At 36.9% G+C, this 72,089-nt stretch overlaps 2 protein-coding genes across 2 annotated transcripts; both read right to left on the bottom strand.

Moving 5' to 3' along the window:
• Window positions 1-13,132: 13,132 nt before the first annotated feature.
• Window positions 13,133-17,825, bottom strand: LOC113429476 (vomeronasal type-2 receptor 26-like). The gene is made up of 2 exons (XM_026691981.2): window positions 17,717-17,825; window positions 13,133-14,043 (listed from the first exon to the last, which is right to left on the bottom strand). The coding sequence occupies exon 2, from the start codon at window positions 14,039-14,041 to the stop codon at window positions 13,133-13,135; it is 909 nt and encodes a 302-aa protein (XP_026547766.2). The 5' UTR covers window positions 14,042-14,043; window positions 17,717-17,825.
• Window positions 17,826-46,720: 28,895 nt separating this feature from the next.
• Window positions 46,721-47,613, bottom strand: LOC113427772 (vomeronasal type-2 receptor 26-like). Its single transcript, XM_026690305.2, has one exon. It carries the CDS (start codon window positions 47,609-47,611, stop codon window positions 46,721-46,723), a length of 891 nt encoding a protein of 296 aa, XP_026546090.2. The 5' UTR covers window positions 47,612-47,613.
• Window positions 47,614-72,089: the final 24,476 nt, after the last annotated feature.

The following is a 72,089-nucleotide window of genomic DNA, read 5'->3' as shown; positions in this document are numbered from 1 at the left end:
CATAGGTGGTGAACCCAGAGAGAATCAGAGAACCAAGATCTACTAGAGCCCCAACAAATCCTTCTTACAAAGTTTAAAAATGGATGAGAAAAAATTGATTACAATTAATATAAATGGGCTTAATTCAGCTATTAAAAAGAAGAAAGGTATTTCATAAGTTAGAGAAATGCAAAATTTGATACATAACTGCCTACAAGAAGTACATACATATTAAAAAAATGATTATATATTGAAACAACAAAATCAGGGAAATTATTTACAGCATTAACAGACATTGTAAAAAGGAGAGGAGTGGAAGTTAGCACATTAGAGATACAATCCTACCCGGAACAAATATATACAGATGATGATAGGAAAGGATTTTGATGGGTGGAGATAACGAGCATGATAATCTAAAGACACTTTTAATAGCAATTTATGCTCCAAATGATAATCAAGAAGATTTTTACAGGAAATTACATAAGAAAATAATTGAACTGGACTCTGGCGAACATTCTGTCTGATGGGAGATCTATAAATGGAAGGTAATAAACAACAAATTGGATTATAAAAAAAACACCAAAAACAGCAAAGAAAACTAGAAAGACATTGCAACCTTCTTTCGTGTAAATGGTAGATGAGATAAACTTAAAGATGCATGAAGAGAGGGAAATGCGGAAAATAAACAATATACTCTCTTTATGCACATAGACATGGCATCATGGTTCATAGAGCCAGATATGATATGGATGTCAACAATGTAGAATTGCTTTCTAACAAACAAGACATTGAAATAAGAAGCAAGTACTTGGGCAGATCATGCAATCCAATAACACTTGTATGGAAAGGACAAAAAGGAGACCTAGATGAACTTTAAATAATGCGATATTGTGAGCTGGAAAAAAAGACTTTAAAGCAGAAGGTACATTGAGAGAGAATTGAGCTTTTTTCTTTAAAGAAAATACATAAGAAGGATACTTTATGGTCAGAACCTCTTACGGACACGATGAAGAGAAGCTATATACAGAGGTTGGTTTGATAATGGACTATACAAAGAAAGGAAAAGAAATATATATAAAACAGAAAAAGCAATCTTGTAAAATATTGGAAGATGAGTACAAGAGAGTTGGAAAAAGAACTACAGAAATTTCCACAAAAAAGGACATTAAAAATTAAAATGGACATAACTAAGCACTAAAATGAAAGCTCATGGAAAAAGCAAAGAAATAGCACAAAGGCAATTAAAAATGCTACAGCAGACTATTTGGAAGATTCAAAACAAACCAGGCAGATGGCTAGGCATATATAAATTGAGAAAGGAAAAGAGACTCATAGTAGAAGAATAAATCAACTGATAAATGAACAAGGACATGTGGCGCTGTGGAAATGCGGAGAAGAAAAAAATGCTATTCAAGATTACTATGGAAACTGTACCATCAAGAGAGATGTTCTAGGAAGGAGAGACACCTGTCTAAGCAATACTTATAGGAAGCAAAGTTTGCCCCAAATACCAAAATATATTGAAACAATGTTAGAAAGTAATATAACAATGATGGAATTAACAGAAGCTTGAAAAAGAAGCAAAACATTGGTAAAAGCACACCAGGTCCTGGATGGTTTGCCAGTGGAATTTTATACGACATCTCAGGAAAATATTGGATACTCTTCACTTATTAGAAATTATGAACAGTTAAGGTAGATGACAAAGAAGAGAATACCCAAAACATGGTCACAGAAGCATACTCTATACACTGGTACCAAGTGGGAGGTTAACACAGACCCACAGCAAGTTAAAATTACAGACCTATATCACTATTAAATTCTAGATTATAAAATTTTTGCTTCAATTCTGGCAGAAAGACTGAAAAGATGCTGCAAACAATACTTATTCATGGCCTGAGTCAAAATGGATTTCTGCCGAAGAGACAGATTAAAGAAGATAATGTGAAAATAATTTTATTACACTGGAATACTATGAGGCACATCCTGAAAAACTAATGGCTCTGATGTTATTTATAGATGCACAAAAAGCCTTTGATAATGTGAGTTCGCGCTTTATGCTGTGCTACAATTGGACCCAATGGGCTTTGGTAAAAATAAGCTTACTCAAGCCAATCAAAACGATATATCATAAACAAACTGTAAAGGTTATGATGAATGGAGAGTTAACAGACTTTAGAGGTATAAGAAAGGGACTAGACAAGGCGGTCCACTGTCACCTCTGTTGTTTGTGTTAACACTGGAAGTGTCAATAGGAACATCAGAGAAGAAAAAAATAAAAGGAATGAAAATTAAAAAAAGAAGAGTATAAATTACAAGCTTTATGCAGATGACCTGGTATTTATATTAGAGGATCCATTGGAGTCAGCACTTAGAAAGCTGGTAGAAAAGATAGAAGAGTATGAGGAAAGTAGCAGGTTTGAAAATATGAGCGTAAGAGATAAACAAAGAGTTTTAGCAAAGAACATGTTAGTAAGATTTGAGGCGAAAAGAATTGGAGAAAGTTTTGGGGATTCAGGTCATAACATGAGTAAAGTATTTGGGGATACATATAACACAAGATGTAGCACACTTAAGGAGGACAATTATCTCAAACTTAAACAACAGATTGCAACAGATTTGATGAAATGGGAAAATTTACAATTATCACTGATTGGGAGAATATTTACAATTAAGAATGAACGTATTGCCCCAGAATCTGGAGATACTTATCTCCAGACAATTCCATTCAGATTAGGGGAAAGAATTTTTTTTGAAGATTTAAACAAAATAATGCTAAAATACATTTGGCAGTGAAAGAAAGCGAGAATAAAACTTAAATTGTTACAAAGGGATGCAAGAATAAGAGGAGGACGTGTGCTTTGCCCAATTGGGAATTATACTACCAAAGCTTTGGCCAAGTCTGATGTGGGTAAAGGAGTGGATAACAGTGAGGAATCACTAGACTTTTGCAGATTTAGAAGGACATGACCTGCACTGTTAGGGTGTGGCATGCTTTCCTCTTTGCGTAAGGGAACCAAAACAGCAGGGGGTATTTGCTTTGCCCAATTGGGAATTATACTACCAAGCTTGACAAGTCTGATGTGGGTAAAGGAGTGGATAACAGTAAGGAATACTAGACTTTTGAATTTGAGAAGGGACATAGACCTGGTTGTTAGGGTGGCATGCTTTCCTCATGCGTAGCGGAACTAAGCACGCTGGGTATTTTAGAAGACATTATATTCAACAAGCATTGTTTCTAAACTGGGAGAAGATAAAAAAGCAATATTATTTAAAATTCACTACTGGTTATCTACCATTGAAGCTTTTTCCTATTCAATATATATAGAAACAAATGTTGAGTTAGATATGCGTGAGATATTGAATGAAAAGGGTGAGACTTATTTCTATGGGCAAGCATTGAAGAAGAACAAGGTGTAAAAATGAATTGGTTTTCATATTTGCAAATACAATCTAGTTTTGATAAAGATGTTAAAACAGAAGGTATCTAGCGGCAAGTTGACTGATTTAGATAAAATTACTGACAGGTACTGATGAAAAAGTAATTAAAAAACCTTATGGACATCTAGTTAGAATTTAAATTGGAGGAAGAACAAGTAAAGAAATGATGATTGCTTGGGGGAAAAAATTCAGATATGGGATTGATTTAGAAAAATGGCAAAAAATTGTGGTCTTCAAAATTATAAAAGACAATGTCAAACTGCATATAAAGAAAATTTGTATAAGATGTTGGCACCTACCACCGATGAGAATTGCGAGAATGTTTAAGGATAAATCGGATAAATGCTGGAAATGTCATAACAAGATACCTGATTCATATTACCATATGTGGTGGACATGTTTGGATGCAAGGAAACATTGGACTAAAAATCCACACATGGTTGGAAAAAATGATAAAACAACATATAGACTCTTTTAAATCAGAGATCTTTTTATTGGGAGTCATACCGGACACTTATACAATAAAAGAATTGAAATATTTGATTGTAAATGTTTTAATTGAGCGGCTAGAATTGGATTTGTAGAAGAACTGGGAAAAATGACAAAATACCGTATGCACGGGAGGAAGTTATTAAAAAATTGATGGGCTGTGTTGAAATGAGTAAACTGACATTGAAATTGAGAACAAGGAGACAAGCAATTTATATGATTTTATCAATGGGTTGGATAAAAAGATCATGAATATAGATAATCTTGTTATAGAAGCTTAATAGACATAAAATATAGAATGTAGACATATATAACCATTGGATGACAGCATAATACAATATTGATGGAATAAATAGCAGGTGAAAATTAATAATTGATAAATAGATAAGCATATGTTAGTTTGACAATGTGAGATTGATGTAAATTGTGAAACAATGATTATGAAAGGATCGCGACAAAAGATTCTAAACCAACTGACACACTGTGGTGAGACAAAATGGGAAGATGATTTTATGTTTTTTTATGTATTGTCTGTGTATGTTTGTCTTAAAATAAAATATATATATATAAACACAAACATTGCTACAGACCTATCACTTAGAATACTTGAATCAGTCTGGAACCCACATCATGTATTATTTGATATAACACAGTTGAGAGAAGTCCAGAAATATTTCACAAGAAGAGTTCTCTGCTCCACCAATTGCAGAATATCTTATGCCAGCTCAGACTTCTGAAACTCTAGACCGAGAAAACCTAGAACTACGCTGCCTTCGGTCTGATCTAAATATAGTATATAAAATCATACATTGCACATGATCCTACCACGTCAGTGAATACCTTCAGATATAACAATACAAGAGCACACAATAGATACAAACTCAAGGTTAACCGTACCAGATCAAACTTAATTGCAGGAAATACAACTTCAGCAACAGAGTGGTCAATGTTTGGAATACTTTACCTGGACTCTGTGGTTTCTTCCCAAACCCCAAAACTTTAACCTTAGACTGTATACTATTGACTTCACCCCTTTCCTAAGAGCCTGTGGGGGCATGCTGAAGCACACCAATTGTACTTCTACCGTCCATGTCCTATTGGTTTTTATTTTCTTATATGCCCATCTCATGTATTCATAACTATGTTTACACTTATACCTGTTATCTTGTAAGCGATTGACAAATAAAATAATAATAATAATAATAATAATAATAATACATAATAATAATAATAATAATAATAATATGTTATGTAATAGTTTTTGATTAATATTTTAAAAATCTAACCATCTTTTGTACCTTTTTAATTATTTAAGCATTAAAGACATGACATAATAAATGACTTTTCTCTTTGGTATATCTTTTTTTTTTTTATATACTTAAAGTCGTTAGGAGCAAAGAAGTGATGTTGAGTTCACGCCACCCCAGCCAGTCACGTGATCAGCATGGCACAGGAAGGATACTGGAAATCTCCATTTCCACCCCACTCCCAGGGACAGATATGGCAAAATCCCATTCCCTTCCCCAATCCTGGGATAAAGTTCCTACAAAGTCCCATTCCCTTCCCACCCCATTAACCTGCTTTCCAGCTCCGTTCTTCTGTGCAGGGCAACAAAAGAAAACACAGCCGATCAGCTGGAACTCGGGAGAGCAGTGAATAGATGGGGCGGGGCCAGTCAGAGGTGAACTACTCAACAACTTTTGCTACTGGTTCTCCAGAACCTGCTGAATACCACCTCTGAATTTGGCATGTTAAGAGTATTCTCAATATTATATCACAAGCAATTAGAAGAAAGGAAAGAAAGAAAATGAAAATATTATTTCAGAAGAATAAGTAATTCATTGTTAGTGTTTTATTTATTAGAATGCAGGTGGTTTCTAATATCTGAGATTGTAATTTTTTCACTTTGTCAATTTGTTTGAAAGTCTATGGTAAGTGATATTGATAACTGCCTGGACAGGGTGGGATGGCAAATTTGTTAAACAACCTGTTCTGTGGGCATGGCCTAACTTGTGGGTGTGGCTACATATTCATGTGACTGACTGGGCATGGCTAGGGTGGCCATGTGACTGGGGTGGGCATAGGTAGGTGCCCATTGTGACTGGCAAACCAAATATAAGTGATCTATCGCTTAATGACCTATTGCTTAGCAAGTATTCTAATTTACAACTGACCTCCCGAGCTACTTGACCTGTTTTTGGCGGTGTTTTGACAGCCATAATGCGTACACACACATACTTAAGACCAGTTACAACATCCAACACAGTATTGTGTATGAGGTTTCCTATGTTTTTTGCCAGTTTCCAACAATTCCTTCTGGTTTCCAGTTAAAAATGCCCATTGGGGAAAATGAACTTGTTTAACAACCAATGTTTGTTAATGACCACAAAAGTCACTTCATGACCATGATGTTTGCCTAACCTAGGGATCTGCAACCTTTCTTCCTTTCTCTTTCTCATCTCTCTCTCTCCCTTCTCTCTCCCTTTCTTCCTCACATCTCTATTTCTCTTTCTCCCTCTCTCCGTTTCTCATTTCTCTTCTATCTATAACTGCACTAAGATGAGAAGCTGTTTTTTATAATCCTATTTCTTTGCAGTTTTTTTCCACACACATTTGTGTATAAGTATCCAATATTCTTTCTTTCTTTCCGCTATGTATTCAAAATGGGCAATGATTTTTTTTGTGTACTAGCATGTGTATATGTATATTATATATGGATATGGATATCTATATATATTTCACTTCTAATGTGTGCCAGTGTACTTACCAGTAAAAAAAATGACAGAAGTAAAAATTATCTTATCCTATTTTCCTTCTTTCCCTCCCAACCCCATATCTTCCCACACCCTATTTTGTGCTGGCTTCCCAGCCAAGTATTTACCAAGTCTGATCCTGTTTAGCTTTCTAAATCAGGGCCTGCTGAAATAAATACCAAACTGAACTGCCCAATAATTTACCTATCATCACTATCTTGCACTTGATTTCAATATAAACAGCCAAATCTGCAGTATTACTAAATTTTGCTAGGCATCTGCTGCATGTTATTCTCTCTTCCTTGATAATTTAGTCCAGGAGGTCCCCAAAGTTTAGCATCTTTAAAACTTGTGGACTTCAACTCCCAGATTCTCCAGCCAGCAAAGCTGGGACTTGGAAGCTTGTTCTCTGCTGTGCTGGGAAATTATCTTGCTCTCCCAGGAACAGCAGTGGCGGAACATATGGAGAGGCTGCGTGGTAGGCTCCAGCCAGGTTAGCGGCTGCTTCTCTCACACCTACAGGACTTGCTGGGAAAGCAAGAGTTTCACAGCACAGCAGAAAGCTTCCAAGTCCCCCTCCCATTGGAAACAGCTCCCAGGCAAGCAGAGAGAAGTAGGATTCAATCTGGCTTGCTTCTCTGCTTGGGTCCAGGGAGCCGCTTCAATGGAAAGGGGACTTGGAGCTTCCTCTGAGCTAAACCTTGCTCTCCCCAGCAACAGCAGCAGGTGAAAGAAGCAGCCGCTGACCTGGCCGGATCCTATACGAGCCTCTCCACGTGTTCCCAGGCAGAAGGCAAGTGGTAGGGGAAAGGCGACTAGCAGCAGCAAAAGACAAATGGAGGGGGAAGGTGACCGGTAGTTGAAGCAAAAGTCAAGTGGGGGTGGAAGGTGACCAGCAGTGGCAGCAAAAAGCAAGTGGAGAGGGAGGATGACCAGAGGTGGCAGCAAAAGGCAAGTGGGGGAGAAGGCTACCGGTGGTGGTGGCAAACATGCGAATGGAGAGGAAAGGTGACCAGAGGCAGCAGCCAAAGGCAAGTTGGTGGGGAAGGTGTACAGTGGCAGAGGCAAAGGGCAAGTGGGGGAAGGTGACAGGGGCATGCAGAGCCTCACTCGCACTCAGGGAGATCAGTAAAGGCAGGGCCAGTGAAGGCAGAAGGCAGGCAGCAATGGCTGGCCTGACGGGCATGCAAGAGCAAGGTTGCAGGCACAGGCACCAGTGTTCCACATGCATGCAATGTCACTCATGTGTGATAAGGACTGATAGGCAGGCAGTGGAGAAGTAGGTGGAGAGGGGCAGGGCCAGCCAGAGGCCTGATTTACTGGTTCTCCAAACCACGGAGGAATGATAACAACCAGATCTACTGATCAGGTCCGAATGGTAGAATCCCACCCCTGTGCCTAGAGCATAACTGCCTTATCAGAAGAGATAAGTTTTTTCCCATGACTTGCAAAGAGCTTCATTAAAAAAGAGTTCAAGTTTGAATTGAATTTTTGAATATTTATGACAATCTATTTCTTTACTGAAAAAATATGTAATTATAGTTCTTCTTTCTTTCCTCATCAACTGCTTTTTATCATTCAGATCAGGCCTTAGTAGAATAACAAAGCATTTGGGAAAAGATGCAGCCCAGTAACCCTGCACTGGGAGAAAGAATAAAAAGATCTCCATAGCCACCATGTATTTCCCTTGGTGCTCAGATAGGTTGGGAAAAAGGACAACCAGACACTGCAAAAGCACAACAGGCTGAAAGGAGATAAACTTGGTCTCACTAAAACTGTCTGGTAAATGCCGTAATTGGAAAGCTACACCTCGAAGAAAACAATGGCAAGGAAAAGCAGGGAGAATAAGACACAGTAAAACATGAGAGTAGAGCCTTCATTACATCCCAGAATGATTTCATCTGCCACATTAGGTTCATATCAGCATCTGAGTATGGGGATGTTGTGGTTAGCCAGCAGCAATGAGGCGGACGTTCCTGAAGAGCCTGTGCTTGGTGTGAGTGGGAGTAGGATGATTCATGGAAGAGCAGCACAGCGACTCAGAAGTAAGAATGCTAATTAATGGCACCTCCCTTTAGGAATATAAGCCTGGTTTCAAACATTTTTTGCCTTTGCAATGGCAAAATTCAAAGGACTCAGTGTGGTGAGAGACTCTGATTTATTTTTGCCAAGGTTTTTCTAATTGGACTAATTGGCTGCAAGCCATCTGTTATCTACAAAGAGGTTTATTTGTAGATTAAGCAGTGAAAGTTTGAGTTACTGAGTTTATCTGTGTTTGCTTTTGGAAACTTTGGCTGGGTCAGAACAGGGTGAGGTTACAAGCCATACAATGCAAATAACGACTTGAACGAAGAAACAGGAAACAACAATGTAATTATCTAATCGTTTGCCCAACCACCTCCTCATCTTGGATCCTGGCACTGAAGCCATGAAAGCTAAAATTACAATGATGGTTTTGGTCAATATATATGAAATGGCTACTGAGAAGACAATCCCAAAAGCAGTTTGTCACAAAAGGCAGGTCACCATTTCAGGTTGTCCAATGAATAATAAACTGCAAAGTAATGCGAGCACAAGAGAGATGAGAAGAAGGTAGGTGATGTTCCGGTTGTTGGCCTTGACTATGGGAGTGTCCTGGTATTTGATGATGATCCCAAGAACCACAATGGCAAAGTAAGCAAAGACAATTGCAGTAGTGGCCAAACTGGTCCCTAACGGGTCTTCATATGACAGAAAAACTATGCACTTTGGAAGGCATGAGTCATGGTTGTTGTTTGGATATTGTCCTTCTGGGCATGATATGCAATCATCCATGTCTGCAAAAGAAAATGTTATTATTACAGTGTGGAAGATTCTGCATTATTGAAGACATATTTAATACGACCTAAGATCTTAGCACTGTCAGTCCAGCATAATGCTTCAATGCTTCAAGTAGTTACAGATCTATTGCTAGACTGTAGAAACAAATAAATCACTTCCGTAGTACAGTCAAGGAATGTGGATAGAATTATATTCAAGTCAAATTTATTTTTACTCCCCCCCTTTTATTGATCTACTAAATATACTAATTAATGAACAATTAGACTAGTAAAAATTGTAATTGTTGTAATTCAATGTTAAATTCATCAGATTAAATTACAGCAGTATAAGAAGCCATTAAATTTTCTTATTGTTGTGTGGGAAAGATGGGTGATGAAAGACAGTTTTAGAATCCATGGAGACCAATGGCTGGAAAATGAATTTCTACCCTTCTGTGAATATATATCTCAGACATATTATCAAACTCTAATACTTATAAAATACAACATAGGAATACAATCTAAGAAGAAATTTCTCTCACAAATTTTCTCATGGATATATTTAAATTGAAGACCAACTCATACTTTCATTGAAGGACAGAATATCTATTGTGTTAATTTAGAGGGAAGGATACAAAGTCTTTATATAGTGTTATACAAATTGGATGCAGTGGCAAATTTATATATTTATTTAAATTAATTACCCACCCACCTCCAGTGGACTGTAGACAATGTACAGAGCTTAAAAACAGCAGCAGAATAATGGTTAGGACCAGTTAATTGATAGCCTTCCTAAGGGTTTGGAATAAATATAACACAAGGTGAAGATGCCTCTTTGGATGTCCACCCTGGAAGCTTATTTTTAAGAAAAGAAATTGTTGCAAATCCAGACTGGTGGACTTCATGTCAATTAATATCTTTTAATTTTGGTGAGCCTATGCTCAAATCTAAAGAGTAGTTAGAATCAGAAGGATGTGTCCCCTGGTTAAATCAGAGAAAAAGTGTTATGAAAAATGAATTGAAAATCCTACTGTATGGTGGTGATGAACATATTATTGCTGAAGTCTATAAAGTGTTAATGAATTTGAATTTGGAGAATGAATATTGTGAGATTGCAAGATTACATTGCAAGAATCAGTGGGCAAGGAATTTTGAATATAATGTAATGCTCGAATGATGGGAGAACTATAAGCTAAAAAAGAAAAGCAACAGAATAATGATTAGGACCAGTTGATCAACAGGCAGCCCAGACTAAAATATAGTAATAAAATCCTCAAAAAAGGGAGACCATTAGACAAGGACAAACATCAATCCCAGGCCTAGAACAGAAAGGATTAATGAGTGGATGGAATGTTCTGATTTATTTTATTCATCCCCATCAATCCCGGTTCAATGTGTGAAGGGTGAAGAATGTGTGTTTATGTTTATTTTCATGGTCATGGTCATGATATGTACTGAAGATGGTGTTTGATTTCATTGTATGAGATGCAATGACAATAAACTAAACTAAAATAAAATAAAAACTAAATCAGCATCATTATTTTTCTCATATAATATGTAACTACCCTGTTTCTCCAACAATACGGCCTCCCCCAATAGGAAGTCCCATCATGTTTTATAGGCATGAAATGAAATTAAGCCCCTCTCCCCAAATTAAGGCCTATATTAAAACATGCGAAATGGGGAGGAAATGGCAGGGGGCTTGCCGTCAGGAAGTACTTTTGTTGCACACCCGGATATGGTGCTGCCTGCGTTGACCCTGATACAAATGCCCCACCAACGCCGAGATCAACATCCGTCGCCGCCGCCGCCTGCCCGAAGATGCAAGGGGGGAATTAAGTCACCCCGAAAAGACGGCCTAGCCATTTTTTTGGCTCAAAAAAATAAGACCCGCCTTATTATATGAGAAACACGGTAGAATGAATTTCCTTGACTTACGTTCCACACAGGTTATCAAGGAATCTTTGGTGTTTTATGCTGAATATAACCTACCCTTCTGATTGGCAATCTTCCCCTCTGGACATGGACGGCACCTATAGCAGCAAAAGGGTTTCCCTTCTAACTTGGTCTTACTTGAACCTGAATGACAATTGTCATTGCAAAGTGAATGAGATCTTTTCTAAAATGAACATGAATGGATTAAGAATCAATTTGCCATTCCATGAGGGTATTTATTCTAGTAAACAAGACAGGCAAAAGTAAAATATGAAAAAAAAAGTAACTTCTTTTCTAGCATATAGTGAAGGTTTCTGGAAAATTCTTTCATGTTTGTTTTTAATTGAGTATAGCTCATTATTTCTTTGGCACAATAACATCAGCAATAGTTATTTACTTTTAAATAATGATGGGTAACATCTAAGCTGCTGTTTCTTATATTAACTATTTCTGCTTTCCTATGTGCAAGAATGGAGTTAGATTTTTTTTATCTAATGGTTTCTACATCAAAAGTAGAGGGTTGAATCCAGAGATGGGTTTTGAAGTAATTGTATGTATAATGAGGTAATTGTAATTGATGATGAACTACAATGCTATGCTCAATCATTTTAGTAAAGACCAGAAAAACCAACTTTTTTAATATGCTGCACCCTGGAAGGCATATTAAACTCCTCTTCTTTAAAACTCAAATTACAATTCTCAAACACATGAAAGCACAAATATTACTATATTTTAATGGCTACTCTGCAGCTTGTTTGTTTCTATCTTTAATTTGATTTGAAAAAGAAATTGTTTCTTCACTTTGATCAATTGGAATACATAGTGATAGTATAAGCAACAACAATAATTTGTCTAAACATAATGTTATTACCAAAACCTTTTGTTTCAACTAAGACCAATAAACCAGCTTATGAAAAGCTTATGAAAAAGAACACTCTGAACATTCAAAATGTGAACTAAACTATCCCCAGATCTATACAAAATATATATCTGGTTGAATCTAGCAGGCCATACAATGGAGTCTTCATGAATGTTGAGCAATTAAGAAGAGAATGAATTTGGGTCTATCCATCCAACTTTGACATTTGTAAATATGTTATTTGAATATGTGATCCAGTTGAAAATATCAAATTCAGCAATTATATGTCCATCATGATCAAAATAAATGTTTTCTCCAGCACAGTTTTTAAAGAAAGTACTTCTCAGGAACTTGTGGAGCTAAAGTGGGGAGATGGTGGAGAGACATGTTGTCATAAAATACTGTACTTTTTAGAATAGTCCTATCAAAGTTGAAAACTATTATATTAGAATTAAACACCCTAGTATGGTAGATACCTAGAATGGTACTCATTCAAATTAGGAGGAGGAGGAGGAGGGAAGGGAGGAAAGGAGGGGAACAGTGTACAAGTGAGCTGTACAAGTATGTTAATGTATTCTCAATACTATTTCATAAGTAATTAGAAGGAAGGAAAGAAAGAAGATGAAAATATTATTTCAGGAGAATAAGTAATTCATTGTTAGTGTTTTATTTATTAGAATGCAGGTGGATATCATTTTTGTTAATTTGTTTGAAAGTCTATGGTAAGTAATATAGATAACTGCCTGTAGCATAACTGCCTTATCAGAAGAGATAAGTTTGCCATGACTTGCAAGATATTAATTATAAAGCAGTTCCAGGTTTGAGTTGAATTTTGTGAATATGTATGACAATGTATTTTTTTACTGAAAAATATGGAATTATAGTTCTTCTTTCTTTGCTCTCATCAACTGCTTTTTGTCATTCAGATCAGGTCTTAGTAGAATAACAAAGCATTTTGGGAAAAAGATGCAACCCAGTAACCCTGCACTGGAAGAGAGAATAGAAAAGATCTCCACAGCCACCATGTATTTCCCCTTGGTACTCAGATAGGTTGGGAAAAAGGACAACCAGACACTGCAAAAACATAACAGGCTGAAGGAGATAAACTTGGTTTCATTAAAACTGTCTGGTAAATGCCGTGCTTGGAAAGCCACACAGAAACCAACAATGGCAAGGAAAAGCAGGGAGAATAAGACACAGTAAAACATGAGAGTAGAGCCTTCATTACATCCAAGGATGATTTCATCTGCCACTAAGTTCATATCAGCATCTGAGTATGGGGGTGAGGTTACAAGCCATACAATGCAAATAACAACTTCAACGAAGAAACAGAAAACAACAATATAATTATCTAATCGTTTGCCCAACCACCTCCTCATCTTGGATCCAGGCACTGAAGCCATGAAAGCTAAAATTACAATGATGGTTTTGGCCAATATACATGAAATGGCGACTGTGAAGACAATCCCAAAAGCAGTTTGTCGCAAAAGGCAGGTCACCATTTCAGGCTTTCCAATGAATAATAAACTGCAAAGGAATGAGAGCACAAGGGAGATGAGAAGAAGGTAGGTGATGTTCCGGTTGTTGGCCTTGACTATGGGAGTGTCCTGGTATTTGATGAAGATCCCAAGCACTGCAGTGGCAATGCAAGCAAAGACAATTGCAGTAGTGGCCAAACTGGTCCCTAACGGGTCTTCATATGACAGAAAAACTATGCGCTTTGGAAGGCATGAGTCATGGTTGTTGTTTGGATATTGTCCTTCTGGGCATGGTAAACAATCATCCATGTCTGCAGAAGAAAATGTTAGTATTACTGTGTGGAAGATTCTGCATTAATGAAGACATCTTTAATACTGACCTAAGTAAGAATTTTAACACAGTCAGTCCAACTTAATGCTTCAAAGGGAGGCTGTGTGGTAGTTACAGATCTATTGCTAGACTGTAGACACTAATAAATCACTTCTGTAGTACAGCCCATGAATGTATTTAGAATTATACTCAAGTCAAATTTATTTTTATTCCCCCCTTTATTAATCTACTAAATATTCTAAGTGATGAACAATTAGACTAGTAAAAATTGTAGTTTTGTAATTCAATGTTAAATTCATGAGATTAAATTACAGCAGTATAAGAAGCCACTGATTTTTCGTATTGTTGTATGGAAAAGATGGGTGATGAAAGACAGCTTTAGAACCATCCATGCAGACCAATGACTGGAAAATGAATTTTTACCCTTCTGTGAATATATAGCTCAGACATATTATCAAACTGTAATACTTTTAAAATACAACATGGGAATATATGTTGAAGAAGAAATTTCTCTCACAAATTTTCACATAGATATATTTAAATTTAAAACCAGCTCATAATTTCATTGAAGGACAGAATGTTTATTGTATTGATTTAGAGCAGTGGTTCCCAAAATCGGTGGTACAACCCCCTGGGTGGTGGTGGAATACCTTAGGGGGTGCTAAGAGGCAAGGGGGGCACTGGAGGTGGGCCTTTCTCAGGGCACAGGGGTGGGATTCTACTGGTTCATTACCATTCCTGGTAGTTTGGAGAACCAGTAAAACAGGCCCCTGGCTGGCCCTGCTCCTCTCCGCCCACTCCTCCGTTCCCTGCCCAGTCATTTCTTATTGCACATGTGTGACATCACACGCATGTGCAACAATTGCTGATGGCCACAGCAGTGCCTTGGAGAGGTGGAGCAAGCAAAGCCAGAGGTCGGTAATTTTTGCTGCAAAATGCATACATACACTGTGTGGTTTTTTTGGGTGCGGCTGGAGTCCAGCCACACCATTTAAAAAAACATGACATCTGGAGGTTTTTGTAGTGAAATTTACTGACCTCCACCTTTGATTTGCTTCTCCAATGTGCCACCGCTGCCATGTTTTAGGCACCAGCCATGCAGCCTCACCCCATTGACTGCTGTACCACTCTGCTTGGACTTGCTTGGGCAAGTCCCTCCAGTGCAGCAGGATCAATGGGGTGGACCTGGGGGCCAGTACCTAGAAAGTAGCATTAGAGAAGCAGAGCAGAGCCAGAGGTCAGTAATTTTCACTGCAAAGAACCCCCAGCTGCCGTGTGATTTTTTTTTCCAATGCAGCTGCAGTTCAGCCACACCCAAAAAATACCCAATGGCTGCAGGCATTTGTGACAAGGGCAACGTGGACTGGTGGGGAGCCCAGTGACAAAAATGGCTCAGCCCTGGCTTGCCTTCACTGGCAACCAGCCACGGGAGGAAGGTAAAGTCATGGCCGTAGGACAACAAAAGAGGTGGTTGTGGGGCAGGAAATAAATAGATTAAGTGCTGGGGCCTCTGAAAGGAGAAACAGGGTAATGGCAGAAAATAGGTAGATAGGTTAAGGAAGGGATAGAGATAGAGGGAAAGAAAGAGGGAATGAGAGAAAGAGAGAAAGAAAGAGAGAGAGAGAAAAGAAAGAGAGAGAGAGGGAAAGAGAGAAAGAAAAAATAAAGAGAGAGGGGGAAGAGAAAGAGAGAGAGAGAGAAAAGAGAGGAGAGAGAGGGAAAGAGAGAAGGAACAGACAAAAATAAAGAAAGAAAAAGGGAGAGAGAAAGGAAGAGAAAGGAAGAAAAGTGATAGACAAAGAAAGAGAGGGATGGAAAAAAGGACAGAAAGAAAGATATATAGAGGGAGAAAGAGAGGGGGATAAAGAGGGAATGAGAGAGAAAGAGAGAGAGAGAGAGAGAGAGAGAGAGAGAGAGAGAGAGAGAGAGAGAGAGAGAGAGAGAAAGAAAGAAAGAAAGAAAGAAAGAAAGAAAGAAAGAAAGAAAGAAAGAAAGAAAGAAAGAAAGAAAGAAAGAAAGAAAGAAAGAAGGGAAGGAGGAGAAAGGAATTGGATATGGACAGAAGAAGAGAGAGAGAAAGAGAAAGAGAGAGGGAAAGAGAGAGAAGAAAGAGACAAGAAAGAAAAGAAAGAGAAAAGGGAAAGAAAAAGGGAGAGAGAAAGGAAGAAAAAGGATAGACAAAGAAAGAGGGGGTGGAAGGAAGGGACAGAAAGTAAAAGAAAGAAAGAAAGAAAGAAAGAAAGAAAGAAAGAAAGAAAGAAAGAAAGAAAGAAAGAAAGAAAGAAAGAAAGAAAGAAAGAAAGAAAGAAAGAAAGAAAGAAAGAAAGAAAGAAAGGGAGGGAGGAGAAAGTCAATGAAATATCTAGTCCAACCACCTGCTCCAGCAGGGTTAGAAGGGAGTGTGTGTGTGTGTGTGTGTGTGTGTGTGCATGGCTGTCAAAACTCCTAAAACAAGTCAAGTAACTCTGGGGAGGTCAGTCATAAATTAGAACACTTACTAAGCAACTGGCCATTAAGTGAGGAACATTTATATTTGGTTTGCCAGTCACATGCCCAGTTGGCCATGCCCACCCAGTCACATGACCACCAAACCATGTCCATCCAGTCACATGACCATCAAGCCATGGCCACCAAGCAAGCCACGGCCACCCAGTAACATGACCACCAAGCCACGCCCAGAAATTAGGCCACACCCACAGAACCAGTGGTTAAGAAATTTTAATCCCACCCCTGGGTGGGGGGCACTGAGGATGAGTTTGTAGCACCAAGGGGGCTGTGTATTGAAAAGTTTGGGATTCACTGATTTAGAAGGACGGATACAATTTATTTATATAGTGTTATACAAATTGGATGCAGTGGGAAATTTATATATTTATTTAAATTGACTGCCCGCCCAACTCCAGGGGACAGTAGGCAATGTATAAAGTTTAGAAACAGCAGCAGAATAATGGTTAGGACCAGTTAATCAATAGCCTTCCTAAGAGTTTGGAATAAATATAACACAAGGGGAAGAGGCCTCTTTGGATGTCCGCCCTGGAAGCTTATTTTTAAGGAAAGAAATTGTTGCAAACCCAGACTGGTGGACTTAGTGTCAATTAATATCCATTAATTTTGGTGAGCCTATCCTCAAATCTAAACAGTAGTAAGAATCAGAAAGATGTGTCCACCAGTTAAATCAGAGAAAAAGTGTTATGAAAAAAGAATTGGAAATCCTACTGTGTGGTGATGATGAACATATTATTGCTGAAGTCTATAAAGTGTTTTGAATTTGAACTTTTAGAATGAATATTGCGAGATTGCAAGATTGCATTGCAAGAATCAGTGGGCAAGGAATTTTGAATGTAATGTAATACTTGAATGATTGGAGAACTATAAGCTAAAAAAGAAAAGCAATAGAATAATGATTAGGACCAGTTGATCAACAGGCAGCCCAGACTAAAATATAGTAATAAAATCCACAAAACAAGGATAAACATCAATCCCAGGCCTAGAACAAAAAGGATTAAAGAGTGGATGCAATGTTCTGATTATTTCATTCATCCCCATCAGCATCATTATTTTTTCTCATATGATAAGTAACTAGAATGAATTCCCTTGACTTACCTTCCACACAGGTTATCAAGGAATGTTTGATATTATAAGGTGAATATTACCTTTCTGATTGGCAATCTTCCCCTCTGGACATGGACGGCACCTATAGCAGCAAAAGGGTTTCCCTTCTAACTTGGTCTTACTTGAACCTGAATGACAATTGTCATTGCACAGTGAATGAGGTCTTTTCTGAAATGAACATGAATGGATTAAGAATCAATTTACCATTCCATGAGGATATTTGTTGTGGTAAACAAGACACACAAAAGTAAAATATGAAAAAAAAAATAACTAACTTATTTTCTAGCATATAGTGAAGATTTCTGGAAAATACTTCATGTTTGTTTTTAGTTGAGTATAGCTCATTATTTTTTTGTGCACAATAACTTCAGCAATAGTTATTTACTTATAAATGATGATGGATGACATCTAAGCTGCTGTTTCTTATATTAACTATTTCTGCTTTCCTATGTGCAAGAATGGAGTTAATTTTTTTTATCTAAGAGTTTCTACATCAAATGTAGTTGGTTGAATCTAGAGAAGGGTTTTTGAAGTAATTGAATGTGTAATGAGGTTCTTGTAATTGATGATGAAGTACAAGTGACTAGATGCTATGCTCAATCATTATAGTAAAGACCAGAAAAGCCAACTTGTTTAACATGCTTCATCCAGGAAGGCATATTAAACTCCTCTTCTTTAAAACTCATGTGGCCATGTGACTGGGGTGGGCATAGGTAGGTGCCCATTGTGACTGGCAAACCAAATATAAGTGATCCTCGCTTAATGACCTATTGCTTAGCAAGTATTCTAATTTACAACTGACCTCCCCCGAGCTACTTGACCTGTTTTTGGTGTTTTGACAGCCATACGTACACACACATACTTAAGACCAGTTACAACATCCAACACAGTATTGTGTATGAGGTTTCCTATGTTTTTTGCCAGTTTCCAACAATTCCTTCTGGTTTCCAGTTAAAAATGCCCATTGGGGAAAATGAACTTGTTTAACAACCAATGTTTGCTTAATGACCACAAAAGTCACTTCATGACCATGATGTTTGCCTAACCTAGGGATCTGCAACCTTTCTTCCTTTCTCTTTCTCATCTCTCTCTCTCCCTTATCTCTCTCCCTTTCTTCCTCATCTCTATTTCTCTTTCTCCCTCTCTCCGTTTCTCATTTCTCTTTCTCATCTATAACTGCTAAGATGAGAAGCTGTTTTTTATAATCCTATTTCTTTGCAGTTTTTTTCCACACACATTTGTGTATAAGTATCCAATATTCTTTCTTTCTTTCCGCTATGTATTCAAAATGGGCAATGATTTTTTTGTGTGTGTAGCATGTGTATATGTATGTTATATATGGATATGGATATCTATATATATTTCACTTCTAATGTGTGCCAGTGTACTTACAGTAAAAAAAATGACAGTAAAAATTATCTTATCCTATTTTCCTTCTTTCCTTCCCAACCCCATATCTTCCCACACCCTATTTTGTGCTGGCTTCCCAGCCAAGTATTTACCAAGTCTGATCCTGTTTAGCTTTCTAAAATCAGCCTGCTGAAATAAATACCAAACTGAACTGCCCAATAATTTACCTATCATCACTATCTTGCACTTGATTTCAATATAAATAGCCAATCTGCAGTATTACTAAATTTTGCTAGGCATCTGCTGCATGTTATTCTCTCTTCCTTGATAATTTAGTCCAGAGGTCCCCAAAGTTGGCATCTTTAAAACTTGTGGACTTCAACTCCCAGAATTCTCCAGCCAGCAAAGCTGGACTTGGAAGCATTCTGCTGTGCTGGGAAATTATCTTGCTCTCCCAGGAACAGCAGTAGTAAGGAACATATGGAGAGGCTCGTGTAGGCTCCAGCCAGGTTAGCGGCTGCTTCTCTCACCTACAGGACTTGCTGGGAAAACTACAATTCCCAAACACATGAAAGCACAAATATTACTATATTTTAATGGCCACTCTGCAGCTGTTTGCTTCTATCTTTAATTTGATTTGAAAAAGAAATTGTTTCTTTACTTTGTTCATTTGGAAAACATAGTGATAGTATAAGCAACAACAAAAATTTGTCGAAGCAAAATGTTATTACCAAAACCTTTGTTTCAATTAAGAACAATAAACCAGCTTATGAATAGCAACACTCTGAACATTCAAAATGTGAACTAAAATACCCATAGATCTGTACAAAATAGATACCTGGTTAAATCTAGCAGGCCATACAATGGAGTCTTCATGAATATTGAGCAATTTAGAAGAGAATGAATTTGGGTCTATCCATCCAACTTTGACTTTTGTAAATGTGTTATTTGAATATGTGACCCAGTTGAAAATATCAAATTCAGCAATTATATGTCCATCACGATCAAAAGAAATGTTTTCTCCAGCACTGTTTTTAAAGAAAGTACTTCTCAGGAACTTGTGGAGCTAAAGTGGGGATATGGTAGAGAGACATGATGTCATAAAATATTGTAGTTTTTGAAATAGTCCTATCAAAGTTGAAAACTATGAGTAATGGAAAAAACACATTGCTGAAGAGAACAAGAATTAAACATCCTACTACACTCATGGTACTGATTCAAATTAGGAGGAGGAGGAGAGAAGGGAGGAAAGGAGGGGAACAGTGTCCAATTGAGCTGTACAAGTGGTGTAATGACAGGGTGTCAGAATTGGAAAAGTAGTTGCATTTAATATAATAAAAATTTATTTCTTCAGAAAATTTTACTCTCTCTAAGTCAGAAACCATAGCTTCAAAACATAACATTTTTATCAAATTTATTCAGCAGAAATTTAATATAAAAATAATAAAATATTAAGATCATAGGGACTAAATAAGAGAAAAAAATTCTCAATCTAAACTTCTACACTTTTAAATTGTAACTTACAATGTCTATTCAAATAGAAAGTTATGAAAAGGAACTCTTTTGGGGACAGAAATATTGAAATATTCAATATGATTCATTTACACATCTATATATCTATATTTAACATTCCAGTGATATCTATACATTCTCTGAAAAAATATGATCTTAAAATTCTAGCTAGTGATGATCGTCAAATCAATTATAAACTCTTTTGGATCTGTCTTAAATTTCTTTCCTGGCATTTACTGTATAGAGGACAACCTCTGTTTATATTGTTCTATTTCTTTCAATAGACCAGGCACTGTGTTCTCTATTCAAGATAACTCTTTTACTGTATATTGTTTTAGAAAATACCTGCCATGGTTCACGATTCAATTGATCTTGTCCTATCTGTTTCATCTTTGCTCTCTGATTTCTCTTGGATGAAGTCATTGCATGCAAAGCATATGCCATAATGTAAACTGCATTATAGATACTATAACTGTGACCAGACATGCTTGTGTCAAAGAGGGTCACAGGTAGACTCTCCAACTTTTCCTCCCCAGTGCAGATGTCCTCATCTTTTGCTTTTAGTGTAGAAGTTGAGAAATCACAATTAAATGCGTCTTTCCAGAAGACTTTGATAAAATCATCTCTAGTTTCTGAAACAGGATTTCTTTCTTTCAGAAAGTTCTGGAATCCTCTAGGATAATTTGTGTGAATTGCAATGGACAGAGCTCCATGGAGGCAATTTACACTCCAATCTCTTAGAAAACCAGGAGATGCAAAATCCATCTGGGCTGTCATAATCCACACTCGGCTCTCAATTATTATATCATGAAATTTTGTAAAGTGGAAAATTGTTCTTAAGATTGTAATAGTGTGTATTTCACCTTGTATAATATCAGTATTAGCTATGCTTCCTGTGACAATATATGATGTTGCAAGCCATTTAGTTCCTGTTTCACCAAATTCACCCGAAAAAGGCATTTTGGGCATTGGTTCTAAGAAGTCCACACAGATACCTTGCTGAGAATATATAGGAAGAATATTCTGAACAAATACCTCTCCATTGTCATCATCAGAAGCAACTATACCGACCCAGATCCAATTGAAATACAGAAGCAATTCAAGAATCCCCATGTATTGAAGGGTGCCATCTGGAAACATCTGGTGGAAGAAATCTTCTTTGCTCTTGTCATTTATTATTGGAGATGAACCATATAACATCTTGAGATGTGAAACATGGAAGATGAGAATCATGACATTAAATCATATGGTGCACTCATTTGAAAAATACTGGCTGTTTTGCTGTATTAATTTGCTCTATAACATTTTTTGCTGATTCTCTGTATGCATTCTTAATTCCACACCTATGGATATATGGATTGCACTGGACTAAGTGCAAAATGGAACAGAAATAATACAATTCATAAGCAATCTCTACTACCTTTGGAGATATTGAAAGCAAAGCTAAGGTTTAAGTTTTGCTCTTTTAATTCATTATATATATATCATTGGATATATATTTCAAAAAATCAAATAAGTCTAAAAATTAAGAAGGAGATAGAAATTCCATTTCATGGGACTAAATGGAATAATTACTTCTTACTAGACTTAGAAAAGAGCCTTGCTAAATTTTTGAAGAAATTCAAGACAAATAATAATGATCATTCAAATAAATGAAAGAGCAAAGTGGCCTCCTTGACCAGGGTTAAAATGATACATGTTCTAACTCTGAGGAAGTTATTTTTAGATTCTCTGGACTGGAGAAGATGTCACTTATTAGATTTGCTCACAGTTAATGATTATATATATATATATATATATACACCAAACCATATTAGGTAACACACACACAAACAAACACACACATACACCCATATACATTCATACATACATACATACATACATACATACATACATACATACATACACACACACACGTGTGTGTATGTGTGTGTTACCTAATATGATTATTGTAGTGCTCTGTTTGGACTTTATGGTGACATGTGATGAGTTTGAGAAGATGTTGCATTAGTTTTTTTCCCCTTTTCTCTTTCTATTATTTTCTGTTTCCTGCATCTTTTATTCTGCATTTTGTTTTATATTATAATATTGTTATTTTACTTAAAACTTTTAACAAAATTGTTAGTTTTAAAAAAATAACCTAAGGTTTTTGTGAAGGAAGGAGCAAGATAATAAATTTGGTAGTACTCTCAGTTGAAGGAGGATACCTGGAACTGTTATGGTTTCTCTCCCTCTACACATTTTGTGCTGAACTTTTAAAAGGAAATACAGAAACTTGTTTTAAATACATCATGATGAGGAAGCCTAAGATTTTCAAACTCCCTCAAAAAAAGCTCTTAACCAAGAGGGTGGATTGCTGTCTGAATACATTGATAGATAATGTGCTCGTTTTAAATGCATCACGGCCCAAAAACTATTATTTTATTAAATTCATCATTCTACACCCTTCTCATACTGTGATATAGATTAAAATATAAATTAAAAAACTACCTTACAAGTTCTTCAGAAAGAAAATCCACACAGTGTATTCCATAGTCTAACATCCATGAACAAAATCCTACTTAAACTTTAGATACTTGTTCTGCCTAACTGTTGTTTGATGCTTGCAATTTACCTGTGGAATTTTATAGATGCTCAGGATGTTTGTCATGTGGAGACAGACTTCAGAATTAGGTCCCCCAATGACTCCTACAATGTTACTTTTAATATCACATTTGTAGTTGGGGATGAATTTGTCCTTTGTAAATAGTAGTTCCATTGAGGCAAGATAGGTCCATCTTGGAAAGAAATGGCTGTTTAAAATGTGGAAGCCTAAACTCACATTGGGTAAGAGTTGGGTATTCTCATTGATTTCCTTCACAGCAAATGCCAAGGCCAGGATATGCTGATAATTTTGAATAAACATCCTATGTCACGGGAAATAGTTGGGGTTAAATCACAGTTTTGAATGCACATTCTATCTAGACACAACTATATCTATGAGATATAGAGCCTCAGTGGCACAGTGGTTACAGTGCTGTACTGCAGGCCACTTCTGCTGACTATCGGCTGTTTAGATCCCACCAGGCTCACAGTTGACTCAGCCTTCCATCCTTCCAAGGTGGGTACAATGAGGACCCAATTTTTGGGAGCAATATGCTGACTCTGTAAACTGCTTAGAGAGGACTGTAAAGCAATCTAAAGTGGTATATAAGTCTAAGTGCTATTGCTATATCAACAGCCCATCCATGGAAAACACAGCACTTCAAGTCAACTGCATGGATCAATTATAAAAATATTTTCTTAAATCAAATGAGGTTTGGAAATTATTAAATCAAAGTCTTACTCTCATGAATACACCTGGTCAGTTTCACAAACCAATTTATAACATGCTGTATTTTCTTCACAGATGTTATAGTAACTAAATATGAAAACTTGTGCTAAAGAGTAGTAACCTCTTTCATTTTTGCCAACTTTGAACAATATAACCAGAGCAATGAAACTGCTTCTTTCTTTAACATAGAGAATTTCTATAATGTAGGGAAATGATGTTCTTGTATGTCCATTAAACAAATTATATTAGGATGTGTTTTATCATTATACTTTTCATGTGTCCTATCATCTCTCTCATAATATTTTGTTTTTTAAAATTTCATTGTCAATGTTAACTTTTGGCAAGTATTTGGAGAAATCTATATATTTTCTTGGGAAGGTTTTTCAGAAATTGTTTACTATTGCTTCCTAAGGCTGAAAGAGACAGTGGCTGAAAGTCAGCCTCTTGATTTCATGTCTAAGATTGGAATGGAACTCAGGCTCCCCTAGTTTCTAGCCTGGTGCTTTAACCACTACACCAAATTGGCTCTTTCCTCAAAATCTATATCCTCTGTATTTTCCCATACTTCAATTAACACCATTGGATTTAGTGAAATGTAGAATTACCATTATAATTATGGATACTAGAATTCTTGAAAAATCATTGAAAGTTTTATTCCTCATCTCTACTATTTCTCTTTTGCAGTTCTACCTATTTTACATTCATTCACCAATCAACAAGCATCATAAGGAAATGAAAAGCAGTGAATACTACTTTTTGATTGCTGTAACCTATCCCTTTCTCCTTGAAAAATAAGATATGAATTAGAAGACATAGACAAAAACATAGATTTACATTGCTTAAAAGATTTCTCACTGCATTATTTTGCTTTTTCTCCTCCATGTTGCAGCTATAACTGAGAACCCTACAAATAAGTTAATAACTTGAGAACTTCATTGCATTTTGTTTTAAACCAAAGATAGCTTACACAAGGTCATCATAACTTTCTTCAGAAGGTGGTATTTCATAACTGATTGGACTTGAAAAAATGTAGATCTGAGAGAAAATGCCTGCAATAATGAAATCGCCTGGCTGGTAATACTTGTGGAGAATAGAAAGAGGTTCACCAACAGGACACTTGGTATCAGAGACTTTGTGTGGAGCATGAAGCACAGCTTCTACAGCTGTCATCAGAGCCACAAATATTGCACTTGGACTGAGAGTGTTTTTGCTTTCCTCCAGCATGCTTGCTTCCTTGTTGATATTAAAATGCAGTTCATTCCAGTGTCACCCTCAGGTGATCTGAAGCCAGACCTAAGCAATATCAATTACCAATAATGACAGTAGTGTAGCTTTGCCAGTCTCTTGCTTCAGTTTTGCTTGAAACACGAAATATTAATATAGTGAACCTTCCTATTTCCCTCCAGTCCTGAGGGAATGTCCATGGGCCAGGAAGAGATCATATGGATCATGGTTATTTAATAGTTATGGTCAGATGGGGGAATAATGTCTAATTTGGAATGTTGAGTTCACAATAATCTTTTCAGAAGTCAACATGTTGCTATTCATTATTGGGTCTATCATCTGCCCCTCTATAACTGTCTAGTTGGGTTCTGCAACCCAACAAGACAGACACAGACTTCAGAGAACAATTTGGACTGCAGAAAAAACAATTAATACCAACCTGCCTTCTATTAAGAACCTGTATACTGCAGGAGTCAAAAAGAGGGCTGTGAAAATATTTACAGACCCCTCACATCCTGGATATAAACTATGTCAACTCCTACTTTCAAAATGATGCACATCAGAAAAACTATACACAAGAACAGTTTTTTTCCAAGCATCATCACTCTGCTAAACAAATAGGTCCCTCAACACTGTCAAACTATTTCCTAAGTCTGCATTACTATAACTATTAATCTTCCCATCCTTCCTTTTACCCATATCCTCCCACTTATGACTATAACCTATATATTCTGAGGTTTTCGAGGGTATTTGTATGTGGATCTTTGGTTATTCGGGTTTTCTCCCATGTACAATTGGAAGTATCCTGGTGACGTTTCGACGAAATCTCATTCATCATCTTCAGGCTTGTGTCTTTGGCTTTGTGCTTCTCGGAGTAATGTGAGCTTGCAGCTGCTTCTTCCTTTTAACTGCTAGTTATGTGTGTGTGTGTGTGTGTGTTTTCTTAAACAAACAATTACCATTCCTAGATGTACTAATCTACAAAAAAAACAGATGGCACACTAGGACACACCATATACCAGAAGAAAACACAAACCAACCACGACCTCAACGCCCAATCCCACCACCACCCAGATGAACACAAAAATTCAGTCAAAAAGCTGGAACACACTTCCTCACTAGTCCAACACATGAAAGCAACAGGTCATAGCATCGACTTCAATGGCACCAAAACCCTAGCCACTATAGAAAACCCCAACCACAGAATTATCAGAGAAGCCATAGAGATTGAAAAAAGACCTGAAAGCATGAATAGAAGAGATGATTCCACCAGACTGTCAATTATTTGGAAGCCTGCACTCACAAACAAAAAAAATCTCCACACCACAAGCCAGGCAAACACCTGGGGACAAACAGATCCCCCCTGATACCTCCAGCTCAAACACACCCCAACTAGGCACTCAGATGAAACCTAGCTTCCTAATAAATGGTAGCCATCCATTTACTCGAAGCCAAGCTGCACTAAAAGCCTCCAATACAGCAAACACAATGTTGCCAGCCAATCAAGACAAAAAAGCTACAAAACAGACAGAAGATTTTAGAAACACCAATCAAGCAGAACACAGCAAACTTCAAGACCAATAAACACAGACCAAGACTCCCAACCAATCAGGATGAAGGAAAAACCATTCTGGCACAGCAGTAGGCTAGCCCCAAATTTAAAACAGAAACGGCTGTGAAAGTCTGACTCACAGATGAACACAATACAGAAGCCTGATGATGGCAGATGAGACTCTGCCGAAACATTGCTACAACTTTAAAAGCACAACTATAATGACATGGGAAAATACCCGAACAAAGCTGAATACCATACATACATGCATACATACTTACTTACATACATACACATACATACATACATACTTACATACATACATACATGCATACATACACATACATACATACATACATACACATGACATGCCATCTTGCAGAAGAAATATAACTTTAGTTTGCAGAAGGTCATCAAAGTTTGGCAACTTCTAAACTAGGACAATTTTTACACTTGCAATATGTAGGGAATATCAATTGTCCTTGTTTAGATATATAATAATGATTTCATTTATCACAATCAAATTAGGCATATCAAATTAATCATGTGAACTCCGTTTTTCAGTAAAATAATTAATCTTATAAAAGAAGTGGGGCACAGAAACCTCATCAAATTAAAACTTAAAGAAAGCAGGGTTGGGATTCTTCCAGTTGTTTTGAATCCCTGTAGTTCGGAGAACCAGTAAAATGGTCCCCTGGCTGGCCCCACCCCTCTCTGCTCTCTCCTCCGATCCTGGCCTAGTCAGTCATTATTGTGCATGTGTGACATCGTGTGTATGTGTGGCAATCACTAACGACATTCTCCCTGCCTGCCCATTCCATCCTGCCCCACCCAGTGACTACTTATAGCACATGTGCACTACGCTTTCCACATTTTCCCGCCTGCTGTTATTGCTCCCAGCACCGGCAGTTTTAGCAGTAGCAGCAGCAACAGCCAGTCAGGCAGCAAACCATCACTGCCTGCCTTCTGCCGCCCTGTTTGATTTGGGTGAGTGAGGGCAAGCCCTGGTTGCCACCACCACTACCACCTTTGCCTGCCTGGACTGGCTTGCCCAGACTGCCTCCCCAGGCCTGCTTGCCTTGTCTGTCCTGCCTGCCCGGCTTGCCTCCCAGGCCTGCCTGCCTTGCTTTGACTGCCTGCTTTACCTAGACTGTGTCCCCCAGCTGCCGTTACAGAAGACGCAGATCGGTGAGTGAAACTTCAAAGCAAAACCCAGTTGCCTACCTGATGCCACCGCTAGATCCGGTTGAGTCCTGACAATGATTCCCTGTCTGGCAAGCTGCCCTCACCAATGCTGCCTGCCTCACCTTCCACCATCTTCTCCCACCCATGGCCCTCCATTGTTGCTTCCTTGCCTTCCACCACCGATTGGTGAGTGAGGAGACAACGGCAGCAAGTCCCGCTGGTCGCCTTTCTTCACCTGCTGCTGCTGCCACTAGCCCCAGTCGAGTGCCAACTCCCAGGCCGGCTGCCCAGCTGTCCTCACTGAAGCAATCTCCAAGAAGACCAAGGAGGTCCGTGGCATAGCTGGCTAGCCAAGTTGCCTGACTAATTTTTGGTAAGTTGTTGTTTTTATTTCTTTATATATATATTTCTTTATTTAGTATCTGTTTTGGTTTTTATTAATCATAAAAACAAAACAGATACTAATAAATAAATAAATACATAAATAAAAATTATTTTACTATTATTGTTACATGTTGATACTGCTGTTTGTTTCTTCTTTGCATAAGTGTCAATAAAAGTAGTGTAACAAAAAAAATTCATTTATGTATTTATTCATGTTTTCAGGATCTCTAATGTTTTTTATGATTAATAAAAACAAAACCCACACTAAATATATTATTAAAAATTAATATTTTAAAAAATAATTTTAATAATATTTTAATATAGGTTTTGTTTTTATTAATCATAAAAACAGAACAGATATTGAAAACATGAATAAATACATAAATGAAAAAATGTTTTACACTACTGTAAAATAATTTTTATTTATGTATTTATTTATTTTTTTAGTAAGTTTTGTTTTATGAATAAATATTGTCAAGCAGGGCATATACAGGTATCATTTAGGGAAAAAAACAAAGGAAAACAAGTATCAACATGTAACAACAGTAGTGTAACAAAAAATATTAACTAAATTTCTTTGTATTGGCTTATTTCTAATTCTGTTAATTATATCAAGATGTTTACAATTATCAACCCTCAGTATTTAATTCATACATAGCAATGATCATTCTCCACCTAATTTCTACCTCTTATCTCCAGCCATTTCTGCACATTATAACTTTTTAATTTCATTTTCATCTATAGGGATCTCTTCATTTTTCCACTTTGTGCTGCTGTTTTTTCAACTCTAGCTGCTGTTAACACATGTAAAATTAAATATGTATTGTATTCCCTTTATTTATGTGGGTACCAATTTCTGGTTTGAAAATTTAAATCTATATATTGCTTTACCATTTTTGCTAACCTTGACACTACATCCTCTTGAATAGCTATTTCAGTAATTAGCAGAGCCCAACACTGAACATATTTATATATTCCAGTTTTTAAAACTGAGGAATAAATTTCAGAGAAAGAATTCAGTATTGCTGTGAATGTGCCTACCAATTCCATTCTTAATCTAACTTCTTAGATTATTTTGTACTATTATCTTTTTCTTGATGTATGTATTATGTATGTATGTATGTATGTATGTATGTATGTATGTATGTATGTACATTTTAAAGCTGCATTCTAAAAAGCTTAGGCAACCATCTTGGCTTCCCCAGGCTTCTCTCTCTCTCTGCTATAGGGAGAGCATTCCATTAGGGACTGTTGGTCTAGGTAAGTAGTCTTGGCTAGGAAAGATTTTTGTGCCAGTACTAGCACAAAATAACAAACTCCCTTGGTTTGTTAATAGTATTTCCATTGTAAGTGTTTCTTTTTCAGTTAATGAATTGTAATTATTAAAATATCAGCCATTCTTTTATATACACAGTGCAACATCTTTTTTATGGACTGTCATTTTCAAGTCCACTTTCAGTTCCGTTTCAGTCTTGTCTGGTGAAACTTATTCCTCTTCCATAACATCTTTTAAACACTAACTAGCTATAGTGTCAGGGACTCTTAAAAGTAACTGAATATTACTGATCTCCACTCCTTGCCCACCTTCTTCGCTTGCCACTGCCTCCACCACTCAACTTACAACAACAATCGAATCCAAACCACTACATTGTTGATTTTTTTGGCAGTACATTACCAAGATGAAAAGGTAAATGAATTTGGCTGCTTTCTTCATCAAGAAGACAAAAGGAGATCCAAAAGATCCACCAGACTTGGAATTCTAGACCTAGAAAACCTTGGAATTACGCCATCTTCAGTCTGATCTAAGTATGGTATATAAAATCATACATTGCAAAGACTTACCTTCAGCTTCAACCATTACAACACAAGAGCACACAATAGATGCAAACTCAAGGTTAACCGCACCAAACTTGATTGCAAGAAATACGACTTCAGCAACAAAGTGGTCAATGTTTGGAATACTCTAGCTGACTCTATGGTTTCTTCCCCAAACCCCAAAAACTTTAACCTTAGACTGTCTACTATTGACCTCACATCTTAACTAAGAGGTCTGTAGGGGGTGTGCATAAGCGCACTAACATGCCTACCGTCCCTGTCCTATTGTTTCTTTTATTTTTCTTATATGTACCCATTTCATGTATTCATAACTATGTATATACTTATACCTATTATTTTGTAAGCGATTAACAAATAAATAAATAAATAAATAAACAAACAAACAAACAAACAAACAAACAAACAAACAAACAAGAATCACATCCACAACCATTGGAATCAGGAGAAAGCAGCAGCAGCACATCATCCACACTGCAACCAGGGGAAAGCAGCAGCAGCACATAATCCATACCACAGCCAGGGGAAAGCAGTAGCAGCACATCATCGAGTACTGGAAGAACTGAGTCGGATATTGAAAAAAATCTTCCTGACTGCTGGACATTGCAGCAGTACAACAATTTTAGGGGAAAAGTATGATGGACTGAAAGTTTCCCAGAAAAAATTAGGTTGCAAGCATTGCAGAAGATTTGAGATTTCAATCAAAGAAAAAAGTGTCCACGGAGCAAAGGAATGGAAGAATTTCCAAACTGAACCATCAGGAAAGAGTAAAGAAGTACAGCAAGCTTCTCTCACAAAGAAATTGAAGGAAGATTTCTCATCTAAAGCTCACAACATTTGTACAGAGAAGTTGAAGCAATGTGAGCAGGATGTGATAAGCAAAGGACTGGAGAGAATGACTGAGAAATCTTTGGGTAGTACATGTAGAGTGTTTACTATAGTGTACAGTCTAGCACAAATGTGTAGACCATTTTCATATATAGAAGATCTAATTGAATTGCAAATTAAAAATGGTTTAGATTTGGGAACAGGGTTGCATTCACATAAAACTGCAGTTGCAGTTGTAAATTTCATTGCAAAAGACATTAGGAAACATTTGTTAGCAAAATTATTTTTTTAAAAAAACTCGCAAAATCTGTTTGATAATTGATGAAGCCTCAACAATATCTTCCAAATCAGTTCTTATACTATACTTAAAAGTTGAGGATCCAGTTTTCTCACCAACAATTTTCCTTGAACTAGTAGAATTGGATAAATATTATGCAGAGACAATATGTTGTTCAGTTATGGAAAGTTTGAATAATTTGAGTTTAATAAGAACTATCTAGAGAAATATTTAACTGGATTTTGCTCTGATGGTGCCATGTTATGCTTGAGAGAAAATCTGGGTTAAGCATTAGGATAGCCAAAGACTTTCCAAACATTATAATATGGCACTGCTTAAACCATTGTCTGCAACTTGTTTTAGATGATTTTATTAGGGAAATAAAGCAAATAAATCATTTTCAAATCTTTATTGATAAAATATATTTTATTTTCCATCAATTGAATAAGAACCTAATTGAACTTCACAAAATTTCCGAACAACTTGAGATTGAAATTATAAAAATTGATAGAGTTTTTGGACCAAGATGGGCTGCCTGTAGTTTAAGACAAACCCTAGCTGTGCAGCATGCTTATCCCATGCTACATCAGTTTTTCTGTTTAAAAAAAAAATACTCCAGTATAGCTGCCCGTCATGAAAACAGATATCTTCTTACTGATTTGGCCTTGATGATTGATGTCGTAACTGAAATATCTCTCTTTCTAATGCATTGCAAGTGAGAAACATAGACTTTATGAAGGCTGAAAAACTTGTGGTAAGATCAATTAAATCATTTGAAATGTTTAAAAAGGAAAAGGTGCATATGAAAAAAAAGGTTGATGGATTAATTACTTCAGAAACCTTTAAATATATAAATGTTGTACAAAATCATCAATTTGTGGGACTTCCTCATGAAAGACTTATAGAAAGCATTGTAACTAATTTGAAGAAAAGATTGATGAATTGTGAACATTTAAAAACAGGCTGCCAATTTATTTGGAGGTAGATTATTGGAACATCAAAGAAGTGGTGGTTCCATGGAGAGCAGCTGAAGAACAATTGGTTGCATTTGGTGAAATTTTCAGTTATGAAATCAATATTAATGATTATCATGATTTCACAGAAAATGTATTAAAAGATTCGGAAAAATAAATAATTCCTTGCAGCATTAAAAAGGCTAGAGATATTGTTAGGACTATTGCAGTCAGTTCAGCAGAGGCAGAAAGGGGTTTCTCGCAGATGAATACAATATATTCAGAGAGCAGAAGTTGCCAAATAGTTTTCAATATAACAAACCTCTGATCAATCTATTTGGCTATTTGGCTCTGCAAGAATGGGACCCTATTCTTATAGTAAAGAAATGGTTACAGGCACAGGTGATGATGCTTGTGTTAAACTAAAGAAAAGTGTAACTGAGGACGATAATAAAAAAGCAATTTGGCAGTACTTTAAATAAGTTTTATTGTTTTTTGTAAAGTTTTGTTATGTAATAGTTTTTGATTAATATTTTAAAATGTAACAATCTACTTTGTGTACCTTTTTATTATTTAAGCATTAAAGACATGACATAACAAACTACCTTTTGTTTTGGTATATCTTTTTATATACTTAAAGTCATTAGGGCAAAGAAGTGATGCTGAGTTGGCCACCCCTAGCCGGTTACATGATCATCAAACTACGCCCACCCAGTCACATGACCACCAAGCTATGACCACCCAGTCACATGACCACCAAGCTATGCCCACCCAGTCACATGATCACCAAGCCAAGCCCATCAAATAACAAGACCATCAAGCCACACCCACAAATTAGGTCATGCCCACAAAACCAGTTGTTAAGAAATTTGAATCCCACTCCTGAAAAAAGGTATATGTGTTCCTCATAATATTTACAGTTATTCACCATCATCTAATCAGGTGGAAAATGATTATGAACAAGAACAACAATACTGATGGGTACATGGAGGAATAATGCACTAGGTTTACTTCTCTGTATAGCCATTGGGGTACGGACACACCCCAGATCAAGAGTCAGGCTTAATGCAGACATTCCATCTAGTGATGAGATTAAAAAAAAAAATACTACCAGTTCTGTGGGCGTGGCTTGCTGGGCGTGACAGAGGAAGGATACTGTAAAATCTCCATTCCCACCCCACTCCAGGGGAAGGATACTGCAAAATCTCCATTCCCACCCTACTCCAGGGGAAATATCTTGTCTCAGGCAATATTTATCTTCTCAAAATGCCTGTGATAAGGAGTTAAACACTACAAAGGCTTCCATACAAAGTTTTTTTTTCATTGGATTATATCAGGCATCTTCAAGGTATAACTCACAGTTATGTTGAAATTCATCTAATGTCCAATCTTTGCATTGTCGTCTTCATAGTGTGAAAAGATAGTTATCTTTTTTCACTGTTTCAAAAACCCTTTGAGCATCGTATTACAGTCTTGTTTACAGAGTAATAGCAATCTACTATTACAAAGAGCAACAATTTCCTCTCAGTCAACAACAGCATTAACCCTTTCCTTGCAGACTCTTAATACTAGCTCATTACTTTAATCAAACACTGATTAACTCAATACCTCAAAACTTACAACTTTTCTACCTCATCACCTATATCTACGGTTAGATAATCAATTTCTATAAAATATTTTATTAATGGTTCAATTGATTTATGGTCCTAATTGATTAGTGTGACTAGAGTGTTTAGTGCAAATAGTGTTATTACTGACTAGTTGAAAAGATCAATATGCATGTAATTTTAATCGAATAGTAAAATCAATGATTTAGTGAATTTAAATGAACAGTGTGATTAATGATTAGTGTAATTAATTGATTAGTGTTTAGAATATTTAATTGATTAGGCTGATTGTTGCCCAGAAATATTATCTGACTAGAGAGATTACTGCAATTGATGATTGATTGGTGTGATATTGTTCCATTAATTAATTTAATCAACGTACCATCTTAACAAACCTACCATGACAAGAAAAAATCCTATGCCAAAGCACTACCTACAGAGAACATAATCCCCACCAATGATCCACAAGACTCCTGCACATGCCTTAAATGCTACAAAAATCTAAAGGATAATGAAAACTCCATCAAATGTTCTCTGTGTAAGAAATACACTCATCATGACTGCTTGGGATTAACCGAGCAATTTATTCAATACCTGGAATCATCCAATGAGTTTCCATATTACTGCAATTCATGCAAACCCAAACTGGATCTGTTGGAAAGAATTGATACCATTGAAACCATAGTAGCATCCCTGGACGCATGCAAACCCAAACTGGATCTGTTGGAAAGAATTGATACCATTGAAACCATAGTAGCATCCCTGGACGCCATAAAAGAAAGAATATCCAACCTTGAAAAAAAGAAACAACGCAAAAACTTGAACTTCCAATAGCTACAAACCACATCTCTACCCAACAACCACAACCCAATCCAAAACCCAATCCACAAATAAACACAACCCAGACAAATATTGATATCCCAATCCTCATCAGAGAAGCTGTTGAGCATGAACGGAAACGTCCAAACGCCATCTTATTTGGTCTAGAGGTCACCAATAACAATGATGACATCACAACTGTCTGAAACATCATCAGGGATTATCAAGCATCAACCATCTCCGCTGATGAAATACTTGACATTTCACGCATTGGCCGAGAGCTCAATAACAGTGACGGCTCTGTAGCCCCACGCCTGTGCAGAGTCATTTGCAAAAATGAAACAAGCAAACGTAAATTCATTTATACTATAAACTCACTCGCCAAAACCAACACCAACCATAAGAACCTCCGTTGCCGCCCTGACCTAACCATACAGCAACGTGCCCGCTCCCGTGTACTCCGCATTGAACTCAAAAACCGTCTAGACAATGGAGAGAAGGACCTGTACATTGACTACCATGCTGACTGTATCAAAAGTAAGCCACGCAACCCAATACTCAGCTTTTACCCTCAACCACAACCCTACCTCAACTGATCCACCATCACCCAAGACTAGGCACGCACGCCCCCAACTACGTCAATTCCAACTACTGCCGGCCTTAAATGCAAACTACTCAATGCAAGAAGCCTCGTGAATAAAATACCTGAATTTCTCATCCTCCTAAATATGGCTAACTTTGACATTATATTTGTCTGTGAAACATGGCTCAATGCATCTCTCCCCGACTCCATTACCACAGTAAGAGACTATCATGTTTACCGATCAGATCGTGAAAATCGTCGAGGAGGTGGTGTTGCTATCTTCTATAAAAATCCTTACATCTAAAAATATCCAAGTTACCCAGGAGCTTGCTCTTCCTGAGACCATCATCTGTGAACTATCCTTAAATATCACAATTCGATTCTTACTATGTTACAGAGCACCTGATTATGACATCGAACATGTAAACAAGCTAAATACATTACTAACATGGGCTGCATCCTGCCCATACCCTTTTATCTTTCTTGGTGATTTCAATCTACCTCATATTGACTGGACCCTAAATGATTGTACAACTGAAATCATACACACAACCTTCTACAATGCTACTACAAATCTGGGACTGGAACAACTAGTAACCAACAACACTAGACTAAACAACTGCCTCGATCTCATCTTCTGCAATAGTTTGAATTTAATTTACGGAATACAAACTAAAGAACCCTTTTCCAGTAGCGACCACAATATGATTGACTTTCGTCTCAACATACGTCCACACAAAAATCACCACAATGATGTAATTCCCAATTGTAACTTCAAAAAGGCAACTATGATCTTATACACAACGATCTCTCATCCCTTGATTGGCAATCTCTATTCACTGGATGCAATACTGTTGAAGACCATTACAACATATTTTTACTTGAATTCAAAAGAGTCATCAAACTATATGTACCAACAACAACTCCCAAAACAAAACAAAAAGCAGATTACCCATATCAATAAGGAAACTTCAATCCAAAAAGAGATCACTCTGGCGGAAAAACAAATCTGGTCACGTTGCCAATTTCAAAAACCGATACAAAAATTTATGCCACCAGATAAAGACCGAATGCACCAATTATCACATTAAACAAGAGGAAAACCTTCTAAGCACCAATTCCACCCGTGCTTTTTACAATTTTGTAAACAACAAACTAAAAGACTCAAGGTCCATCCCTCCCTTGATAGGACCTGATGGTAAAGACTGCAACGACGACACCATTAAAGCCAACATCTTTAACACATTCTTCGACTCAGTATTTGTAAACAGCAATGGATCATGCCCAGTATTTCCTAGCCGTACCACAGATAACAACAATGATCTAATACATATCGATTTCACAGAAGACAATGTTGAAAAAGCACTACGCAACCTAAAACCATCTCTATCTATTGGACCGGATGGAATATGTGCCTACTTCTTAAGAAAGCTATCCACTGCCATAGCCAAACCTCTAAGCATAATCTTTGAAAAATCTTTCAGAACCAGCTCCTTGCCTAACCTATGGTCACAAGCCACAGTCATCCCCATCTTCAAAAAGGGAGACCCAAGCCTAGTTGAAAATTACAGGCCAATCTCCTTATGCTGCGTCACCTGTAAAGTCATGGAATCAATTATTAACCAATCCATCATCCTTCACTTAGAGACAAATAACCTACTCTCCAATAAACAATTTGGTTTCAGAAAAAAACTATCCTGTAATCTGCAACTCTTACACTGCAAAAACATATGGACGACACAACTCGACCAGGGCAAAGCAATAGATGCAATCTACATAGACTTCTGTAAAGCCTTTGATTCAGTGGTACACGACAAACTACTCCTAAAAATAAAATCCTATGGTATCTCTGGACAACTGAATAACTGGATAGAAGCATTCCTGTCAAACAGACAACAAATGGTCAAAATCGGGAGCGTACTATCAAATCCAGTACCTGTCAATAGTGGTGTTCCCCAAGGCAGTGTTCTAGGACCAACTCTCTTCACACTCTACATAAACGACCTCTGTGATCATATTAAGAGCAATTGCGTTCTCTTCGCTGATGATGTAAAGCTGTTCAATACCACAGACAATACTGCTACCCTACAAAAAGATCTTGACTATGTATCAGAGTGGTCAAACAAATGGCAACTTCAAATCTCAACAAATAAATGCTCTGTCTTACATATTGGCAAAAAAAATCAGAAAATAAAATACAAGCTGAATAGTCAAGATCTTGTTGATGACTCAAGCTCTGTAAAGGACCTTGGAATACTCACCTCTAATGATCTAAGTGCTAGAGCCCACTGCAACTACATAGCCAAAAAGGCATTAAGAGTTGTTAACCTAATCCTACGTAGCTTTTTCTCTGGTAATATCACACTACTAACCAGAGCATACAAAACATTTGCTAGACCAATACTCGAATACAGTTCATCAGTCTGGAACCCACACTACGTATCTGATATTAGCACAATTGAGAAAGTCCAGAAATATTTCACAAGAAGAGTTCTCCACTCCTCTACTCGTTGTAGAATACCTTATGCCACCAGACTTGAAATTCTAGAACTTGAAAACCTTGAATTACGCCGTCTTCGGTCTGACTTAAGCATGGTATATAAAATCATACATTGCAATGTCCTACCTGTCAATGAATACTTCAGCTTCAACCATAACAACACAAGAGCACACAATAGATACAAACTCAAAGTAAACCGCACCAAACTTGATTGCAGGAAATACGACTTCAGCAATAGAGTGGTCAATGTCTGGAATACTCTACCCGACTCTGTAGTTTCTTCCCCAAACCCCAAAAACTTTAACCTTAGACTGTCTACTATTGACTCACCCCTTTCCTAAGAGGTCTGTAGGGGGCGTGCATAAGCGCACCAACGTGCCTACCGTCCCTGTCCTATTGTTTCTCTTATTCTTTTATTTTTCTTATATGTACCCATTTCATGTATTCACAACTATGTATACATTTATACTTATTATCTTGTAAACAATTGGCAAATCAAATAAATAAATAAATAAAAATAAATAAATCTTCATCCCATAATGATTCATCAAGGGAAGCTCCAGCAGAATGAACAAAACTCCCCCCAACCCAACCAGAGGTCAATTCAGTGACCAATCAGGCGTACAGATGTGACCACATGACATGAACTACATCTCCCATGAGACATTAACTACATTTCCCATGAGGCATTCCCTTAAGGGGACAGCTCTCATTCCCAAACTAACTATATACTGTTTAACCAGCACACTCCTCACATGGAATTATAAATTCCACTACCAACTAACTATCAACTAAAGTAACCATTAGATAGTAACATAGCATCAAACAATGCAATGAGGTAGATACAAAACATGCAAAGCTTGAGGTTCAATCTTCGAGTTTGGCAGTAGCTTTCCTCCCCACCATGCATTGTGGTGCGGTGCACGTCGATATCGTGAAGTGCACTTCTTCCCTTTGGACATCAAAAAGGTTGAAGAATGCAGACCTGGCCAGCGAGCGATTGCTCTGAGGATCACAGTTATGCATACATCTTCACAGCTTCTTCTGGGCATCCATTAGGGTAGACGTTGGTTAAACAGATCTGATGACATGAACAAGGGGATAGTGTGTTACTGTACACAGTTGACACTTGCCGCCAACTCCGGGTGTGTTTAGGTAAGCTTTCTTTGATGTCTGAGGTCATAGGCTTTCTGAGATACCCCTGCCTCTTTGGAATTTTGGACATCCTATTATGGGTTTTGGGAACCAAGCTCCACATTTATGTCAAGGGTGAGTGGAGGGTTCCAGTCTTCTGGCAGATCAGAGACATCTGTCATGGCTGAAGAAGCTGCCATGCTTTAAATTAGCAAAGGGAGAATTTTAGAAAATTTAGTGGTTTTCCGTGCAATTCCCCTTTTTCTACTAGGTTGCGCTGCAAGCGGGTAGCTGAATTAAGGAGAATCCATTGAAATTCACTACTTGACCACTGGGGTGATTTGCAAGCGAGTAGCTGAATTTAGGAAACTCCATTGAAATTCACTACATGACCACTGGGGTACGTTGTTAGTGGTAGCTTGATTGCAGGCAGTTATGCTTTGAAGAGTAGTCACCAAAGGATGCTGTCATTTAATTTTATGTTCTGCTCAACTGGGTTTGGACAATTTCCTTGTGTAGAATTTAGACTGACTTGCTAAATTCATCTAAGGATTTGCCTTTCCAATTTGGAAAGGGGATAACAGGACAGTGAAGGATGGCAACTTTCTTTTAGCTATAAGCTGGAATACCTTTTCAGTTTTTCAGAATCAGATTTCCTCTTTGGGGGCGGGGTTGATTTCCATGCAGAGTGGTCTTAAGGTATTTACAACTCAGTTGCTTGGACACCACCATCATAAACTCAAAGTAAAGATGGGCCCCTTTTTATTGCCTGTTTCCTTCATGGCACAAACAGGGAGGAATCAAACCTTTGTTCTAGCAGTTCCAGAGATAGGGAATAATGCAGTTTCTTTGTTTTAGGACACAAGAAAAGATTACTTAGATTCTTTCAACTGCAGTTTGTAAAAGGTCTGAAGACAACAACTTTGCTAGTACCAAACTGGAGGGCTTGTAGAGAGAGACAGGGAAACAGCATGGGTGCAATCTTCTATTTGCTTAACAGTTCCTCTTTTCTCTTCTAAGATACAATTCAAATTTCTTGCTACTGATTTAAGAAGGAATCAGAAAACTTATCTTTTCACTGTGTTGTCTCAGGCAATATTTATCTTCTCAAAATACCTGAGATAAGGAGTTAAACACTACAAAGGCTTCCATACAAGGTTTTTTTTTTATTGGATTATATGAGGCATCCTCAAGGTATAACTCACAGTTATGTTCAAATTCATCTAATGTCCAATCTTTGCATTGTCATCTTCATAGAGTGAAAAGATAGTTATTTTCATCCCATAATGATTCAGCAAGGGAAGACTCCAGCAGGTTGCTGGGGTCCAAGTAAGAATGAAAAAAATTTCCCCCAACCAAACTAGAGGTCAATTCAGTGACCAATCAGGATACAGATGTGACCACATGACATGAACTACATCTCCCATGAGACATTAACTACATTTCCCATAAGGCATTCCCTTAAGGGGACAGCTCTCATTCCCAAACTAACTGTATACTGTTTAACCAGCACAGGAAGTTTACTGCAAAATTCCAAAATTTACTACCGGTTCTGTGGACATGGCTTGGTGGGCATGAGAAAGGAAGGATACTGTAAAATCTCCACTCCATTTTCCTGTGCAGGGCAACAAAATTCTTGGGAGGCAGAGAATAGGAGGAGGTGGGGGCCAGTCAGAGGTGGTACTTGCTGGTTCTCTAAAGTACTCAAAAATTCTGCTACCAGTTCTCCAGAACCTGTCAGAACCCGCTGAATGCCACCCCTGATTCCATCCATGTATATGAACAAGGCTTGTGGAGAATCTGGAATGAAACACTGGGTGTGCTTTGATCTGAATTTGCATTTATCTATAGACCTGTCCTTTGACTGTAACTATCAAAATTAGGGCTGATCTCAGAAAAACATAGCAAATACCAATACCAAAATAAGTAGGAATATGATAATGTAACTGGAATATTGAAGTCATTTTTCTTACAGATCCTAAAATTCGGCCAGTGGTGGGATTCAAATTTTATTACAACCGTTCTGTGAGCATGGCTTGGTGGGCAGAGTGTGGTTTGGTGGTCATGGCAGGGGAAAGATAATGTAACATTGTTATGATATGTACAGAACAACCCTTGAGTAACAAGGATATGCACATGGAAACATTTATGAGAGTAGTTATGAATAATTATTCAGCCACACACAGATACACTAAATTGAGTTAAAGTTTACTTTAAGAAATAGAACAGTCCAATAAATGGTCCAGGTCATATACGTTTTACAGTCCAAAGAATATCCAATTACAAAGTCTTCTTACCGGTTGCCTTTGTCATTTTCAGTAAACAATAATATCAAAGTATAAGCACAGCATAAATACAACAGAGAATCTTAGATAGCAATAGAATGTCAGATAGACAGAATATTAGAGAGGTAGAATGTTAGATAGACAGAATGATAGTGACACAGAATGTTAGAGAGAGCAAGCTATGATCTCTAGCTCCCTCTTATGGTAATTTGCAATATAATCAACCAATCGGAATATAGTATAAATCAATACAGTGATTTTGTCTTAAAGCTACAAAACATACATTGTTGGTTTATATATTTCCAACCTAACTAATTGGTGGACAGATTCCTAACAAACATTTCCATTCCCATCCCACTCCAGGGGAAGAATACTGCAAAATCTCCACTCTTACCCCACTCCAGGGGAAGGATACTATAAAATCTCCATTCCCTCCCCACTCCTGGGGGAAGGTTACTGCAAAATCCCATTCTCTCCCCATCCCATTAACCTGCTTTTCAGATCAACTTTCCTGTGCAGGGCAACAAAAGAAGACCCAGATAATCAGCTGGGACTTGGGAGACAGAGAATAGATGGAGGTGGGGCCTGTCAGAGATGGTACTTGCCAGTTCTCTGAACAACTCAAAAATTCTGCTACTGGTTCTCCAGAACTGGTCAGAACTTGGTGAGTACAATCTCTGAATTTGGCATGTTAATATATTCTCAATATTATTTCACAAGCAATTAGAAGGAAGGAAAGAAAGAAAATGAAAATATTATTTCAGGAGAATAAGTAATTCATTGTTAGTGTTTTATTTATTAGAATGCAGGTGGATATCATTTTTGTTAATTTGTTTGAAAGTCTATGGTAAGTAATATAGATAACTACCTGTAGCATAACTGCCTTATCAGAAGAGATAAGTTTGCCATGACTTGCAAGATATTGATTATAGAGCAGTTCCAGGTTTGAGTTGAATTTTGTGAATATGTATGACAATGTATTTTTTTACTGAAAAAATATGGAATTATAGTTCTTCTTTCTTTGCTCTCATCAACTGCTTTTTGTCATTCAGATCAGGCCTTAGTAGAATAACAAAACATTTGGGGAGAAAGATGCAGCCCTGTAACCCTACACTGTAAGAGAGAATAGAAAAGATCGCCACAGCCACCATGTATTTCCCCTTGGTACTCAGATAGGTTGGGAAAAAGGACAACCAGACACTGCAAAAACATAACAGGCTGAAGGAGATAAACTTGGTCTCATTAAAACTGTCTGGTAAATGCCGGGCTTGGAAGGCCACAATGAAGCCAAAAATGGCAAGTAAAGTCAGGTAGAATAAAACACAGTAAAACATGACAGTAGAACCTTCGTTACATCCCAGAATGATTTCATCTGCCACTAGGTTCATATCTGTATCTGATTATGGGGATGTTGTGGTTAGCCAGCAGCAATGAGGCGGACGTTCCTGAAGAGCCTGTGCTTGGTGTGAGTGGGAGCAGGATGATTCATGGAAGAGCAGCACAGGCGACTCAGAAGTAAGAATGCTAATTAATGGCACCTCCCTTTAGGGAATATAAGCCTGGTTTCAAACATTTTTTGCCTTTTGCAATGGCAAAATTCAAAGGACTCAGTGTGGTGAGAGACTCTGATTTATTTTTGCCAAGGTTTTTCTAATTGGACTAATTGGCTGCAAGCCATCTGTTATCTACAAAGAGGTTTATTTGTAGATTAAGCAGTGAAAGTTTGAGTTACTGAGTTTATCTGTGTTTGCTTTTGGAAACTTTGGCTGGGTCAGAACAGGGGTGAGGTTACAAGCCATACAATGCAAATAATGACTTGAACAAAGAAACAGGAAACAACAATGTAATTATCTAATTGTTTGCCCAGCCACCTCCTCATCTTGGATCCAGGCACTGAAGCCATGAAAGCTAAAATCACAATGATGGGTTTGGCCAATATATACTAAATGGCTACTGAGAAGACAATCCCAAAAGCAGTTTGTTGCAAAAGGCAGCTCACCATTTCAGGTTTTCCAATGAATAATAAACTGCAAAGGAATGAGAGCACAAGGGAGATGAGAAGAAGGTAGGTGATGATCCGGTTGTTGGCCTTGACTATGGGAATGTCCTGGTATTTGATGAAGGTCCCAAGCACCACAGTGGCAATGCAAGCAAAGACAATTGCAGTAGTGGCCAAACTGGTCCCTAAAGGGTCTTCAAATGACAGAAAAACTGCACTTTGGAAGGCATGAGTCATGGTTATTGTTTGGATATTGTTCTTCTGGGCATGGTAAACAATCATCCATGTCTGCAGAAGAAAATGTTATTATTACTGTGTGGAAGATTCTGCATTAATGAAGACATCTTTAATACTGACCTAAGTAAGAATTTTAACACAGTCAGTCCAGCTTAATGCTTCAATGGGAGGCTGTGTGGTAGTTACAGAGCTATTGCTAGACTATAGACACTAATAAATCACTTCTGTAGGACAGCCAAGAATGTGGTTAGAATTATACTTAGGTCAAATTTATTTTGACACTCCCCTTTATTAATCTACTTAATATTCTAACTGATGAACAATTAGACTAGTAAAAATTGTAATTATTGTAATTCAATGTTAAATTCATCAGATTAAATTACAGCAGTATAAGAAGCCATTGATTTTTCTTATTGTTTTATGGAAAAGATGGGTGATGAAAGACAGCTTTAGAACTATCCATGCAGACCAACGACTGGAAAATGAATGTCTACCCTTCTGTGAATATATATATCTCAGACATATTATCAAACTAATATTATCAAACATATTATATATTATCAGACATATTATCAAATTAATACTTTTAAAATACAACATGGGAATATATGTTGAAGAAGAAATTTCTCTCACAAATTTTCACATGGATATATTTAATTTGAAGACCAGCTCATAATTTCATTGAAGGACAGAATATTTATTGTATTGTATTGATTTAGAGGGAAGGATACAAAGACTTTACATAGCGTTATACAAATTGGATGCAGTGGCAAATTTATATATTTGATTGCCCACCCAACTCCATTGGACAGTAGGCAATGTGCACAGCTTAAAAACATCAGCAAGGTAATAGTTAGGACCAGTTAATCAAGAGGCTTCCTAAGAGTTTGGAATAAATATAAAACAAGGTGAAGATGCCTCTTTGGATGTCCACCCTGGAAGCTTATTTTTAAGAAAAGAAATTGTTGCAAACTCAGACTGGTGGACTTAGGGTCAATTAATATATTTTAATTTTGGTGATCTTATCCTCAAATATAAAGAGTAGTTAGAATCAGAAGGAAGTGTCCGCCAGTTAAATCAGACTAAAAGTGTTATGAAAAATGAATTGGAAATCCTACTGTGTGGTGGTAATGAACATATTATTGCTGAGGTAATATATACCTAGTTAAATCTAGCGGGCCATACAATGGAGTCTTCATGAATATTGAGCAATTTAGAAGAAAAATAATTTGGGTCTATCCATCCAACTTTGACTTTTTAAAATGTGTTATTTGAATATTAACCCAGTTGAAAATATCAAATTCAGCAATTATATGTCCATCATCATCAAAGGATACATTTTCTCCAGCACTGTTTTTAAAGAAAGTACTTCTCAGGAACTTGTGTAGCTAAAATGGGGAGATGGTGGAGAGACATGATGTTATAAAATACTGTACTTTTTAGAATAGTCCTATCAAAGTTGAAAACTATGAGTAATGGAATGAACACATTGCTGCAGAGGACAAGAATTAAACACCCTAGTACACTCATGGTACTCATTCCAATTAGGAGGAAGAGGAGGAGGGAGGGAGGAAAGGAAAAGGAGGGGAACAGTGTCCAAGTGAACTGTACAACTGTGTGATGACAGGGTATCAGAATTGGAAAAGTAGTTGCATTTAATATAATAAAAGTTTATTTCTTCAGAAAATTTTACTCTCTCTAAGTCTAAAAGCATAGCTTCAAAACATAACATTTTCATCAAATTTATTCATCAGAAATTTAATATAAAAATAATAAAACATATAGACTATAGGAACTAAATGAGACAAAAAAAGAATCTCAATCTGTACTAGTACTAGTTCGATTGAGGCAAGATAGGTCCATCTTGCAAAGAAATGGCTGTTTAAAATGTGGAAGCCTAAACTCACATTGGCTAAGAGTTCGGTATTCTCATTGATTTCCTTCACAGCAAATGCCAAGGCCAGGATATGCTGGTAATTTTGAGTAAACATCCTATGTCATGGGCAATTGTTGGGGTTAAATCATAGTTTTGAATGCACATTCTATCTAGACATAACCATATCTATGATATATAGAGCCTCGGTGGTGCAGTAGTTAGAGTGCTGTACTGCAGGCCACTTCTGCTGACTATCAGCTGTTCAAATCCCACCCGGCTCAAGGTTGACTGAACCTTCCATCCTTCCGAGGTGGGTAAAATGAGGACCCAGATTGTTGGGGGCAATATGCTGACTTTGTAAACCGCTTAGAGAGGGCTGTAAAGCACTATAAAGTGGTATATAAGTCTAAGTGCTATTGCTATATCAACAGCTCAACTGTGGAAAACACAGCCCTTCAAGTCAACTGCATGGATCAATTATAAAAATATTTTCTCAAATCAGGTTTGGAAATTATTAAATCACAGTGTTATTCTCATGGATACATCTGGTCAGTTTCACAAACCAATTTATAACATGCTTTATTTTCTTCAAAGATATTATAGTGACTAAATATCAAAACATGCACTATAGAGAAGTAATCTAATTTTTGCCAACTTCAAACAATATAACCAGAGCAATTAAACTGCATCTTTCTTTAATATAGAGAATTTCTATAATGTAGGGAACAATGATGTTCTTGTACTTCCATTAAACAGTGGTGGGATTTGAATTTTTTTACTACCAGTTCTGTGGGCAGGGCTTGGTGGGCAGGGCATGGCTTGGAGGGTGTGGCAGGGGAAGGATAATGTAAACTTTCCATTCCCACCCCACTCCAGGGGAAAGATACCCATTCCCTCTCCACCCCACTAACTGCTTTCCAGCTCCTTTTTCCTGTCCAGGGCAACAAAAGAGACCCAGACAATCATCAGGGACTTGGGAGGCAGATAAGAGATGGAGGTGGGGCCAATCAGAAGTGATACTTGCCAGTTCTCTGAACTACTCAAAATTTCTGCTGCTGGTTCTGCAGAACTGGTCAGAACCTGCTGAATACCATCTCTGAATTTGGCATGTTAATGTATTCTCAATATTATTTCACAAGCAATTAGAAGGAAGGAAAGAAAGAAAATATTATTTCAGGAGAATAAGTAATTCATTGTTAGTGTTTTATTTATTAGAATGCAGGTGGATATCTCTGGGGTCATAATTTTTTCACTTTGTCAATTTATTTTAAAGTCGATGGTAAGTGATATTGATAACTGCCTGGGCAATCAGAAGACACATATTTGCTATGACTTGCAACAGCTTCATTATAAAGCAGTTTGCCCTCAGAAGTTATGGGAGTGCCATCACTTGAGACTTTCAAGAAGAGATTGGACCTCAATTTGTCAGAAATGGTGTAGGGTCTCCCACTTGGGCAGGGGCTTGGACTAGATGACCTACAAGGTCCATTCCAACTCTGATTATCTGTTTGTTTGATCAGGTTTGAGTTGAATTTTATGAATATATATGACAATGTATTTTTTTACTGAAAAAATATGGAATTATAGTTCTTTCTTATCTCATTAACTGCTTTTTATCATTCAGATCCGGCCTTAGTAGAATAACAAAGCATTTGGGGAGAAAGATGCAACCCAGTAACCCTGCACTGGAAGAGAGAATAGAAAAGATCTCCACAGCCACCATGTATTTCCCCTTGGTACTCAGATAGGTTGGGAAAAAGGACAACCAGACACTGCAAAAACACAACAGGCTAAAGGAGATAAACTTTGTCTCATTAAAACTGTCTGGTAAATGCCGTGCTTGGAAAGCCACACTGAAGCCAACAATGGCAAGGAAAAGCAGGTAGAATAAGACACAGTAAAACATGACAGTAGAGCCTTCGTTACATCCCAGAATGATTTCATCTGACACTAGGTTCATATCAGCATCTGAGTATGGGGGTGAGATTACAAGCCATACAATGCAAATAACAACTTGAATGAAGAAACAGGAAACAACAATGTAATTATCTAATCGTTTGCCCAGCCATCTCCTCAACCTGGATCCTGGCACTGAAGCCATGAAAGCTAAAATCACAATGATGGTTTTGGCCAATATACACGAAATGGCTACTGAGAAGACAATCCCAAAAGCAGTTTGTCGCAAAAGGCAGGTCACCATTTTTGGCTTTCCAATGAATAATAAACTGCAAAGGAATGAGAGCACAAGGGAGATGAGAAGAAGGTAGGTGATGTTCCGGTTGTTGGCCTTGACTATGGGAGTGTCCTGGTATTTGATGAAGATCCCAAGCACTGCAGTGGCAATGCAAGCAAAGACAATTGCAGTAGTGGCCAAACTGGTCCCTAAAGGGTCTTCATATGACAGAAAAACTATGCGCTTTGGAAGGCATGAATCATGGTTGTTGTTTGGATATTGTCCTTCTGGGCATAATATGCAATCATCCATATCTACAGAAGAAAATGCTGTTATTGCATGTAGAAGATTCTGCATTAATTAAGATATTAATAGAAGTAAGTGGTGTACTACTTATTAATGCTTCAATTGGAGGCTCCCATGATATTTATAAAGCTGTTGGGCAGACTGAAGGCACCAATAAATCACTTCTTTAATACGGCCAAGGATAGTATATAGAATTGTACTCAATTTAAATTGACATTTACTTTTATCCCTCTTTGATGCAAAATTGGACTAATGTTGTAATTGTTGTAGTTCTTGTGATAAAGTTTAGCAAATTAATATAGAACTGTCTTTATAACCATAGATTTAAGAAGGAAAGAGATTATATAAATTAAAATGTATATGTAATGGAAGACAGCCAATATCCAAGCAAATTCAATTTAAATATAGCAATACATCCCATGTTTATTGAGGTAAAGCCTTCATTCTAAAAACCAGTGATTGTTTATAGAATTTTTTCCTCCCCCTATCTATCTATCTATCTATCTATCTATCTATCTATCTATCTATCTATCTATCTATCTATCTATCTATCTATCTATCTCTTTGAACCTTTAGCTGTTGGTGCAGTAGTTAGAATACTGTATTGCAGGCTAACTCTGCCCATTGTCTGAAGTTCAATTCTGACAGGACTCAATATTGACTGGAAAGGTAATTGGAAAGTCGACAGGAAATTGTTTTGCTCATCTAACTAGACCTTATCTTTATCTTCTCTATAGAACTGGAATTTCTTTTCCTGAACAGTCTTTATACGAAATGTTTGTGCTGTTTATTTTACCTTTCTCACTTGCCATCTTCCCTTCTGGACATGGTATGCACTTATAGCAGCAAAATGGCTTTCCTTCAATTTCACTCCTACTTGAACCTGAAGCACAATAGTCATTACACATGGAATGTGGTCTTTTCTGTAAATAGAGGTGAATAAAATGAGGACTCAATCTGCTGTTTTTGAGATACTATGACCAGTGGTGGGATTCAAAAAAATTTACTACCGGTCATTTGGTCGTGGCTTGGTGGGTGTGGCAGGGGAAGGATACTGCAAAATCCCCATTCCCTCCCCACCCCACTAACTTGCTTTCCAGCTTTGTTCTCCTGTGCAGGGCAACAAAAGAAGATTCAGCCAATCAGGAGGCAGAGAATAGATGGGGGCAGGGTCAGTCAGAAGTGGTATTCTAAACTACTCAAAATTTCAGCTACTGGTTCTCCAGAACTGGTCAGAACCTGCTGAATACCACCTCTGACTATGACCATGTTCTTTCAAATAAACTTCACTCAAAGCATTTTTTTTAAATGTTTCTTTCATTAGATTATATAGACCTATGGAAAAAAATTCCATGGTTTTATTTTTTGCTTTTTTAATTAATTAATCAATTAATTTCTTTTAATTTCTTAAAAGACATGAAGGTTTAATGTATAAATTTGTATTTACTTTTAAGTGCTTTTGGTTACCATATAATCAGCTCTTCTTTTAATTATTATTATTTATTTCCAATATATCCTAGCAAAAGTAAGTTTAATTTTACTGATGTAATAATTTATTGGCAACTATTCCTATAAGAAAGGTAGTGGATCAAATCCAAATACTATAAGTTATCAAATATGTTATTTTGATTTTGTGCTAGGATTATAATAAGCAATATGATAAGGACTTGGGAGCCGAATTTGATTATTTTGCTCTATCCAAAACAGAAATTTTTAGCAACTAAACCCACTTCATTAAGCTAGCAAAATATTTAAATCAAATAAACTTCTCAATATCATAAATCACAAACATTAAGGTTTTTACTACTCTCTTGCCCATCTGGGCCATTTTGCCAGTGCTTCAGGGAAAAAAAAAGTCAAAAAGATCAAGAGATGATGGATAATGAGAAAACATTTCAATAAAATGGGAAAATATATACAGGGAAAATAGTAATATATATACCTAATAGAAAATATAATTTAATAATATAATCCAAATAAGCCAAGACAGTAGATGGGAATTTAGAATTAGGTAACCAAACTGTATTATTAATATTAATAATGTGCTAAAGTACATTATGAATTTAAAATAATTAAGGACTAGGAACTGTGTGGGATTTTGAGATATAGTCTCGGGATTGACTAATATTGTCAATATTTAGCATTATTAGCATTAACCTTACACATTAGCATTAACTATACATATTTGGAATATTCAAGTTATGGTGGTACTATGATAAATTTTTAAAAAATATTAAATAATAGTATTTAGGGACCATAAATACAAGGCACAAAGAAATTTTATTTATGTTTAAATGAATTAATGGGAAAATGAGAAATGGATTATGAAAAGATATTAGCCTTGTTGAAGTTGGAAGATTAGAACTACATATACCTATTTGTATTATTGTTGCTTAAAAAAGACTTGACCGAGTTAATGCAATGTTCATAAAATATGTATGTTTATATTGAAAAAAAACCACTTATTTGAAAAAGGTCACCAATGATCTGTCATCTAATTGAACACAAATCAAAAGAGTACATCCTAATTCAAAACACAAGTCAACAATTTTCAAATATTCAGAATGTAAGTTAAAATATCTCCAGATCTGTATGCACCTGATAAAATCTTGTGGGCCATTTAATAGAATCATCATCAATGCGGAGTGATTTAGAAGAGGAAGGGTCTGGGTCTATCCATCCAACTTTGATTTTTGTGAATGTGTTATTTGAATATGTGACCCAGTTGAAAATATCGAATCCAGCAATTATATGTCCCTTGTTATCAAAGGAAATATTTTCACCAGCATTGTTTTTAAAGAAAGTACTTCTTATAAACCTGTGGAACTAAATAGAGGAAAAAGTTGAGAGAAAATGATAAGATGAGACACTGTCTTGAAAACTCTGGGTACCGGTCTAGAAAAAAAAATACATTGTTGCAGAGATCAATATTAAATATTCAAGATACTCTAATAGCACTAATTTCAGTTCAAAAAAGGGAAGGAGAAGGAGAAGGAAAAGGAGAAGATAGTGAACTGTTGTGGCTGCATGATAACATTAACAAGGAAAGCTGAGGTGACACATTTGAACAAGTGGTATCTTTAATGTGGCCCAGATTCATCTGTTTAGGACTATCTATTCTCTTTCTTTTCTTTAAAAAATCATGCTCCATTTTTATTTATTTATTTGTATATCACTTTTATTATTTGACCAAACAACTCAAGGAGGTGAACATATCCAACACACTTTCCTTTTTCTATTTTTCCTACAACAATAACTCTGTGAAGTGGGTTGAGCAGAGAGAGAGAGAGTGTGTGACTGACCCAAGGCTACCCAGCTGGCTTTTGTGGATAAGGTGGGACTTGAACTCATGGTCTCTTTCTTTCTAGCCTGGTGCCTTAACCACTAGACCAAATTGGCTCTACTCCCTCAAATTGATGTGAGGCAAATTTTGTATTAATACACCCATCCATAGTACAGAAAATTAGCAGAAGGAAAAATGCCTTTGAAGCTCTATTTCTTTATGGTATTATAAAAACATGTACAAGCAGAAAAATTATTTAGGAGAAAGAAATATTGACTGAAATTCTACTATATTGTTCTGCAAAATACCTGCCATGGCTCCTGATTTAATCGATCTTGTGCTCTCTCTTTCAACTTCGCTCTCTGTTTTGTCTTGGATGAAGTTATTTCTTGCAAAGCATGAGCCATAATGTATACTGCATTGTAGATGCTATAACTGTGACCAGACATGCTTGTGTCAAAGAGGGTCACAGGTAGATTCTCCAACTTTTCCTCCCCAGTGCAGATCTCCTCATCTTTCTCTTCTAGAGGGGAATTTGAGAAATCACAATTAAATGCATCTTTCCACAAGACTCTGATAAAGTCATCCCTATTTTCTGAAACAGGATTTCTTTTCTGCAGAAACTTCTGGAATCCTCTAGGATAATTTGTGTGAATTGCAAAGGACAGAGCTCCATGGAGGCAATGTATGTCCCATTCTTTTAGAAAACCAGGAGAAGCAAAATCCATCTGGGCTGTCATGATCCACACTCGGCTTTCAACTGCTATATCATAGAACTGTGCAAAGTGGAAAATTGATCTTAATACACTAATAGTATGCAGTTCACCTTGTATAATAACAGTATTGGCAGTACTTCCTGTGACAAGACATGAAGTTGAAAACCATTCCACTGCTGCTTCAGCAACATCACCTGAAAAGGACATTTTGGGCATTGTTTCTAAGAAGTCCACACAAATGCCATGCTGAGAATAAATGGGAAGTATATTCTGCTTAAATATTTCTCCATTGCCATCATTATATGCTACTACACCAATCCAGGTCCACTTGAAATGCATCAGCAATTCTAGGATTCCCATATATTGATGGGTCCCATTTGGAAACATCTGATGGAAGAAATCTTCTTTTGTTTTGTCTTCTATTATTGGAGATGACCCGTAAATGATCTTAGGATGGAAATACATGGGAGAAGGTGAGACATAATGACAATCAATCTTATGATAGATTCAGTTGAAAGGTAAGGCACCAGAGGTGGTATTCAGCAGGTTCTCACCAGTTCTGGAGAACCGGTAGCAGAAATTTGGAGTAGTTCGGAGAACTGGCAAATACCACCTCTGACTGGAGATTTTACAGTAGCCTTCCCCTGCCAAGTCCACCAAGCCATGCCCGCAGAACTGGTAGTAAAAACAATTTGAATCCCACCACTGTAAGGCACTTGTGATGACCCAGGGCATGGCACAAAGGGAACATAGTCAGATAATCAGTAAGAGTCTGTTTATTAGCTCCAACTTTGCCCCCAATGTCCTGGTTATCTTCTGACTGGAGAAAAACTATCCCAGGAACAGCTTTTGGCTGCAGAGAATCAAGTCCAAAATGTGGTCAACAAAAACTGAAAATATAAGTCCAATCAAGGCAAAATGAGGTAATTAGTCCAGCAGGGCAGGAGATACAATTCCAGATGTAAAGGTATGGCAATGGCTTCCACATGGTTGGGAAGATGCCAGGAACACAGATAACTAAAGTCAACACAAGATAAACTCACATTTGCTCCCAGAAGCTGCTGCACACAGCATTAATTTCTTTTAAACTCTCATTTCCAGATGTGGCTAATGAAGGGAATCAGGGCTCTTTCCACCCCTGTAAGCCATGCAATCCATGTTGCTCTCTTCTCTGTTCCTCCCTGCATGCCCTAGGATGAAGAGGGGGTGGGTCTGAGTCCGATGAACTCCCTCTCCCTTATTCTATCTCTCTTCTGCTCTACCCAGTTTCCTCCACAGCCAACGGAGCCACTCAGGAGTGGGATTCTACCAGTTCGCACCTATTCACTAGAACCAGTTGTTAAGATTCTAAGCAGTTTGGAGAACCAGTTGTTAGAAGAAATTACTGGCCTAATCCTGTAAGGAAGGCAGGAAGAAAATATTCTGGTATTGCTTACAGAAACTGCCACTCCGTTAACCCTTATTACATTCTTGGCAGGACTAGACTTCCTGTCTCAAGAACTTATCTGGAGTTTTTTTTCCCTCCTTTGCTGGTACTTTGTTTGTGTGGAGTGACCATTCAAAGTTACAATGGCACCCCTGTTGAGGTAATTCTCTGTTAGGAGAATGAGCGCATACAGGGAGACGTATAGAGAGTAGTGTTGGAATAATACACACAGAGCACACAGATACACTGTACAGTAAATGTAGTTTTTTTTTTACTTCCAGAAAGGTTTAAGCAAAGTCCAAAATAAGCAGTCCAAAATCATTCACAGATAAATCAGTCAGTTTTCATCCAGGGATAATCCAAACATCAAATTCCAGTGTCAAAAACAGTTCAGTAACAGACTTACATTAAATCCAGTAATATCAGTCAATTAGAAGAAATGGAGCAACGGCAATACTTTCCAACAGAAGGAAACAGAGATAGAGACACACTCTCTTCTGAGATTAAGACTAAACAACCCAGGTTTCTGGCTCCATCTTATGGCCATTTGAGAAACCACACCCAATTGCAGTTTTTGCAATCTCTTAAAGATATAGTACTAAAATGTTTATCTTGGTTTATATATTTCTAACCCAAATACCTGTTAGGTGACTTATATTCCTAACATTCTCCCCTTTTGGCTAAGATAATACATACAACCTTACATTCTAATTCCATAATCTTCACAGCATGCCTTATGCTTTATAGAGCCTTGGGCCTTTGTAAAATGATCTGCTATTGTTTTCTGACATACAGTATTCTAGCTTAATCATCTTACTTTGCACACATTGTCTCACATTTAAATATCTTAAATCTGTGTGTTTCATTCTTGTTTTAACAGCAATATTTGAAGCCATCTGTATTGCTGATTGGTTATCTTTGTAAATAACAATAGGATCTGTTACATCAATTCCCATATCAATTAATAATTGCTTATACAAAACTAAAGCTGTACATAATAAAGACAAACATGAGAATTCAGCCTCCATTGTTGATAAACTTAGATGTTTCTGTCTAATAGATCTCCATCCAATCAATGCTTTTCCAAATAATACAGCAGTACCCGATGTAGATTTTCGTGTATTTATGTCTGTAGCAAAACTTGCATCAGCATATGCAGTTAAATTCAATTCATCTTTTGGCTTCAAATACAATGCATAGTGCATTGTTTGTTTCAGATATCTTAACACATGTTTAGCAGCTTGCCAGTGCCTTTCAGTTGGCTCAGCATTAAATCTCGCTAATTGATTAACATTGTATGCTATATCTGGCCTTGACCAATTACTGAGATAAGATAAACTACCAATCAAAGACTGGTAGTTCTTCTTATCAAAAATAGGACTTTGAACTCCTGGCTCATTGGTGTCTTAGTCGGTTTACAAAGTTCCATTTTAAAACTTTTTAGTAATTGGTTAATTTTATCTGCTTGTGAGATCTTGTATCCTCCCCTAGTTCTACCTACCTTTAAACCAAGATAATGTTTGATTTCTCCTAACTGTTTTATCTTAAATTTATGTTCCAATAGTGAAATTATCTCAGTAGCTTCTTGTTCAGTTTTGGTGATTAATGCTATATCATCAGTAAATAATAGCAATAATGACACTATACCATTACTTTCTCTTTTAAACAAACATGGATCAGCCATGCCAGTTACAAAGCCTATCTTATTTAATTCTTTAACTATACATTGGTTCCACTCATATCCTGATTGCTTTAAATCATAAAGACTCTTTTTCAATTTCCAGCAATCATTATTATCAGTATTATCATTTTTGAGACCTAAAGGTTTCTTTAAATATATAGTGTGTTGCAACGGTGCATGCAGATAAGCTGTCTCTACATACAAATGATTTACAATGTATTTCTCCTTAGCTGCCCACACTAATGCTGCCCTTAATGTAGTAGCCTTCAGACTAGGAGCAAACACCTCATCATAGTCATTTGCTGTCTGATTGAACCCTTGTGCTACTAACCTGGCTTTATGGGTAACAGTCCCATCTACACCTGTCTTCAGTTTATATATCCATTTACATCCTATGGCATGTTTACCTGGTGGTAACTTAACATTTTCGTATACCTCCAGTCTTTTTAATGATTCCAGTTCCTTATCCATTGCTTTCTACCAAGCAGCCTGATCCTTAGCAGGATACATATTTACTTCACTATAATTACTTGGAACTGTATTCACATCACATACAACACTAGCCTGATATCTATCAGGTGCTCGTGTTACTCGGGTTGAACATCTTGGTAATACAGGGCTAACTGATGGACTTTCCTGTGCCACCTGCTCCTGTTCTTCTACCTCCTCCTGTGCTTGTTCTCCTACTTCCTCCTGTTCTTCCTCTTTAATGGCTATTTGTTGTTTACTGATATCATCTTTAGGGACTATTTGGGTGTCAATAATAATATCATTGCTGGATTCCTGTTCCAGTTTATCCCACCCAACGTGCTCGAGAAATTTTGCACTAGCACTACAATAAACATGAGCTGTGCCTTGATCCCAGAATCTAAATGATCTATGGTTGGCCACATAACCCACAAAAAATAACTTCTTAGCTCTATGTTGCCCTTTCAGTCTTACTTGTGAGGGAATATGCACCCATGCTGGAGCTCCAAATGTGTGTCGGTAACTTAAATTTGGTTTTCTGCCATGCCAACGAGTGAATGGCAATTCACCAGTTGTTGTGTTAACTATATTGTTCAAAACATGGTTGCTACACATTATGGCTTCACCCCACAGTGTTTCAGGTAAACCTGAATCAGATAACAACCTCTAAAGGTTCTTTGGTCTTAAACCCATTAAGTCTGTTTGCTGGAGTAACCTTACTCTTTTCTTGACTACAAGCATTACAGTGTAAATACTTGCTACAGGGTTTCAATTTTACTCCCTCTGACAATTCAACAGTTTGTTTGAGCATTTTGAAATTAATGTGCCCTAGACGTCTATGCAGTAAATGTATACATTCATCATGTGGCTTAAAATTGTTATAAACTGAGTTAGCCATCTTCAACTGATCATCATGTATTGCATATAAATCATTCTTTAAAGTAGCAGTGACACTTTTACCCTCTTTCTCTATTATACAGTTATCTCCCCTAAAGGTTACTACATAACCAAGATTAACTAAAGCCCTTACTGATAATAAATTAAATTTTAGTTTAGGTACATATAACATAGTTAAATGTTCGTTTATGCAAGAACAATATGGAGTACCTTCACCTGATGCGTTAATTTTCCATCCATTTGCCAATGTTACATGTTGTTTACTCGTGGACATCTTTACAAACCTTTTTCTATCTTTACTAATGCATTGTGATGCTCCACTATCAACAACCCACAAATCATGGTTTACAGTTGAATTGCTAGACATAGCCAAACTAACATTCTTCTTGGCCTTCTGGTGTTTACCAGTATTCTGTTGTTTTCCCTTCTTACAGAATTTAGCTATATGTCCCCTAGCCCCACAAGAAAAACATTTCCTAACAGTATAGGCTGTTGAAGACAAATCCTCTTCTTGTGGTTGTTCCTTCCTCAGTTGGTCTCTTTCCAGCCATCTTCTTGCTTCTTCTAGCAATCTTCCAGTTATTTCAGTCAATGTCAGTTTATCTTTGGGCAGGACTTCCAGTGAAGATACATAATCATTATAACTTTCATCCAATGAGGAAAGAATGATGTAAACTTGATGCAGCTCTGAAAATATCAGTTCTTTTTCATGTAACTCTTGAAAAGTTCTTTTCATGAAGTTTAAATGAGCTAACATATCTCCACCTTTCAGAAGATGTGCTCTAAACAGTTTACATGTAAGATGTATGTGTGCACCTACACTGTCACAAACATAAATCCTCTTCAAATTCTCCCAACACTTAGCAGCAGACTGTTCTCCACGAATATGGACTAGCTGCTGGTCACTCAGTGTTAGTCCAATTATACAAAGAGCTCATTCGTTATTCTGTTTAAAGTCAGCAAGCTTCTTGGCATCATCCTCATTTTCTGGATCCCAAGCATTTACATCTGGTGGATCTTGAACTACATTCCATAAACCTTCTCTACGCAGAAGTAGACTGCATTTCATAGACCAGGAAACATAGTTTGTTCCATCCAACTGGGTTATCAGTGATAGACATGTTGAAGTGACTTGTGCCATCTTTATCAGGATAGTAAACCAGAATTAAACAGTAAACAGCTGTCTGTATACAGTACTGTGTATTCACACTAACTCTCAGTTATCTGAGCCTAGTATGGCCTGGGCCCATAACCAGTGTTGAGGTAATTCCCTGTTAGGAGAATGAGCGCATACAGGGAGACGTATAGAGAGTAGTGTTGGAATAATACACACAGAGCACACAGATACACTGTACAGTAAATGTAGGTTTTTACTTCCAGAAAGGTTTAAGCAAAGTCCAAAATAAGCAGTCCAAAAGTCATTCACAGGTAAATCAGTCAGTTTTCATCCAGGGATAATCCAAACATCAAATTCCAGTGTCAAAAACAGTTCAGTATCAGACTTACATTAAATCCAGTAATATCAGTCAATTAGAAGAAATGGAGCAATGGCAATGCTTTCCAACAGAAGGAAACAGAGATAGAGACACACTCTCTTCTGAGATTAAGACTAAACAACCCAAGTTTCTGGCTCCATCTTATGGCCGTTTGAGAAACCACACCCAATTGCAGTTTTTGCAATCTCTTAAAGATATAGTACTAAAATGTTTATCCTGGTTTATATATTTCTAACCCAAATACCTGTTAGGTGACTTATATTCCTAACAACCCCCTCTCCCTGTCAGCTGTTTATCTTCCTCCTCAGATTCAGACTCCAACAGGAGCATGGCAGCACTGGAAAAAGTTTCTCCATTCACCTTCATTTTACATTTGATTGATGTATTTCATCACTGATGAGTATAAAAGCAAACATTCTAGCTGCAAATATCTTTCTTAAATATTAGTATTGTAGCAGATGATCTGGGAGGGGTCAAGCATGTCATCAGTCTCAAGTCCCTTTACACCCACAAGAGATCTAAATCCAGCCTACATTGAATTATGTTGACTTTTATCTGCCCCCATTTTGTGGGAAAGGAAAATATATTTTTATACTAAACACCTAATGAGATAAGGAATCTGTAGTGGTGTTCAGACTTATTGTTGAGGAATTTCAATGGGACTTAGAATTAACATTGTCAACTATGTAGTGTCCTTTAATGTACAGTGTATTCCTGTTCCTAGGAGAACCTTTTACAGCAAAAAAAGTTGTTGTAGGATTTTTTTTTTAAAAAAAAAACACCTTTATGGGGAATAATTATGGAGTGCAATTTAGAAAAGAATTTATCATTGGATATTTACTTTTAAAAAATCAAATGAGTCTAAAAAATTAAGATTAAAATTCCATTTCAAGAGGCAAAATGGAATAATTTCTTTTTACTAGATTTAGAAAAGAGGCTTGCTAAGAAATTCAACACAAATAGTAATGATCATTCAAATGAATGAGAGAGTAAGTGGCTTACTTGATCAGGGGTAAAATGTTGCATGTTCTAAAAATAACCAAGGGAGTTATTTTTTGATTTGCTAACATTTGGACTGGAAAAGATATCACTTACTAAATTTGCTCTGCAAAGCACAATTTGCTTTGCTGTTAGTTGTTCTGATTTTTGTAGAGAGTGAGTTAGCATGCCATAAGCATGTAGTCATTTGTACTATCTTACTTTCTGATTCATCTAAGTATGGAAAGAAATACTACAATTTTCAAAGTCTTACAATGAAGGCTGTTAAGCACATGAATTCCTGGGATAACAGCATGGCTTGACATGAGTAGAATGGGTAGATACAGGATGAGTTTAATACAAATTCATCATGCTGATCCTTCACATGCAAACAGATTAAGCATTCACCAAGTTGGTTCTTCAGAAGAGAAAAAGGGTCATGGATCTTTAAAATGAGATATCCATTTTCTGGCACACATACATAAGATTATATTTAAATTTAAGAAATGCAGTTATTCCTCATTATATTTCAATGCCTACAGCTTACCTGTGGTACTTTGTAAGTACTCAGGATATTTGTCATGTGAAGACAAACTTGAGAATTAGGTCCCCCAATGACTCCCAAAATGTTATTGTGAATATCACATTTGTAGTTCGGGATGAATTTGTCCTTTGTAGATAGTAATTCCATTGAGGCAAGATAGGTCCATCTTGCAAAGAAATGACTATTTAAAATGTGGAAGCCAAAACTCACATTGGGTAAGAGCTGGGCATTCTCATTTATTTCCTTCACAGCAAATGCCAAGGCCAGGATGTGCTGGTAATTATGAGTGAATATCCTATATTTTTTTTAAAAAAATAGTTCCAGGTTAAGTCTGTTTTCTAGATGGCAATGCTCAAATCAGCTGCATAGAACATGTTTTGGAAATTACGAAGTTATTTTCACACAGAAAACTAAAGAATTACTCTTACAGTTTCAGAAACATACTGTATTTTCTTTAGGGATAATACTGAAACATGAAAATGTTAAGAGCTATTGCAAGGGCTTATTTATATGTTTACAATATTTGATATCTATTCATCTATTCATTGAAACATACTGTATTTCTTTAGGGATATTACTGAAACATGAAACATGAAAATGTTAAGAGCTATTGCAAGATCTTGTTTATTTGTTTACAATATTTGATATCTATTCATGTCATTTATTTTACTTGCTGCTAAACTTCTATGCAACCCATCTCACTGTGGTGATTCTAGGCAAGTAATAAAATGTAATCTATTTTTACAATATAAATTTCTGTGAAGTAGGGCATCATGGTATTCTTGCATTTTATATCTTTACATCCCTGTAGGTGCTTCCATCTCTGAGCATCTTGAGAACCACTCTAGCAAAGTTTAAGAGATGAAAATTAGCAGATGAAGACAAAAGCATATGCACAATTTGAGATTCTGGAGAAAGTGCAGAAAAGATCAACCAAAATGATTAAAGACCTAGAGACTAAAACCTATGAAGAATGGTTGCAGGATTTGAGGGAGTTATGATAGCAGTATTCCAATATTTGAGAAGCTGCTACAAAGAGGAAAGGGTCAATTTATTTTCCAAATAACCAAATGGCAGGACAAGACACAATGGATGGAAACTAACAAAGGAGAGAAGCAACGTAACAACGAGGGAATTAACCAGTGGAACAGCTTGCAATCAGAAGTTGTGGGTGCTTCCAGAATACTATCAAACATGGAATCTATTTTACCAGTGGTTGGAAAAAAGTGGTGGAGATTAAGAAGATAATCAGAATTGTTAAGCAAATTAAATACCCATACAACACAATGTTTATTAAGCACTAAGAAATGTAATTAATAAAAAAAATCAATAAAATTGGGTCGGGGGAGAAGAAGTTGTGGGTGCTTCATCACTGGAGGGTTTTAGGAAGAGACTGAACAGTCACTTGTATGAAATGGTGTAGGATCTTTTGCTTAGGGGATTGGATTACAAGACCAGCTCTATTCTGATTGATTGATTTGCATGAAAAGTTGGAAAGATTCCTTATAATATTTTCCCTCATTTTTCTCTCTCTCTCTCTTTTCTTCTTCCCAGATTGTAGTGTTAGGTGAACTCTATAAATAGCATGAATAATTTGAGCACCTTATCTTGTCAAACATAACATGCTTATAATGTATTAAGCCTAAGCTACTTACACAAGATCATCAAAACCTTCCTCAGAAGGTGGTTTCTGAAAGCTGATTGGACTTGAAAAAATGTAGATCTGAGAGAAAATGCCTGCAATGATGAAATCTCCTGGCTGGTAATACTTGTGGAGAATAAAAAGAGGCTTACCAACAGGACACTTAGCAATAGAAACCTTATTTAAGGTATGAGGTAGAGTCTGTATAGCTATCATTAGGGCCACAAAAAATATCACTTTATCTGAAAAATCTCCTGCCTTCTTCCAAAGTGTCTGTTCCTTCATTGACATTTGAGTACTGAGTCAAGAGGCAAAACCACCTATAGCCAGAACTGTATAATATTTATTATCAATAATCATAGGTGTAAAAGCCTGCCTGTCATTAGCTTCGACTCTATATGGGACATGAAGTATTAATATAGTTAAGTATCTTCCCATCCCAAGGGAATGTGTACCAGCTATGCTAGCAGGAGACAGCATTAAACATAGTTTTTTTTTCATAATTATGACCTAATGGGGAAATAATGACCAACATGGAATTCTAAGTTCACCATCATGTTCTCAGAAGTCAACCCATTGATGGTTCTCACAGCTCAGCTGCTATTTTATTTTCTGAACATAAGAGGAACACCAGGTGTATAATATCCCTTATGAACAAAAAGAAACAATAACTGAATAAGACTTTTGAAAGAGCCATGAAAAAGAATTATTTATTAATTAATTCATTTATTTCAATTTCTCCTTGGCAGTTTTAATTTCTCCTAGGGCAATTTTCAATTTTGGCATATTTTTGAACCTCAGGAGGACCATTTTAATAATCTTCCTGTAAACATGGATACATATGAATTATATTACCTCAAGATTTCTGCAAACTTTTTTGTGTTTAGCTGAACATTTGGTCTCATAAAGAGAATAGAATGCTAACATAGATAGCAGTATGTATGCGTGCCTGTGTTTGTGTGTGTATGTTTGTTTGTGGGGTGTGTGTGTTTGTGCATTTAATTAATTGTTTTCAATAGCCATCCATCTCAACAAATGACTCTGGGCTGTGTACACCATAACACAATTTTAAAAATTTCCAATAATTGAAACAGTACAAAATAAAAATATATATCTTCAAGTAAAATTATTCCTATGAGTAATAACACATGCAAGAAATGGGGCCCTTAACACACTTTGGCCTCTAGACTCAGGCATGAAGTCGCGTGAAGTGCACGATCACCAAACTGGTAGGTAAACTGGTAGAATTCCATCACTGCCTCGAGGGATCCAAAACTCATGAAATGACTCCATTATTTATTAACATCCCTCCATATATTATATTTTTCTCTTATTAGGTCTACTTTTATAGTTTGATTTATAATAATTTCATTTATCATTTTATGTTATTGTTCTACACCAGCCAAAGATCACTTTCCATGAGATGGGTAGTAATATAAATTTGATAAATAAATAAATAAATGAATAAATAAATAAGAAATCATAAAGTGAAAAAACAAGCACCTGGGCTTGATGATTCAGTTCCCTGCTTCCCAGTCCATGTCTCCTTTTCCATGAAGAACCAAAAAGATGATTCTACAAGGCAGTGAAAAGAGACTAGAAGAACATTGTGTGCCTTTATACAAGTCTCCACCACTAGTGTATTTCAAGTTATTGATATTCTCAAGCACGGGACTGGAAGGTTTTTCCTTCTTTACCCTTATGATGATAGGCTAGTGAGAAAAAAATAAACAATACCAAAAGGAGTTATTTAGGAATCTAAGTTTACTGATATGATTAAATCAAGTCTAGAAAGAAGGACTAGGAGTGACATGATAGCAGTGTTCCAATATATGAGGGCCTGCCACAAAGAAGAAAAGTCAACCTGTTCTCCAAAGCATCTGAAGGCAGAACAAGAAAAATTGATGGAAAACTGAACAAGAAGAGAAGCAATCTGGAACCAAGGAGAAATTTCCTAACATTGAGAATAATTAACCAGTGGAGCAGCTTGCTTTCAGAAGTTGTGGGTAGTTCATCACTGGAGGCTTTTAAGAAGAGACTGACAGCCACTTGTCTGAAATGTTATAGAATCTCCTGCTTGACCAGGGAGTTGGACTTGAAGACCTCCTAGGTCCCTTCCATCTCTACTGTATACATCTACAGTGTACTCTATGAATTATTTGAGTACAGCTGTCCTCACCCTTTTTTTATCACTGAGTTGCTTCTCACTCCTCTGGAATACACCCCCTCCTTGGTGGGAATCCAGCTCCTTACTACATTCCATCACTGTTAATTTCTTTGTCAAACTATAGAATGAAATTAAACAGCCATCATTGGTCAGATGAATTCCAGTGCTGAATGGAGGAATATAAAGAGGAAAAATGTTATTGCCAGCATTGAAGCTCTGAGATCAGTAGACATGGTGTTAACTATCCAAGACTTTCTAAAGAGACTCAGGAAGGGTTAGGAAAATCCCCAAAATCCTGTTTTCAAGATGTTTATAGGATTGCGGGGTTTGTTTGTTTTTTAAATGACTCTTTCAAGTGTCCGATAGGCACACCTGGATCTTCAGCTTCCCATTGGCCTGAACTTTTGACCTAAAGTTTTATTATTAGGAATGGTTTGGGGGAAATCATGTCAAGCACAAACAGGATGACCACAAATATGACACTGGGGTTTGAATATTGATGCCATTTTTTCCTCACCGTTATGAAAATTCGGCATGTTAATGCATTCTCAAAATTATTACATTTAAACATAAGAAGAAAGGAAAGAAAATGAAAATAACTATTTCAATATGATAAATAGCTCATTGTTAATATTCTCCAAATTAAAGTTGGTATGGTTGGTATTTCTAATATGGTGCAAGGGAAAGGGGTTTGTTGAGTGCTGAGAGGAATCAAAAGGGATAGGTGGATTGATATGACTTCTGATGGCTTCTTTTTGAACCAGTTTCAGTTTCTGAATGTTCTTCAGAAAATGTATCTTTGACTGAACCAATATTACGGAATTTTACTGTATTTCTTATCTCTCATTAACTGTTTTTTATTATTTAAATTAGGTCTTAGTACAATAACAAAGCATTTGGGAAAAAAGATGCAATCCAGTAATCCTGCACTGGAAGAGAGAATAGAAAAGATCTCCACAGCCACCATGTATTTCCCCTTGGTGCTGATAGGTTGGAAAAAAGGACAACCAGACATTGCTAAACCATAACAAGCTAAAGTGGATAAATTTGGTCTCATTAAAACTGTCTGGTAAATGCTGGGCTTGGAAAGCCACACAGAAACCAACAATGGCAAGGAAAAGCAGGTGCAGCAAGACACAGTAAAACATGACAGTAGAGCCTTCATTACACCCCAAGATGATTTCATCTGCCATTAAGTTCATATCAGCATCATTAAGTTCATATCAGCAGATATGGGGGTGAAATTACATGCCATGCAGTGCAAACAATGACTTGAATGAGGGAACAAGAAACAACAATGCAATTATCTAATCGTTTGCCCAGCCATCTCTTCATCTTGGATCCTGGCACTGAAGCCATGAAAACTAAAATCACATTGATGGTTTTGGCCAATATACAAGAAATGGCTGCTGAGAAGACAATCTCAAAAGGAGTTTGTCACAAAATACAGGTTATTTTTTCAGGTTTTCCAATGAATAATAAACTGCAAAGGAATGAGAGCACAAGAGAGACAAGAAGAAGGTAAGTGATATTCCGGTTATTGGCCTTGACTATGGGAGTGTCCTGGTATTTGATGAAAATCCCAAGCACCACAGTGGCAATGCAAGCAAAAACATCTGTGACAGTGGCCAAACTGATACCTAATGGGTCTTCATAAGATAAGAAAATGGTATGTTTTGGAAGACACGAGTCATGGTTGTTGTTTGGATACTGTCCTTCTGGGCATGGCAAACAATCATCCATATCTGTAGAAATTAATGAGTGAATGAATGAATGAACTAATGCGTGTATACATTGCTATTGTTACAGTGTAGAAGATACTGTATTATTGAAGACGTATGCAATATTGAAAGAAATAAGAATATAGCATAATGGCCTCTGGTTAATGCTTCAATTGAGGCATTATTATTAGCTATTATAAGGGCACTAATAGACAAACTTTTTAATGCAGTCAATGAAATTGTGTAGAACTGTACTTAACTCATATTAACTTTTTGATTAATCTTTCAAATATTAGAACTCATACAGAATATGATCAAACTAATTTTTGTATTGTTTTGCTTATTTGCATTGGGGGCATAGTGGCTCATCAGTTAAAGATCTTGAGCTTGCCAGCTGGAAAGATGAGAGCCTGGCTTTGAGACTCAAGTACTGCATGATAGGATGAGCTCCTTTTACTTGCCCCAGCTCCTCTCCACATAGTGTTCAAAAGCACAAAAACATAAGTAAATAAATAGGTAGCACTTCGATTGGAAGGTAACAGCATTCTGAGTGCCTTGGCATACAGTTATGCTGGCCACATCACCTTGAAAATGTATTTGGGCAACGCTGGCTTCCTCAACTAAGAAATGAAGATGAGCATCACCCACTAAAAGTTGGACTAAACTGGACAGGGGAAACCTTTACTTTTATCATTTTATTAAAATAAAATGGCACATAAAGCCATAGATATTACACAATAGGTATAATGTAAAACTAAAAACCAGATTTTTATCTCAGTGGTTGAGATGAAAGACTGGCACATTGTGAACATATATCACAGGCATAATATCACAAAGTATCATTTTCAAATTAGCAGAAAAGAATAGATTCCGATGAGAGGAAATTTGTTCATCTCACAGGTTTTCTAAAGAGTTCATTTAAAATTGGAGACCAGTGCCCCATTTCTTTGTTTATTTACAGAACTATAGTTAGCCTGGCTAACCTGTAAATTAAGGAGATGCAAATTTATGACAATTAGAATATGGCTGTGATTGGATATAGCAGTAGGTATTTGATTAGATAGAGAAGTACATCAGGCCTCTAGTGAGGAAGTTAGGGTAGAACTAAAAAGACTATGCTGGTTTTGAGAGAACAAGTAATCAGTATTTCATGAATTTAATATCTTTCTAGACCTATTGTTTAACTTGCTTTAGTTTAGAGAGTCTATGCCAGAGGTGTCAAACTCAATGTAATTGAGGGCTGCATCAAGGTTGTGTTTGACCTTGGGGAGTTGGGATGGGCCAGGGTGGGCAGTTTGATGCTATGTGTGTTGGGGATGCTTTTAGAGGCCCAAGCACTTTACCAGCAAAAATGGGCTCCTGAGCTCCAGTTCCACTTGCAATGGCTTCCTGCAACTCACTGCCAGTGAAAATGAAGCTGGGAGGTGGCACATGTGGTCCTCTCATGCTCCATTTTTGCTGGCAGAGGCATTGTGGGCTGGTCCTTTGCTGTTTCCAGGGCAGTCCCATGGGCCAGATCTAAGCACTTCACGGCTCAGATCTGGCCCCCAGGCTTTGAGTTTGACACCCCTTCCTCTTGGTATTTATCTGGTTTTTATCAATGTTAATTGGCTAGATGTCTTAAGGCTGAGATGACAAGGTTCATTACTCCTGGGTAGGCAATTAGGGAGGAGATAAAATAGTTTCTTTCATTTCAGTCATCCCAACCATACCTTATATTGTATAATTATTCTGAAAGCATATAACATAGTCAATAGTACATAAATACTGAATTTGTTCCACACAGGTTTTCATGGAATAATTAATATTTATATACTGAAGAAATCTTACCATTCTGAGTGGTAAACTTCCCTTCTGGACATGGAAGGCACTCATAGCATCAAAATGGCCCTTTGGCCCTACTAGAACCAGAGTGACAATTGTCATTACATAGGGAATGAGGTATTTTCTGAATGAAGAAGATTAAAATAAATCAGTTTACGCTAGGGAGCATTGTGCTTACTGAAACAGACACATATTCTAAATGTGGGGACCCCCAGAATGAGACATAATATTGACTACCTTTTACATGGTGCATAGGTGTCATGGAAAGCATTTACAGGATGCTGTACGTCTTGGTTATCATGAAAGGTATTTACTAAGCAATGAGTTGACATGCAGCAGACACATATTTGGGTTTAATGTAATTCATACATTGCTCAGTTTCATTCTACTTAATATCAAGTCATCCCCAAAATAGAGAGTCCTTGACTTAAAACTGGTTATTTAATGATCTTTTGAAGTTATGATAGACTTTTAAAAAGCTACTTATTACTGTCGACAAAGTTATTACTGCTGCCCCCACTTCCTCAGTCAGACATTTTTGATGATTGGCAACTTGCTCACTTACAACCAGCACCCAGTGGTCACATGACCAAAATATGTAACTTTCCCCCCTGATTTCTGATATTTCTTTATGTTTCTATCTATTTATTTATTTATCATTTATTATCTATCTATATCTATTGTCTTTCATCTAGGTCAGTGGTCCCCAATCTTTCTAGCTTGGCAGACTGACCTGGCATGGAGGGAGGGGAATGGCTGAGTGGCAGGCACAGCTCCATTTATTTCAGCAGTGTGCATGCATGACCTCCACTTGTGTGAATGGAGCTTCACATCCAAGTGGAGGATGCTTGCATTCGTGTGTAAAGCTCCACTCATGAGAGCAGAGGGCACTTGAGCAGAATGTGCTTGCATGCAAAGTTACATTTGTGCAGTTGGAGATTCACACCTGAATGCCCTTCACTTGTGTAGGTGCAGCTTTGAACTGAAGCACAGATGGACGCTCAAGCACCCCTCACTTGCATGAGTGAAGCTTCATGTGTGAGCACAAGGATCCAACACTCACATGAGTGAAGCTTCATGCACATGCTCTTGCTCATCACTCACACAGTCTGATTTCAAACAGACTATGGTGCAGTCTGGGGGGTTGGGAATCCCTGTTCTAGGTCATACAATTGAATCCTTAGAATATTGACCAATTTTGGTGAGAAAGATCTAAACAGCATAACACTCTTCTTTTGACATTATTCAGAAGATTCTGAAGATGTGGTCATCGAATTGCATACTGAACTATGGAGCATATCCTAGTTCACATTGTTAGTACAACACCTGAATAAATTGACACTGCTGCAGCAGAAGAAAAAGTCACATTTGTTGAATATTCAGAATATTCATGAATTAAACCATTTCCAAATCTGGACAAAATATATACCTGGTTAAATCTTATAGGCTATACAATGGAGTTTTCATGAATGTTGAGTGATTTGGAAGAGAAATAGTTTGGGTGTACCCATCCAACTTTGGCTTTGGTAAATGTGTTATTTTCATAGGTGACCCAGTTGAAAATATCAAATCCAGCAATTATATGCCCTTTGTCGTAAGGAAATATTTTCTCCAGCACTATCTATAAATGAGGTACTTCTTATAAACTTGTGAAGCTAAATTGGAGAGAAGGTAGAGAGAAAAGGGAGAACCTTCATAATAGTCCTAATACAATTTAAAACTAAGATGGATGATCTTTGAGGAAGAACATCTACTGAATCTTGAAAAAGAGAAGGAGATATAATTGAAGCCTGGATGTCCTGGTAGCATCACCATCTGAGAAGTTCAGGAGACATATGTGGGAGACTAATTAGATAGGAGAAACCTTTCTGTTAAAGTTGTTGACCTTCTGTCTTCCTTGTGGTTTTAATCATGCTAATAAATGAGCTATTTTCCATCCAAATTTGGCAGTGGAAATTTTTCGATTTAAAAATAATAACATATAGATAATGTTTACATAGTGTTAACAGAAACACATATACACTACACAAAAACAATCAAATTGAAACAAAATAGCAAAAGGAAAATATTATATATCTACATATTGATACTCTTCATGAATCACTACATTGTCCTTTTGCTTATTTTTGAGCTTCAAAATAGTTTTATGGGTATGCTTTGCAACCAATTCTCATTAGTAGTTTTGGGCCTTATTGCTTTGAAAGTTATGAACACTAGTAAACTTTTCTACCATCTGCCTGGAAATATATGTCCTGGTGAAGGGGCTTGCACAGATCAAAAAAAGCTATGAGCTAAACCATGCAGGACAGGTCATAATGGAGAGTTCTGACAAAACATGTTTCAATGGAGAAGGAAATGGCAACCCACTCCAGTCTACTTGCCTAAAAAGCCCACAGACAGTACCAAAGAGCAAAAATATATGATGAGAAAGGTGAGCCCCTCTGGTCAAAAGATGTTCAATATGCTACTGGGGAAGAAAGGAGGACAATTACAAATAGCTACAGAAAGAGTAAAGAGGCTGGGATAAAGCTAAAAGGATAGTCCTACTGTGGACTATCCCTTGACTCATGGTCAAGCATGAGATGGCAAGATTGAACATCAGCATCATGAAAATTAGTGAACTAATGGGATGGGTGAATTTAATTCATGTGACCATTATATCTACTACTTCTAAGAATCCCTTGGAACAAATGGAGTAGCCCTCAAAGTCAATAAAAAGTGAGTAAAATAATACTGGGGTACAATCTCAAAAATGACAGAATTATCTCAGTCCAAATTCAATGCAAACTATTCAATATCAGAGTAATCCAATGCCTCAACCTCAGGACAATGGAAATAATCAGAGATCTGTTCAAGAAAATTGGAGCTACCAAGGGAAGGTTTTTTACAAAGATGGCATGATAAAGGACAAAAATGATAAAGACCTAATAGAAGCAGAGGAAATTCTCCAAAGCACCCGAGAACAGAACACAAAGCAATGGATGGAAACTAATCAAGGGGAAAAGCAACCTAGAAAAAAGAAGAAATTCCATGATAGAACAATTAATAGTGGAACAACTTGCCTCCAGAATACCTCCAAGGTTCCTTCCAAATCTGTTATTCTATTCTAAATTAAGAAGAGGTGGTAAGAATATACAGATGAACTATACAAGAAAAATCTTAACGCCCTTGATAACCACGATGGTATGATTGTGATCTCCAACCAGACATCCTGTATTACAAAGTCAAGTGGGCCTTAGGAAGTATTACCAAGAACAAAGCCAGCTGAGATGACAAAATTATAGCTGAGATATTTAAAATCCTAAAAGATATTCTGTTAAAGTGTTGCACTCAATATGCTAGCAAATTTGGAAAACTCAATTAAGGTCAGTTTATGTTCCAATCCCAAAGAAGGGCAATGCCAAAAGATGTTCAAATTACCATACAACATTTGCACTCATTGCACAAGCTAGCAAGTTCATGGTCAAAATCCTACAATGTAGGCTTTAGAAATATGTGAACCAAGAACTACCAGAAGTATAAGGTAGGTTTCATATAAGCAGAGGAACTAGATATCAAATTGCCAACATTCACTGGATTATGGAGAAAACCAGGGGGTTCCAGGAAAACATTTGCTTTTGCTTCATTAATTATGCTAAAGACTTTGTGTAGATGACAACAAACTGTAACAAATTTTTAAAGAGATGGGAGTATCATACCATCTTATCTGCCTCCTAAGAAACCTGTATGAGGGTCAAGAAGCAACCAGACATGGAACAAGTGATTGGTTCAAATTAAGGAAAGGAGTATGAATATTGAATATTGTCACCTTACTAAATACTATATACTCTATATTCACCTTACTAAATACTATACACTCTATATTCAGAGTGTATCATGTAAAATGCCAGACATCCTTGTGGCCAGACATCCTTGTGTGGATTGTAAACCAGTTATTATGATTGATGGGAAAAATATCAACCTCAGATATGCAGACAATACCACTCTAGTGGCACAAAGAGGAGGAACTAGTGAAGAGGAACTAAGATTCTCTTGATGAAGGTGAAACAAGAGAGTGAAAAAATTGCCTTGAAACTCAACATACTTTAAAAATCCTTAAGATCATGGCATCTGGTTCCAACATTTTCTGGCAAATAGAAGAGGGGGAAAATGGAAGCAGTGATATATTTTATTTTCTTAGGCTCCAAGATTACTGCAGATGGCAACTGCAGCCATAAAATTCAAAGATGCTTGCTCCTTGGGAGGAAAGCCATGACAAACCTAAAAAAGCAGAGAAATCACCTTGCATGACAATGATCCATATATTCAAAGCTATGGTTTTCCCAGTATGTATGGAGAAGTGAACCATTAACAAGGCTGAGAATTAAAGAACTGTAGCCATCATTATTTATTTATTTATTTATTTATTTTATTTTATTTATTTGATTTGCCAATTGTTTACAAGATAATAAGTATAAGTGTATACATAGTTGTGAATACATGAAATGGGTACATATAAGAAAAATAAAACAATAAGAGAAACAATAGGACAGGGACGGTAGGCACGTTGGTGCGCTTATGCACGCCCCCTACAGACCTCTTAGGAAAGGGGTGAGGTCAATAGTAGACAGTCTAAGGTTAAAGTTTTTGGGGTTTGGGGAAGAGACTACAGAGTCGGGGTAGAGTATTCCAGACATTGACCACTCTATTGCTGAAGTCGTATTTCCTGCAATCAAGTTTGGTGCGGTTTACGTTGAGTTTGTATCTATTGTGTGCTCTTGTGTTGTTATGGTTGAAGCTGAAGTATTCATTGACAGGTAGGACATTGCAATGTATGATTTTATATACCATGCTTAAGTCAGACCGAAGACGGCGTAATTCAAGGTTTTCTAGTTCTAGAATTTCAAGTCTGGTGGCATAAGGTATTCTACAATGAGTAGAAGAGTGGAGAACTCTTCTTGTGAAATATTTCTGGACTTTCTCAATTGTGCTAATATCAGATACGTAATGAGGGTTCCAGACTGATGAACTGTATTCAGTATTGGTCTAGCAAATGTTTTGTATGCTCTGGTTAGTAGTGTGATATTACCAGAGAAAAAGCTACATAGGATTAGGTTAACAACTCTTAATGCCTTTTTGGCTATGTAGTTGCAGTGGGCTCTAGCACTTAGATCATTAGAGGTGAGTATTCCAAGGTCCTTTACAGAGCTTGGGTCATCAACAAGATCTTGACTATTCAGCTTGTATTTTATTTTCTGATTTTTTTGCCAATATGTAAGACAGAGCATTTATTTGTTGAGATTTGAAGTTGCCATTTGTTTGACCATTCGGATACATAGTCAAGATCTTTTTGTAGGGTAGCAGTATTGTCTGTGGTATTGAACAGCTTTACATCATCAGCGAAGAGAACGCAATTGCTCTTAATATGATCACAGAGGTCGTTTATGTAGAGTATGAAGAGAGTTGGTCCTAGAACACTGCCCTGGGGGACACCACTATTGACAGGTACTGGATTTGATAGGACGCTCCCGATTTTGACCATTTGTTGTCTGTTTGACAGGAATGCTTCTATCCAGTTATTCAGTTGTCCAGAGATACCATAGGATTTTATTTTTAGGAGTAGTTTGTCGTGTACCACTGAATCAAAGGCTTTACAGAAGTC

This window comes from Notechis scutatus, chromosome Z (genome assembly GCF_049901735.1).
Source record: "Notechis scutatus isolate UNSWTSFEM ecotype Mainland chromosome Z, rNotScu1.2, whole genome shotgun sequence".
NCBI lineage: Eukaryota > Metazoa > Chordata > Lepidosauria > Squamata > Elapidae > Notechis > Notechis scutatus.
Note: the sequence above shows the minus strand (reverse complement) of the source record. Positions and strands in the feature narration are given on the sequence as shown.

Excerpts from the sequence above, each read along its gene's own strand:
- LOC113429476 (XM_026691981.2), bottom strand. The coding sequence starts at position 14,041 with ATGGATGATTGTTTACCATGCCCAGAAGGACAATATCCAAACAACAAC.
- LOC113427772 (XM_026690305.2), bottom strand. The coding sequence starts at position 47,611 with ATGGATGATTGCATATTATGCCCAGAAGGACAATATCCAAACAACAAC.